This window comes from Hyperoodon ampullatus, assembly GCF_949752795.1.
Source record: "Hyperoodon ampullatus genome assembly, chromosome: 18".
NCBI lineage: Eukaryota > Metazoa > Chordata > Mammalia > Artiodactyla > Ziphiidae > Hyperoodon > Hyperoodon ampullatus.
In genome coordinates this window covers 53,936,468-53,990,884 of record NC_136931.1, presented here as the reverse complement: position 1 = coordinate 53,990,884, position 54,417 = coordinate 53,936,468, and the positions used below count along the sequence as shown (strand labels likewise).

General features: G+C 54.4%; 4 protein-coding genes across 5 annotated transcripts; 3 read left to right on the top strand and 1 right to left on the bottom strand.

Moving 5' to 3' along the window:
* Positions 1-5,554: 5,554 nt before the first annotated feature.
* On the top strand, positions 5,555-14,139 carry DACT3 (dishevelled binding antagonist of beta catenin 3; the record flags this gene model as incomplete). The annotated part of the gene is made up of 4 exons (XM_079722936.1): positions 5,555-5,972; positions 11,356-11,452; positions 11,620-11,772; positions 12,752-14,139. Exons 1-4 carry the CDS (start codon positions 5,724-5,726, stop codon positions 14,137-14,139), a joined length of 1,887 nt encoding a protein of 628 aa, XP_079579062.1. The 5' UTR covers positions 5,555-5,723.
* Positions 14,140-23,914: 9,775 nt separating this feature from the next.
* Positions 23,915-25,776, top strand: GNG8 (G protein subunit gamma 8). 2 transcript variants are annotated; one of them, XM_079724235.1, is made up of 3 exons: positions 23,915-23,976; positions 25,230-25,315; positions 25,630-25,776. In XM_079724235.1, exons 2-3 carry the CDS (start codon positions 25,232-25,234, stop codon positions 25,756-25,758), a joined length of 213 nt encoding a protein of 70 aa, XP_079580361.1. In that variant the 5' UTR covers positions 23,915-23,976; positions 25,230-25,231; the 3' UTR covers positions 25,759-25,776. The 2 variants fall into 2 exon arrangements, with proteins under 2 accessions (XP_079580361.1, XP_079580362.1); XM_079724236.1 differs by lacking the exon at positions 23,915-23,976 and having other exon boundaries at positions 25,198-25,315.
* A 6,936-nt stretch (positions 25,777-32,712) lies between these two features.
* Positions 32,713-34,910, top strand: PTGIR (prostaglandin I2 receptor; the record flags this gene model as incomplete). The annotated part of the gene is made up of 2 exons (XM_079724002.1): positions 32,713-33,480; positions 34,524-34,910. 2 exons carry the CDS (start codon positions 32,713-32,715, stop codon positions 34,908-34,910), a joined length of 1,155 nt encoding a protein of 384 aa, XP_079580128.1.
* Positions 34,911-43,352: 8,442 nt separating this feature from the next.
* Positions 43,353-51,331, bottom strand: CALM3 (calmodulin 3). Its single transcript, XM_079723454.1, has 6 exons — positions 51,050-51,331; positions 46,698-46,728; positions 44,338-44,481; positions 44,066-44,172; positions 43,672-43,807; positions 43,353-43,524 (listed from the first exon to the last, which is right to left on the bottom strand). Exons 1-6 carry the CDS (start codon positions 51,050-51,052, stop codon positions 43,496-43,498), a joined length of 450 nt encoding a protein of 149 aa, XP_079579580.1. The 5' UTR covers positions 51,053-51,331; the 3' UTR covers positions 43,353-43,495.
* Between the last annotated feature and the right edge of the window lie 3,086 nt (positions 51,332-54,417).

The window sequence follows — 54,417 nt, the reverse complement described above, 5'->3', positions numbered from 1 at the left end:
CACACAGCAACAAAGACCCAGCGCAGGCAAAAATAAGGATTTATAGGAAAGCAAGTAATCTCATGGCTTAACGGTTTAATTTTTTATTTGGTGTTATTGCTACTACTCACAACTATTAATAACAATGCAGTTAACACAAGTCTGGTCCATGGTAGAAAGCTGATACACAATAGTTGGTATTTTCTTTTAAATTGATGCGATGACTTGTCTACACACTGAATGTGCTCATTCGTTGGTTCATCCATTTTTCACACTGTGCTGGATGATGCTGGGGACACGGTGGTGACTGAGACAGCCCAGGTCCTGCCTTCAGGGGGGTTCACCATCCAGTGGGGGAGACAGACCTCTTCCCTGTGAGTGATGACCCAGAGTGGGGAGGGCTGGAATGGGAGAGCCCAAGAGGGTGGGGCCGCCTAGAGGGAGCCTGGGGGTCTGTGGGGCGGCACTTCTGAGCTTTCTTTTTTTTAAATATTTATTTATTTATTTTGGCTGCACCAGGTGTTAGTTGCGTTATGCGCGATCTTCATTGAGGCATGCGGGATCTAGTTCCCTGACCAAGGATCGAACCTGTGCCCCCTGCATTGGGAGCGTGGAGTCTTAACCACTGGACCACCAGCGAAGTCCCTGAGCTGACTGACTTCTTAAGGTTCACCTCGGCCCTGAGGTTGTAGACAGAGGGAACCTCTCTCCTCCTTTCACCCCTGCCCTTCAGCTCCCTAGCTCCCCACCGTTCACTCAGAGTTTTGGCCCTACAGCTGAAGGCAAGCAATCAGAGGATGCACTTAGACAAGTTCTCTTTACACCTTGGTCACGCTTGGAGTTACACGCCATAGTTAGAGATTTTCCTGAGCCCCATAAAAACAGGGTGGTATTTAGCAGCCAATTCAGGCTAGTACCCAGAGCTTACGCTCCAAGTCTTTCCAATTTATATCAATTAGTCCATCTGCTGGTCGGTTCCGGAGTTGCACCTCTTTAGTTTGAAAAAGCTAAATGAACTTCAGTCAATGAGGATCTCCAAATGAGCCAGAACACCTCTGAGGCATAATCCAAGCCAATACTATGGGGGAATAAATGTCTCTTAGACTCCATCCTGAATGCTTCTCCTAAAACTGACTGGTCTAAAATCCAGGAGTGTAGACAACAGAGGCCCAAATCCATCTGCAATGATAGAGCCAGTCCAGGAAATGTATGGAAAGGCCTGGTCCTTGACAGTCACACTGCTTCTATCGTGGCCACGAGTTCTGTCAACATTCTGAGACCAAAAATTAGAGACATGATGAAAAACACCATGTTAGAGAAATGCCTTGGAGAAAAGCCCCCTGCCCAGCAATGATTGCCATGAGATGCCACAATTTGCCACACCGTTGTCTAAGCCACTCTCCGTCCGTCTCGTTAGGCCCCTTACTACCCAGCACAGTTTCTTACTCAGATTATTCCAGTAAGTCTTTCAGGAAGGGATATTTTATTTTTTCAGTTGGGAACATTAACATTTCATGTTCACAAGAGAGCCTGTTTTTCCCAGTCCCTGACTGCCACTGTCCATCTTAGATCACTAATCTCCCTCACCCCCCAGAAAAAAACCCATCAACCTCTCCCTGAGGCCCACAGAGTCAAGATATGCTGACCCCAACCCGTGATTCTCTTTGGGCCTCCAACTCAGCAAACATAGGGTGCATCTCAGAGGCTGAGCCTCTTAAAGTGGAAATAGATGTTTTTCATGTCCCTCCTGAAACCACCTTCACACGCTCTGACACACTCAACCCATCATTCAAGGCCTCCTCATACCCACCTCCAGTCCCTGTAACACTCCCATCTTGACTGTCAAGAACCCCAATGTTGGAAATTCCCTCGCGGCCCAGTGGTTAGGACTCTGCGCTTTTACTGCCGAGGGCCTGGGTTCAATCCCTGGTCAGGGAACCAAGAAGAACCCCAATGTTTCCATGGGGATACTGGCTAGTCTGAGACCTCTAGGCCATAAATAAAATAGTCAAACCTTGGTTCCCGAGAGCTCCCGATCCATACACCTTCCTGGCCAGCCTCTATTCCTTCCAACACCCCCCAATTCACAGTCTCTCTTTGTTTTCACCTGGGAACGTCAACAATATACACACACAGGTATGTCTCAAGGACTCACTGAAGTTCCTGCTTACTTTTCTCAGACGCTGAGTGTAAATTTGAAGGATTTGGTTTTCCCTTGCAGTTCCTCTCTAATCCAAAACGTGGATCATCTTCTCGTCTGTTCTGTTCATGTCAACAGCTCACTCACTGCCACCCAATATCTACCCTGTGCCCTTGCCCATAGGGACGCAAGATATCTGGGGACAAATTACAAATATGTAAGCCACAAGTATACTATTTAGTACATGACCTTGCACCTGAAGGTAAAACCTTATCCACAGAATGCATTTATCCCATCATTAATTTCATCTTCATTCAAGACTGAAATGCAACTCCAGTGGTTTCTGGGTCTGTTACGGGTTGAATTGTGTCCCCCAAAATATATGTGAAAGTCTTATCCCCCAGTATCTGAGAATGTAACCTGATTTGGAAAATAGGATCGTTGCAGATGGATTGAGCATTTTCCCACATACTCCCTTCCAAGACCCCTCCCAACTCAGGGCTCGATTGTTACAGGAATTTCTCCCTGCCCCCACCGTCTATGAATCAGGATTCATGTGCTCCTTTTATTCAATACAACTTCCCTAATGGACCCTTCATGGGACTCAGTTTCTGTAATCACTGAACTTTAAATTATGCCATAACAACCATAATGGCAGGAACCACCTCCTCATTGAACTCACCTGGGTTTTCCAGCTATCACAATATTACTAATCCCGAGTCAACTGATGTCACTGACAATGTCTCTTGGTGCCAGTGGCATCGCGCCTCTTGTGACTCATCTCACGGCCCCAGTCCTGTCCCTGCATCTTCTCCTTGGTTTTCCACCTTTAATCAACATTTGTTTTCTGACCACTCAAATAAATAAGGCAATTATTTCCACGAGTCTTGGATTGCTCCCCAATGATTCGTAATTTACACGTGGTGACTTCACAGCCCTTATCAGCGTTTCAATTTCCCTTCATTCTATCAATACCTCAGAATTCACTCTTTCTCCTGTCAAACCCCCAACTCCTCACAAACGTGAGAGATCCGCCAAATCCTGTGGAGGCTGACAATCATGCAGATCCAGGATGTCTGTAATCTCCTTTTTCATCAGGACCCAAAGAAACCTTGGGATAAGAAATGAAATGCTTGGGAGTAAACTCCAAGGATTTCATGACCATGTTTGGACAACTCTTCAGGGGTTTCCAGGGAAGGGACTTGTGTGCTGCAGTTGGAAGTAACCCCAGGAACTTCCTGGAACCAGGAAGTTCCAGGTTCATCCCCAGGAACTCTGTAGACATCATCATCATCAACATCAAAAGACCAACAAGGAAATCCACAAAATTGCTGCCACTGTTCTGACTCCACCAACCAAGGATCTCTCTTCACCTCCTTCTTGGAACCCTCTCAAATGGCTGCCCTCTGGTCTCAAATCTTGGTTTTACTTCCTTATTCAACCATGAATAATTCTCTTTTTATTTGTCTTCCTAGGAATACCCATCTTCAAATGGCCAGAACCCTAAGTCAGCTCCAGATCCAACATTTTACACAGCAAATGGTTCAACTGGTCTTGCACAAACAGCAGAGATGAAGACCAATCCTGACATCACCCCAGATACTTACTACTAAGAAAATCTTGTTTGAGAGAGAGTTTTCCATATCCCCTTTCATCAGCCTGATCATCTCCCCATTGTTGGTAAATTAAGGTAATGTAAGGACAGTCTACATCTGTCTTAAACAAGAGGCAGGGGGGACTTCCCTGGTGGTCCAGTGGGTAAGACTCCATGCTCCCAATGCAGGGGGCCCGGGTTCGATCCCTGGTCAGGGAACTAGATCCCGCATGCATGCCACGACTAAGATCCCGCGTGTGGCAACTAAGACCTGGCGCAGCCAAAATAAGTAAGTAAATAATAATAATTAATAAGAATAAGAATAAAACAAGAGGGGATTAAGTAAAGTTTATCTCTACTAAAACCCAGACTCATTTTTTCTCCTTGGGACTCACTAGATTATTTTTAACTTATTTATCAGACCCTTCTGTGGCTCTTTATACATGGAAGGTGCTACTCCAAGCACTTGACAAACATCTCCCTTAATCCTCATAACAACTCTATGAGGTAGACAGTATTACAACTCCGATTATACAGCTAAGGAAATTGAGGCACAGAGAGGTTAAGCATGTTTCCCAAGGTCACACAGCTAGAAAGTGGCAGAGCTAGGGCTCACCCCAGGCAGTCTGGTCCTGGAGTCTTTGCTCTCAGTCACCAACATTGTCTCTCCAGTTCAGGACCAGAAGGTAACCTGGGATCATAAAAGAGGGAGTGTTTTACATGATCTTCTGGGCTCTGGCTTTTAGGGAGTCAAGGTCTGTCTGAGAAATGGGTATGAATTTTGAAGCTAAATCTTGAAGGTTGTAGGGACGCACACTCGGCGTAGTGACACTGGCTGGCCGCCTGAGGGGGCGCCAGCCCCACTCGCGGAGCCAGGGGAGGGAGGAGGGAACCTTGGAAACGAACATCAGGCTCAGACTTGTGAACCACAGAACGTTGAGAACAGAGCATCTTAGAAGGCTGAGAACAAAGCCTCTTAGAACGTAGAACAAAGGCCCCTGGAATCGTAGAATGGTGAGCGCAAAGCCTCACAGCATCTGGGAGACAAAAGATGCTCAGATTCTGTTCGGGTGGAATCATAGAATCTTACAGCCAGGGTCTTCTAATTCCAGAATTTGGGACAAGACCGATCTTAAACTCTTAGACGTAAGACTGGCTACCGAATTTGAAAGGCCCAGTGCAAAATGAAAATGCGAGGCCCCTTTTCAAAAAAACAAGAATTTCAAGACAGTAACAGCAGAATATTAAACCAAGCTCGGGGCCCTTCTAAGCCGGTCGTATGCCCGTGAAGCCGGCCTCGCTTAGAAGCACAATTTTATGGGAGGATTACCAATTTTTAGTGGTCTGGCCCTCTAGTTTTACAGCTGAATGTCTGGGAAGGCTTCCTGGAAGAGCAGGCAAAATCAGCACTCGACTCTCAAACCCTTTCCGACCCCCCGCTCAGCCTCAGAAGCTGAAGGTTACGAGGGGTGGGGGGAGAGGAGCAGCTGCCAAAATGTCACGGGGACAGATTCTCTATTTATAGATCACCCCTTCCCCTCTCGCGGGACAGCCCAATGGTAGCCAGACCTCTCCTGCAAGGGGGCGGAACCAGCTGCAGGGCAGACAAGGACCAATGACATCGGGGCAAGGGCAGACTTATTTCATGGTGACGCGTGGGGGCATGGCCACAGCCCAAAGGGAGGTGAGAAGGGGGGCGTGGCGAAGAGGCCAGTAAGCAGAGCGAGTAGGCAGCTGCGAGCATGCGTCGCGTTGGGGGGCGCGGGTGCACAGCAGAGCATCTTCGTAAGGAAGGGTACCAGCCAATAAGCGATGGTTGCTCCGTCGCCGGGGGCGCGGCCATGCAGATAAGGCGCGGGTGGGCGGCCCAATGGGCGGGCGCCTATGCAGATGAGACGGTGACAGCCGGGCCAGCGGGCGGGCGGGCAGGCGGGCTCTTGGGGCGGGGAGGTGGGACCGGGAGAGGGGTGGCCGCGGGGCCCGGCCGGGCTGGGGCGGGGGGCCGCAGCCATGATCCGGGCCTTCTCCTTCCCGGTGAGCCCCGAGAGGGGTCGGCTGCGGGGCTGGCTGGAGGGCAGCCTGGCCGGGCTCTGCGAGTTACACTGGCTCCGGGAGAGGCAGGAGTACCGCGTGCAGCAGGCGCTGCGGCTGGCCCAGCCCGGAATGGGGGGCGCCGAGGCCGAGGACGAGGAGGACGCCGACGAGGACGAAGATGCGGCGGCGGCGCGCCGGGCCGCAGCGGCCCTGGAAGAGCAGCTGGTGAGGGGCCGCCTGTCCGTCCGTCCCTCTGCCCCCGTCGTTCTGTGTCTGTCTGTCCGCCTGTCTCGGCTGGATGCTCAGACACCCGTCCGGGTGGGGGAGGGAGGAGGGGGAAAGGAGAGGGGGGTGGGGCTGGAGGGTCGGGGCGGCGGGCGGGATCAGGCCTCCCCGCCCCCAAACTGGGGAAGGGGGCTGCATTGCCTCCGCCGGACCCTCAGGCCCATTCCCTACACCCCTTCCCCAAAGAAAATCCATCTGGGCACCAAGTATGTGTCAAGCCCAGGCTGAGTATTTGGCAGGCGTTGTCTTGCAGCTTGGGGGACAGGGGGTGATAGTTCCCACTTCATAGAGAAAAAAACCCTGAGTCTCAGAGAAGGCAAACGACTCACCCAAGGTCACACGGCAGGATCCAAACATGCCTCTCTCCCGGCCTCCATACCGGGGCCAAGACTTCCCTAAGTCCTGGTGTGCTTGGAGATCTCCGGAGGGGGCGGGGAGGGGGGAGGGGATCCTAGGCCTCCTGAGGGAGGGATTGCTGCTGAGAGGAAGTTCACAGTCCCTGAGGATCCCACGGTGATCTTGACCCTCTGTGACACTTTCCCTCCTTTCCTACCTGGCCACAGCCCTGGTTAAGCCCAGAGATGGCAGATTGAGGCAGCATGGGTGTCTGACTTCTAGATTCCCTGGGTGCTCTGATGGTGGAAGATGAGGCAGAGGTCTCCAGAATGACTTAAGGAGCATCACCCCTCTTTCCCTCTCTATGCCATTTCTTAATTCTCCTGATCTCTTCCTGTGTTTCTTGCACTCTTTCCCAACTGCCCCATCTCTGTGACTTTGTGTCTATTTCTCCGTCTTTCTCAATCCTCTGTCTCTCTATCTCTGTCTCCCTGGCCTTCCCTTCTCGCATTTCTGCACCTCTCTCTCTCTTCCTGCCCCACATCCTTGTCCCTCTCTCTCTTCCCCTCCCCCCAGCCCGCCAGGCCCCAGACCCGGGCTTCACTTGCTGATCCCATCCCCAAGCCTGTGGGTGGTCAGAGCTTCCCGTTTGGGGAAACCTGAGCCGAGGTAGTGGGGGAGGGGGCTCTCCCTGCTACTGACCTCGACTGCCCCCTCCCCAGATGGAGAATGGGGAGGAATACTGAAGCCAGACTCTGGGGCTGCAAGCCCAGTCCCTCCCCACCAGCCCCCCCACCCCCGGCGGGGAGAGGGACCCTGCACATTCTTCTCTGGAAACAGAAACAGCTGTGGGAGGCCTCACCCCCTCCCAAAGTTAGAGACGCGTTGTAGGGGCCTTCAGCAGCTCACCCCACCCCGAGCTGGCTGGGCTTGGGAAGGCACCTCCCACCCCTCCAAGGAGAGGGAGAAGGCATGCGGATGGGCCAGCTGTGTCCTGCCTCCCTGTCCCTCATCCTCTGCCTCTCTCTGCCTCAGTCTCCCCCTTCTCTGCCCCTCTGTCTACCCCCCAGCCCTCAGTATCTCCCCCACGAGGTGGTAGTGGAGGGGCCTCTTCCCCCCACAATCTCCAGGCAAAGCTCCGTCCCAGCGTCAGGGAGGAGGCGGTGGCAGGCAACGGGAAGGAGACAGCGCCACTGAGGGAGGAGCAGAGAAGCGCTAAATATAAACTCCTCTGGTGTTGGGGGTTCCTGGGTCCTTCCAAAGAGGGGGTGGGAGCCTCCTCTGATCCCTGAGTCTCTGTTGTGTGATGCTTACCCCTTCCACTCCTCCACCCCCCTCCCAGGAATACACTCCCTTTGAAGCAAGAAAGATGGAAGCCAGAGTTGATTCGTTTCTAATAGGAATGATGGGGATGAAGGGAAAGATTAGAGGTATCTCAGAGAAAAGAGGCAAGAATCCTGAATGGGGGCAGGAGTCCTGTTCTCTCCCACCAAGGAAAATGGTCCCCTTCCAGCAAGAAGGATTAAAGTTAGACTTGCAGAAGGACTTCCTAACAGAGATAAAGGGAATTGGACACAGATTAGGGGCATGTGAGTGGGGGCAGCCAAGGTCTGGGAAAGCTTGGGCAGAGGGGTCTCCGGGGGTCCGAACCACATTCACATTAAACCTGCCTGAGCTAGAGAGCCTCAGGCCCACTTGCTGAAGGGCTTGCAAAAAAAGCATGAGGGGCATTGTGGGTAGGCAGGGAGCCAGATTCAGGCCAAGGACCTTCTGGTCTTTTAAAGATTCATCCCTTTGCAGCTGGAAGGAATGAGGTCAGACTTACAAATGGGGGGGGTGTAGACTAGGGGGGTGCTGGGGGGTCTAGGCACAGGGGAGGAGGAGGCCTCTGCTGTTTATCTTCCAAACTCCTACTCTTCCCTGCAGTGGAAGAACTGAAATTAGACCTGCAGAACTTACCGGAAAAAAAAAATCTTTTTTCTCTTATTCCTAATTACACAAGTAAAACATGATTTTATATTTTCCTTGTTAGAAATTCATAGCTTTCATGTAATAACAAAAGCCAGCATTTATTAAGTGCCTAAAAGGAACTGCTGTTTAAACTCATTTAATCCTCACAACAACCTCATAGGAGAGGGAGTCGAATGATGCCCATGTTACAGATGAGGAAACTAAGGCCCAGAGAGGTGAAGTAACCTGCTTAAGGTCACACAGCTGGGAAGTGGCAGACCTGAATTTGAACCCTGGCAATTTGGCTCCCAGCCATGCCTCCATAAACACTTCATCCTACCATCCAGTCCCCTCATCCCTCCCTTGACCCCCTAAATGCACCCTCTCCCCTGTGATCACCACCATTGTCACCCTGGTGTGAGTTCTGCATCTATGCGCAGAAACAGCTTACATACCAAGAAACGTAGAGTTCGCTTTGCTTTTTTTCAAATTCCAGTTTCTTGGGTGAGGTGTCAGAGACTATGGGCAGTGGTTTTCAAAGTGTGGCCCGCTGGACCACTAGCAGCATCACTGGGGAGCTTGTTAGAAATGCAAATTCTCAGGCTTCTGCCTGGAATCAGAAGCTCTGGAGGTCAGACCCAGTAATTTAGGTTTTAACACGACCCCCAGGTAGTTCTGACTCACCCTTATACTATACATTCTGCATTTTTCTTTTTCCACTCCATGATAGGTCTTGGGGATGGTTCTATATAGAAACTGCCTCATTCCATTTTAACAGTTGTGTAGTATTCTGTGGTATTCATTCATTCCTTCCTCAAATATTTCCTGAGCACCTACTTTGTGCCAGGAGCTGTTCTAGGCACTGGGGCGGGTTCGGGGGTACATATGGAGGTGGGGGAAGGCACAGCAGTATACAAAACAGACAAAAATCTCTGCCCTCCTGGGGCTGGGGCTGACAATATAGTGAGAAAGACAATAAACAAATAGCCTGATATGTCACTTTAAGTCAGGAGGTCATTACTGCTATGTTGGAAAGAAGGCAGGGCAACCCAGGTGCAGAATGATGAGGAGCTATTCTGGAAAGAGTGGTCAGAGAAGGGAGCATGTAACAATCTGAATGAAGCAAGGGAGAGAGCCAGGAAGGTATGCTGGGGAAACACATCCCACCGAGGTAGAAGCATGTGTGATATGTTCAGGGAACAGCAAGGAGGCCAGTGTGGCTCCAGCAGAGTTAGCAAGGGCATGATTAGTGGGGGACAGGTTATGGGGTATAGGGGCGGTCCTTGATGTTTTTTAGCCACCCTGAGGCTGCACAATTCGGCTGCATTCCTGGCTTCTGCTCAAAGATGACACCACCCTGAGCATCTCTGTACACCCAGGACAGGAGCCCAAAGTGAAACGATTTGTTGACTTTCCTCCCATAAACAAGCCCAGATGGGGGCTTCTGTTCCAGGGGGGAGGGGTGGGGACTGGGGCCCAGGAGAGCAGCCAAAGGAGTAGGAAGCTGCGGGGCGGGGGTGGGGGTGTTGTCTGCGGGGGAGCCGGCCAGTCTTTCTGCCCTAAATAGGCAAGGCTGGGCGTCTGCCCTCTCAGCCCCTCCTCCCTCCTTCCCTCCCTCCTGCCGCCTGCCGTCCAGACAAGCCGCTTTTGTCTGAGGGTCAACCGTCTGCCTGAGGCTGCCACCACCTCTGGCCTCACCCAGATCCGCGTGAGACTCTTCCTGGCTCTGGCCCTGTTTTCCAAAATGGGGTTAAGTCCTAGTGTCTTGGAGACCCCATCTGTGTTGCCTCAGCCCCTACCCCCACCGCGTCATAGTCACTCCCCTTTTAAAGGGTTTTCACCTTTTTCACCTTCATTTATCCACATCTGATAGGAAATGGTCTTTTCCTGCAGCAAGGATCCAGGGTAGACTCCATCGAAATTTCCCATGGGGATGCGGAGCTGCAGCAGACAATGGGGGCTTCTGGGTGAGAATGGAGCAAGGGCAGGAGGAGGATGTGGTCCCTGCTGGGGACAAAGGAACCCGCTGGGGTTCACCGCTGTAGTACAATACCACTAAGGCTAGATTCACAGAAGGACTTTCCAGTAGGCATGGGGGGGATTCTTTCTGAGAGGAGGAGCAAAGATTTATGAGTCATGGTCAGCCTATGTCACCCAAATGAGGGAAAGAGTCAGTCTGCAGCAGGGGAATTCCCTGGTGGTGCAGTGGTTAAGAATCCGCCTGCCAGTGCAGGGGACACGGTGTTCGATCCCTGGTCCAGGAAGATCCCACATGCTGCGGAGCAACTAAGCCCCTGCACCACAACTACTGAGCCTATGCTCTAGAGCTCACGTGCCACAACTGCTGAAGCCCGTGAGCCTAGAGCCCATGCTCTGCAATGAGAAGACCCCACTCGCCGCAACTAGAGAAAAGCCCGCACACAGCAACAAAGACCCAACTCAGCCAAAAATAAATAAATAAATTTATTTTTTTAAAAATCTGCAGCAGGAAGGACTTAAGGAAGACTTGCAGAAGGACCTTCCATTGGTGATAAGGAGCAGTGGGGGAAGATAGGAGCATCTGAGAAAGGAGAGTCAAAGTCTGGGAGAAAGCAGATGAATGGATGGCTAAGAGATCTGCTAGGTCCTCAACACCAACTTTTAGTGGTGAACTGCCCTTACAGCAAGAAGACCTGAAGTTACACCCAAAGAGGGACATTCTAATGAGGGTTAAGGGGCCATGAGCACCAGATAGAGGGAAGAGCTGATAGGGAGGGGACAAGGGTTGGGGACTTCTGAAGGCTTATCTCTCACACTTAAGAGGGAACGAGGTGCCTGCAGCATGAGAGACTAGAGTTAGACAGCCAGAGGACTTTCTAATGGGATGAAGGGACAGAGATCTTGAGGGGGATCCTGGAACTTGGGTACTCTTTTACCTTTTTGAAATCACAGCCTCCCTGTCAAAGTGAAACCCTGCCCATGAGCTCCTAGAATAGGGGACCAGTTGGCAGAGGGCTCGGGGGTACTTCTGACCATCTTCCTTTCCCCACCTCCTCAGGAGGCCTTACCCGGGCTCATCTGGGACCTGGGCCAGCAGCTGGGAGACCTGAGCCTGGAGTCTGGGGGCCTGGAACAGGAGAGTGGGCGCAGCTCGGGTAAGCATGGCTAGAGGTAGTGGGGTCTGCCTGGGACACCCCACCCCACTGTCTCCTGTTTCTCAGGCTCCCCACTCTATGCCTCTTGATCTCCTCCTTCCCTCCCCACCCCTGGTTTCCCCTTTCAGGCCCCCCTGATTGTCTCTCCCCTTCTTTTTGGAATCCAGGTTTCTATGAAGACCCCAGCTCCACAGGAGGTCCGGACTCACCACCCTCGACCTTCTGTGGGGACAGTGGCTTCTCCGGATCTGGCTCCTATGGACGCCTGGGTCCCTCTGAACCCCGGGGCATCTATGCCAGCGAGAGGCCCAAGTCCCTAGGTAAGGTGGGTGGGGTTGGGCCCCCGAGAGCCAGGGAATGGACAATAAGAGGATGCTTTTAAACACAAGCGTCTGAGTCAGACCAACCTGGATTCGAATTCTGGCTGTAACAGTCCCTTTTTGTGTGATTTTGAGCATGTTGCTTCTTTCTGGCCCTCTGTTTCTCCATCTGTTAAAATGGGATTAACGACAGCACCTACTTCATAGGGAAGTTTTGACTATTCAGTGAGCCTCTGCCCTAAGACATTGAACTTGGCACGTGGTAGCCATTAGGTAAACAAAAATTGCTGTTCATTTATTCAAGTAAGTTTCTGAGTCCCTACTATGTGCATTCCTAGCACATATCCTAGGGGTGAGGGATACAGCAGTAAAATCACTGTCTTCATGAAGCTGACATTCTAGAGGGAGAAATAGATAATATACAAATAAATAAGTAAAATATCTGGGATATTAGATATTGACATGTACCATGAAAAGAAAATTAGGGAAGGGGACGACAGCGTGTCCCTTGGAGTTGGGGAGGGAACTCCAATTTTAGAAAATATGGCCGGAGAGGACGTCACCGAGACTGTGACATTTGAGTGGCGCCCTAAAGTAAGTGAGGGAGTGGGCCAAGCAGATACCCTGAGGGAGGAGTAGTTCAGGCAGCAGGAACAGCAAGTACAAAGGCCCTGAGGCTGGAGCGTGACTGGCCCGTTCATCCAGGCCAGTGTAGCTGAAAACCTATAAATGTAGAGGAGTTGGAGGTCAGAGACACAGATGCAGAACAGACCATTCAAGGTCTTATAGGACACTGTGAAGATTTTTCGCAACCTAGTGTGCGAGAAGGGGTGAGAGCAGGTTGTGTGTGTGTGTGTGTGTGTGTTTTGTTTTTAATGGGAGTGGGAGAGTAGGAGAGGCGGTGGGCAATTTGCCCCTCCTAGGCTCATTGGGAAAGGGCTTTGAGAGCCTCTCTTCCTTTTTTGCCTCCCTCCCCTAGGAGACGCCAGTCCCAGTGCACGCGAGGCGGTGGGCGCTCGGGCAGCCGTGCCCCGGTCCTTCTCGGCGCCCTACCCGACGGCTGCGGTCCCGGAGGCCTGCTCCTCCGCGGAGCGACGAACCCGCGCGGGGCCCTTCCTGACGCCCAGCCCCCTGCACGCCGTGGCGTTGCGCAGCCCGCGGCCGTGCAGCCGTCCTCCCCCGGACTCGCCAGACGCCGCGGGCTCCGGGCGGCCCCTGGACGGCTACATCTCGGCGCTCTTGCGCAGGCGCCGCCGCCGGGGGGCGGGCCAGCCCCGGACCAGTCCCGGGGGCGCGGACGGGGACCCGCGGCGCCAGAACAGCGTGCGCCAGCGGCCGCCCGACGCGTCCCCGCCCCCCGGAGGCGCGCGGTCCGCGCCGGAGCCCCCGGTGGAGCGCGCGGTGGGCCGTTCCGCCAGCCCGGCCCCCTTGGGCCGCGGCTGGGCTTCGCCATGGGAGTCGGAGGCGGCCCCCGAGCCCGCCGCGCCGCCCGCTGCCCCCTCGCCCCCCGACAGCCCGGCCGAGGGTCGCCTGGTGAAGGCACAGTACATCCCAGGCGCGCAGGCCGCCACCCGCGGCCTCCCCGGCCGCGCGGCGCGCCGCAAAGCGCCCCCACTGACCCGCGGCCGCAGCGTGGAGCAGTCCCCACCCCGGGAGCGTCCCCGGGCCGCAGGCCGCCGCGGACGCATGACCGAGGCTTCGGGCCGCCGGGGCTCGCCCAGGGCTCGCAAGGCCGCTCGCTCCCAGTCCGAGACCAGCCTTTTGGGCCGCGCCGCCGCGGTTCCTCCGGGTCCCCCCAAGTACCCTACAGCCGAAAGAGAAGAGCCTCGGCCGCCACGGCCCCGCCGTGGTCCAGCGCCCACTCTCGCGGCTCAGGCCGCGGGGTCCTGCCGCCGCTGGCGCTCCACGGCCGAGATCGACGCTGCCGATGGGCGCCGAGGTCGGCCCCGCGGTCCCGCCGCCCGAGGCCCGGGTCCTGGCCCATCCCCGTCAGCTCCTCAGCGCCGTTTGCTCTATGGCTGCGCGGGCAGCGACTCGGAGTGCTCGGCCGGGCGCCTGGGGCCCCTCGGACGCCGGGGCCCGACAGGCGGCGTCGGCGTCGGCTACGGGGAGAGTGAATCTAGCGCCAGCGAGGGGGAGTCGCCTGCCTTCAGCTCCGCGTCCAGCGACTCCGATGGCAGCGGTGGCCTCGTGTGGCCGCAGCAGTTGGTGGCAGCCACCGCGGCCTCCGGGCCAGGGGCTGGTGCAGGTGGAGGGGCGCCCGCGGGCCCCGCCAAAGTCTTTGTGAAGATCAAGGCTTCCCACGCGCTCAAGAAGAAGATATTGCGTTTCCGTTCGGGTTCTCTCAAGGTCATGACTACAGTGTGAGTTTAGAGGTTTGCTTGGGCTCCCCCTTCATGGCCTCTGCACCATCACACCCCCAATCACTGACCCTTCTACACCTCCCTTCCAAAGACCACCATTTTCTCGGCTTCCAAAGACCCTTCCTCACTGACCCATCCTCTGCAGTCTTGGTTGAAAAGGCTCCCCCTCCACCACAGGGAGGAATGGGGGAGGAGCCCTGTTTGACCCAGTTCAGCTGCTGGCTCTGCAGCCCTTGGGCAAGAAAGCTCCCTTTCTGTGGGCCTCACTTTCTTCATCTGTACTATGGGTGTACTATGGTATGCAGCAGGGGTAATTCAGTTTGAATTTCCCCATTTTAATTTAGACACTTAGTCCGTTTGTTCCCCTTCATTTCTCTCACTGAGCCTTCTTATTCCTCCTTTCCATGCCCAGATATGGCCCCCCCTCATTCACAAAGTGCCCCCCTCCATGTCCCTGGACCCTTAGGATACCCCCTTAGCACCCTGGTCAGAGACTCTGTGTCTGACCCAGACGGTGCCTGCAGAGTGCCCTGGGAAGGGAAGGAGCACTGACTTTGGGGTTTTGAGGGTCAAGTAGGAGTTGGTAACACCTGGAAAGAAAGACTCTTTCACCTCCCTCCCTGGACAGATATGGAGGATTGGGGGGTAGAAGAGGGGAAGGAAAATGGCTTCTATCTCCTGGCACCCTCTGTGAGAGGGAGTGGGGGGAGACCAGGATGACCCTCAGTTGTTCCGATCCAGTATTTTTTTTCTTTTTTTAAACTTACTGTATTTATTATGACGATGGTGACTCCCCAGTGCACAGGGGGGCCAGAATCTGTGTGTTTCTCTAACCTCTTTGTAAATAAATGCACAGTGTTACATACGTGGTGGTGGACTCTCCTTCTGTGGCTAAATGGGCTTTTCCTTTGGACTAATATTTATTGAGAAACTACTGTTTGCTTTGGGTATGGTAGTGTCCAGAACCAGACGGCAGATCCCAGGGTAGGTCTCAATAGCATTTTCTTACCATTGAATATTTTACTTCAATGACTCTGACCTTTGGTTGGGTTTTGTTTGGTCATAAATATGGTTTCATAAAAATGGAAATAATAAAGAAATAAAAAACAAAAAAATTTTAAATGGAAATAATATAGGTAAAGGGACAGCCCCAAACGCCTTCTCTCAGAAGTCATCATAATCAGTTTGATGTGCATCCTTGTATGTTTTCCTATATGTGTTTGCATACATATATGAATCTTGTAGCTATATAAATATATGTAACTATATATATGCGTATACATATAGTTATACTCTATATAGGTAAAACTATATATTTACATAAATTGAGCCATATGTATGCATTGTTTATCAATTTTTTTGTTATCTGTGCCTGGAGATTTCTATATGGGAAGGATTTTAATTAATTGAATCTCTGAGGGTTTAGTACTATTTAGCTTTTCTATTTTTTTATTTTATTTGTTTATGCTTTTCTATTTCTTCTTATGTCAGTTTTACTAAGTTGTATTCTAGGGATTTGTTCATTTCATCTAAATTTGCATGATGTATTTTCCTATCTCTGTAGTAGCTACATACGATTCCATGGGGTCGGGGGTACCCATAATCTAACCCTGTTGTCAGCCTCTCAGTTCCTTTGCTATTTTGGACCTTACTGCAGTTATGTCCTTGTACATGCCTCTTTTTTACATATATGTATTTCTGTAGGATCCACTCCTAGAAATAGACTTGCTTGGTCATTACAGTACCATCATTTAAAATTTTTTAATTGACATGGTCACACTTCCTTCCACTGAGACTGCCCTCATTTGAAATTTCCAACAGCAATTTCTGAGATGCCCATTTTTCCACTCCTTCACCAAACAAGAGATGCTATTAATCATTTTCATTTTGCCAATGGGGGGGGCGGAATGGTGTTCTGTTTTAATTAGCATGTCTCCCTACTTTCTTTTTTTAAAAATATTTATTTATTTATTTATTTGGGCTGTGCTGTGTCTCAGTTGTAGCACGCGGGCTTCTTAGTTGAGGCATGCAGGCTTCTTAGCTGCGACATGGGGGCTTCTTAGTTGCAGCATACGGCCTCTTAGTCGCGGCTTGCAGGATCTTAGTTCCCTGACCGGGGATTGAACCGGGGCCACCGCAGTGAAAGTGCTGTGTCCTAACCACTGGACTGCCAAGGAACTCCCAAAGTTATTTTTTAAAGTTTGCGGGAAAAGTCATTGCTTCTCAAGCCCTTGGGAGTATTTGCCCCATCTCTGTTTCATAAAAGGGGCAACTAAAGCCAAAAGGGGAAGGGACTTGTCTAAGGATACACAGGCCGCACAGTGGTCAACATGGTTGAAGTACAGATGGCTGACCTTTCTTCCTTTTTAAGATTTTAGTGCTTAATCATAAAAAGTAACAGCTGACACTCAATGAGCACTTATTTTATATGCCAGACTCTATTCTCAGTGACTCATTTAATCCTCACAATTTCATGGAGGTAGATATGATTATTATGCCCGTTTTACAGATGGAGAAACCGAGGCACAGATCTCTTGAGTAACTTACCTGAAACCAATAAGTAGCAAAGCCAGAATTTAAGTTCAGACTGCCTAAGAGTCCATGCTGTTAGCCATTGCCCTATAAGCCTATTTCTATATGGATCATCTCTAGACGGATACACAAGGAACTGCTCACAGGGATAGGGGCTGAGGGGGGCAGGAGGGGATGTTGACATAATATATATATTTTTTAATTCTATAATTTTTAAAGGTGGTAAGGACTGTGAGGGGAAACTGAGCAGAGATATGACGGAATTGGGGGGGATGGGGGAGGAGAGGAGTTTGTAATTTTAAGTCGAGTGATCAGAGGTGTCTAACTGAGAGGGTGGTATTTGAACACAGACCTGAGGAGGTGGGGGAGTTAGGCTTGTGGATCTCTTGGGGAAGAACCTCCCAGGCAGAGGGGTCAGCCACTGCTGAAGCCAAAACAGTGCCTAGTATGTTGGCAAAATAGCCAGGAATCCAGCATGTCCGGAGCAGTGAGTGAGGGGGAGAAGAGGGGGAGGCGGGGGCAAAGAATGATTGGGACCACCGCGTCCCGTGGGGCCTCGTGGGCCATGGTGAGGAATTTGGGTTTTACTCCTCTGGAGGTGGGAGCCATGGGAGAACTCAGAGCAGAAGAGGGACTTAGGTGTTTTGAGGGGAAGAGGGGGTTAACAGTTCTATGGAAACATAATTCACTACCGTAAAATTCACCCATATAAAATATAGAGCTCAGTGGCTTTTGTTTCTTTATTTTCCTTTCCTTGTGATGAGAGCCTTTAAGATTGACTCTTAGCAACTTTCAGATGTTCAATACAGGATAATCAACTATAGTCACCGTGTTGTACATTCCATCCCATGACACTTATTTTATAACGAAATTTGCTTTTGATCCCCTTCACCCATTTTGCCCATCCCCCCCACCCCTCTGACAACTATCAGTCTGTTCTCTGTACCTGTGAACTTGGTTTTGGTTTTGTTTTTATTTATTTATTTATTTTGCTGAAGGACTGTATTTTAATTATTTTTAATTTTAGTTTTTGTTGAAGTATAGTTGATTTACAGTGTTGTGCCTGTTTTTGTTTTTAGATTCCACGTATGAGACCCTGTGATATTTGTCTTTCTCTGTCTGACTTATGTCACTTGTTGTCCATCCATGTTGTCGCAAATGGCATGATTTCCTTCTTTTTTATGCCTGAATAATATTGCATTACATTCAAATTTTCTTTATTCAGGCACCCATCGATGAACGCTTAGGTCGCTTCTATAAGCTTGGCTATTGTAAGAAATGCTGCAATGAACACAGGGGTGCATATATCCTTTCAAATTAGTGTTTTCATTTTCTTCAGATAAATACTCAGAAGTGGAGTTGCTGGATCATACGGTAGTTCTATTTTTAATTTTTTGAGGAAACTCCATACTGATTTCCATAGTGGCTGCCCCAACTTACATTCCTAACAATAGTGCACAAGGGTTCCTTTTTCTCCGCATCCTCGAAAACATTTGTTATGGCTTGTCTTTTTGATGATGGCCATTCTGATAGGGGTGAGGTGATATCTCATTGTGGCTTTGATTTGCATTTTCCTGGTGATTAGTGATGTTGAGCACCTTTTCATGTACCTGTTGACCATCTGTATGTCTTCTTTGGAAAAATGTCTATTCAGATCCTCTGCCCATTTTTAAATGAGACTTTTTTTTTTGCTATTGAGTTGTATGAGTTCTTTATATATTTTGGATATTAATCCCTTATCCTGTGCATGGTTTGCAAGTATTTTCTCCCTTTCTGTAGGTTGCCCTTTCATTTTGTTGATGACTTCCTTTGCTGTGCAGAAGCTTTTAATTTGATGTAGTCCCACTTGTTTATTTTTGCTTTTGTTGCCTTTGCTTTTAGTGTCAAATCCAAAAAAGCATCTCCAAGACTGATGTCAAGGAGCTTACCGCCTATGTTTTCTTCTAGGACTTTTGTGGTTTCGGGTCTTAGTTTCAAGTATTTAATCCATTTGAATTACTTTTTGTGTATTCTTCTACATGTAGCTGTTCAGTTTTCAGAACACAATTTATTGAAGAGAGCTATCTTTTCTCTATTGTATATTCTTGGCTCCTTTGTTGTAAATTAATTGCCCATGTATGCATGGGTTTATTTCTGGGCTCTCTGTTCTGGTCTATTGATCTATGTGTCTGTTTTTGTACCGGTACCATATTGTTTGTTTGTTTTTTTAATTTTTATTGGCATATAGTTACTTTACAATGTTGTGTTAGTTTCTACTGTACAGCAAAGTGAATCAGCTACACATATACATATATCCCCTCTTTTTTGGATTTCCTTCCCATTTACGTCACCACAGAGCATCGAGTAGAGTTCCCTGTGCTATACAGTAGGTTCTCATTAATTACCTATTTTATACATGGTATCAATAGTGTATATATGTCAATCCCAATCTCCCACTTCATCCCTTCCCCCCTTTTCCCCCTTGGTATCCATACATTTGTTCTCTACGTCTGTGTCTCTGTTTCTGTTTGTAAATAAGATCGTCTATACCAATTTTTTTTCAGATTCCACATATATGCGGTAATATACAGTATTTGTTTTTCTCTTTCTGACTTACTTCACTCTGTATGACAGTCTCTAGGTCCATCCATGTCTCTACAAATGACCTAATTTCGTTCCTTTTTATGGCTGAGTAACATTCCATTGTATATATGTACCACGTCTTCTTTATCCATGCCTCTGTTGATGAACATTTAGGTTGTTTCCGTGTCCTGGCTATTGTAAATAGTGCTGCAATGAACATTGAGGCACATGAGTCTTTTTGAATTATGGTTTTCTCTGGGTATATGCCCAGTAGTGGGATTGCTGGGTCCATATTGTTTTAATTACTATACCTTTGTAATATAGTTTGAAACTAGGGTACATGATGCCTCCAGCTTTGTATTTCTTTCTCAAGATTGCTTTGGCTATTCAGGGTCTTTTGTGATTTCACACACATTTTAGAATTGTTTGTTCTATTTCTGTGAAAAATGCCATTGGAAATTTGATAGAGATTGCGTTGAATCTGTAGATTGCTTTGGGTAGTATGGACATTTTAACAATATTAATTCTTCCAGTCCATGAACACGGGATGTCTTTCCATTTATTTATGTCTTCTTCAATGTCTTTTATCAATGTCTTATCAATGGCTTTTATTCTAGTCACAGAGTTGTGCTGTGACTATACTATCACCACAGTAAATTTCAGAAAATTTCCATCATCCCAAGTAGAAGCTCTGCACCCCTTACTTGTCATCCTCCAGTCTCCCCAGCCCCTGGCAACCACTAATCTACTTTTGTCTCTGTAGAGTTGCCTGTTCTGGACATATAAATGGAATCCTGCAATATGTGGTCTTTTGTAACTGCGTCTTTCACTTAGCATAATGTTTTCAAAGTTCATGCATGTTGTAGCATGTGTCAGTACTTCATTTCTTTTTATTGTCAAATGATAGTCCACTGTTTGGATGTACCACATTTAGTTTATCCATTCATCAGTTGATGGATATTTGGGTTGTTTCCACTTTGGGGCTATTGTGAATAATGCTGCTATGAACATTCATGTACAAGTTTGTGTGTGAACATATGCTTTCATTTCTCTTAGGTAGATACCTAAGAATGGAATTGCTGGGTCATCTGGTAACTCTGTAATCTTTTGAGGAACTGCCAGACTGTTTTCTAAAATGGCAGCATCATTTTATATTCCCACAGCAATGTATGAGGGTTCCAGTTTCGCCATTCTCACTAACCCTTGCTATTATTATCTGGGGACTTTGTTAGAGTCCCTCTGGCTGCTCTGTGAGGAACAGGCTGAGGGAGACAGAGTTAGAAGCTGGAAATCCAGTAAGCAGAGACTATAATAGTCCAAGCTGGAGAGCATGGTGCCTGGACCAGAGTGGGGGCAGCAGAGGAGGTGAAAAGTGACTGGATTGTGGACAGACTTTGAAGATGGAGTTAATTGGATCTGTTGCTAGATCAGTTGTGGGGTGTGAGAAGAGGAGGGGAGTCAAGATTGACCCCAGAGATTTACTATCAACTGAGATGGGTAAGACTGTGGTAGGAGTTTGGCGGGTGGAATTAGGAGCTCAGTTTTGGACCACTGAATTTGAGATACTCTAGACATCCGGGTGGCAGTGTTCAGTAGGGATTGGGTATTCGATACTAGAATTAGTGTTGGCGTTCACTGCACGTTTCTTTCTTTTCTTTTCTTTCTTTCTTAAATATTTTTTTGGCAGTGCCAGGCAGCGTGCGGGATTCTAGTTCCCCGACCAGGGATCGAACCCGTGCCCCTTGCGTTGGAAACGCTGGGTCTTAACCACTGGACGGCCAGGGAAGTCCCACTGCATGTTTCTTGAATAATTAAAGTCAGAACTGAATCCGAATCCAGGGTCTCAGTTTCTCCCTCCAGAAAATGGGGCTAGTAATACCACTGTCATGAGGCTGGGAAATTCCTGTGTAACACAGGGCAGGATTGCACATCTGGAAACTAAGGTTATGCGTAGGGTGGAAAGGTCCGCAACTGGGAAGAGAAATAGAGGTTACCCTCCGTTCAGTGTCCCCCTGTCCGTCTCCCCCGCCCCCAGCCTCTGGCTGCCGTCGGAGAGAGGGAGGGGAGACTGGGTTGTCACCCTGTCTTTCCCTGCTCTAAGCTGCGTTTCCTCCTCGGGGGCTGCCCGGGCCAAAACTGCTGATGGAAACCAGCTGCGGAAGGCGCCGAAGTTCGGCGTACGCCCAGGCCCCTCCCCGGCGCCGGCCGACCCCGCTAAGGGAGGGGGACGGGGGCGCCCTAACTCCCCTCCGCTCTTCCGCAGCCGGGCCCGGGGCCCTGGCACGTCCGGCGCGCCTGATGCTTTCCAGATGTGAGCCTGGTTCCCCTCCCCCACCTGGCCCCGTTGCTCCCGCGGGGTAGGAGGGAGGGGAGCTAGAGTCCGATACCCCCCTATCAAATCGCTACCAGGGACCCCGGCCCGTATCCCCTCCCGGCAGGTCTCGTTTCCCTGTTCAAGCGGTAAAAACCGAATTGGGATGGGCTGGGTGCAGTAGAGACGAGGCTCTCCCCCACCTCCACCTCTTCCCCGGGCTCTGCCTCAGCCCCTCCCGCAGCCCACTCGGGCGACACGCCGCAGCCAGGCCGCGCCCCTACCGACCCGCCCCCCGAACACTCCCCTTATAAACCCCGCCCCGAACCACCACGCCCCTTTGGCTGCCCGGAGGTCAGGCCCCGAGGTCAGGTCCCTCGGACGCGCCTCCGCCTTCAGGTCCCCTGCGGAGGGCGCGGTCTGAGTTGTCTGTCTCTCTACCCCGCTCTGTTTTGTGTCTCTGGGTGTCTGTGTTTCTCGGTCACTATTTCTGTCTCTGTACTTTTCTGTGTGTCTCTCCTGTACCCTGTACGTCTCTATGTCTGTCTCTCTCTGCAACCCTCTGCCTGTCTCTGTCACTCTTTGTCCCTACTTCTCTATCTCTCCAAATTCCCGTCTCTGAGTCCCTATCTCTCTCTGCCTCTGTCTCTCCCTGCGTCTCTCTCTCCCTCTCTGAATTTCTGTGTCCCAGTCCATCTTCAATGATCTCCCTCTAGCTGCCTCCACCTTTCTGTGTCTCTTTCCCGCGTCTGCATGCCTAGCCGGACAGCGGGGGCGCCTTGCCCTCAGGGTTTCCACGGCCTCCTACGGCTTTGGCGCCGGCAGGGTGGACAGCTCGGCGGGCCGCGGGCGCCCCCGTGTGGCCCGCAGGGGGCTGTAAGGAGAGGACCGCAGGCTGAGGGCGCGCGCCCGCACGGGTGTGCCTGGAGCAGAACACTGTGGCCGCCCGTGGGTGACACCGGGAGGTAGTGTGTGACGCCAAGAGACTCACTGTGTGAGTGTGTGCTGCTTGAGATCGCGCGTGACGCCAGAGGTTGTGTGTGGCTGTGTGACCTTCTGAGATTTTCTGTGACAACCAGAAACAGGGTGTGACTGTGTGAAATCGTGTTTTACACCGAGACGTTGTGTGTGACAGTGTATGTGAGGTGACCGAGATGACCTATAGGTGACTGTGTGTGACACCGTGAGGCTGGGTGTCCCTGAGACACTATTTGGGGGATGTTTGTGACATCGAGAAGCCATACGTGAGCAAGAGATCGTGTGTGACAGTGTGCCTGCCACATGGTAAGGACAGGAGAGTTGTGTGTGTGAGAGAGGGCGAGAGTGAGTGAGTGTGATCCGCCAAGTAATGATGTGAGAAGCAGTGTGAGAGGCCCCGGGGGCCGGGGAGCTGGGTGTGAGAGAGTGACCATGTGAGTGTGAGAGAGGATGTGTCAGCCACACTGATGACGTATGAGAAGCTGGGTGGGACTGTGTGTAACACAGATCGTGTGGGACACTGAGACTGGCCCAGTGTCATGACGGTGCATTCGAGAGTGTTCAAGCATCCTGGGCACTCAGATGGGTGTACGAGAGAAACCTCGTGTGTGTAAGTGTACGTGTGTGACACCAGGAGATTGCGGTGTGAGGGCGACAGCTGTGTGTGACACATTGCGTAAGGCTCGGCATGACACCTTGACAGATTGTGTGCGATCCTGTGCGGAGCTGTGTGTGTATACTTGACACTCTTGAGTTGTGTAAGATGTCACCAGTGAGGATGGGCCAGACTCGGAGAGACTGTGAGGGACCGTGTGACGTTTTGAGAGGCTGTGTGACTGTGGCGCTCTGGGAGGTTGTGTGTTGAGCACAGCTGGTTCAGGAGACCGTGTGCAGCGCTGTGTGACACAGCGCGATATTGTGCATCTCTCTGCCAGGGACAGTGAGTGTGAGTCCGCTTGCTGAGAGGGGTCGTCTGGGATGGGGTGACACTGAGGTGGGGATATGACAGGGTGGCAGGGCATATGTAATGGAGTGAGAGGCTGGGACCCACGGGAGAGATTTGTGTGACTGTGGAATAAATGCAGCAGAGCATGGGGCACATCTTGAGAGACTGTCTTTACCTGTGAGTGTGTGTATGTGTGTGTGTGTGTGTGTGCGAGAGAGAGAGAAAGAGAGAGAGAGAGATTGAGAGGGGAGACTGCGAGAGAGATAGAGGGAGAGAGAGAGGCACGGAAACACAAAGACAAAGAGGGGGACGGACAGACATAACAAGAGGACCCAGAGAGACAGAGGCGAGGCAGCGAGGGCGAAGGGGATGGTGGTGGCAGTGGCAGGAGGAGGCGGGTCCTCAGGGACTGTGCCCCAGGAGAGGGGGCGGGGCAGGGCTGAGGGGGGGACCCAGACGCTGCTTCCCAGCCTCTGCCACCCGCGCGCCATCCCAGCCCTGAGCAGCAACAGGTAGGAGGCTCCGGTCTCGGCCCCGCCAGCTAGTTCCTCTGCCTGGGAATGAATGGATGCGTGAGTGAATGAATGACTTTACACTTCTGCATCTCCATCAGCCCGTCTGTCCCTCTGTCCCTCCATGTGCCCATCTCAGTCCCCCTTCGTCTCTCCATCTCTCCTCCTGCCCTTCCACTTCCTTCTCTCTGTCCCTCTGCCCCTCCTCTCCTCTGTCCCTTTATCTCCTCTGTGCCTCTCTCCCCCCCTCCTCGCTGTCCCTCCCTCTCCCGCTCCATTTGCCCCTCGCTCTCCTCTCCCACTCCATCACTCCATCCCGCCCCAACCCTTCCATCTCCCCTTCTCTACCCTCCCTCGGTCCCTGCGTCCCCTCTGTGCTTCCCTCCCCCGATCACTCTGGCCCTTTCTTTACCCCTCTATCGGTCTCCCTCTCTCTCTGCTCCCTCCATCACTCCGTCCCTCCCATCTCTCCATCTTTCTATCCTTCCTCAGTCTCTTTATTCCCCCTGTGCCTCAGTCTCTGCCTCTGTCGTTTTGTCTCTTCCTCTGCCCCTCTCCCACTCACGGCTGGGTTGCCCCCCTCTCCAGCCCTCTCTCCGGCTGCTAATGAGCAAGAGAAGCCTTTGAGGTGGCCAGAGCTGGGGTGGGGGGGTCCCCGAGGGGGGCGGAGGGGGCAGCTGCTGCGAAGGCCCTAATGAGGCCCCCTCTGGGCCCCTCCCGCCGTGATCTTAATTCCTCCTTCTCCCTGGAGAACCGCTAATTGGCCTGGGGAGGGACCCCTCCTGGCTCATGCTCTATCCCTGGGAGGTGAAGACACCTGGATCCCTGGATCTTGATCCAACACCTGTGGCCCTGACCTTCTGTCCCTCCCTCCACCTGCCTCTCAGCCTCCCATCTGTGCTTCCCTCCCGGCTTCCCTCTCCTCTCTGTGTTCCTCCCTCCACCTGACTCTAGGTACCCCATCCGTGCACCCCTCCATCCCTCCACTTGCCCCTCTCCTCTCTGTTCATCTGTCCCTCTTTCGGCCGGCTTCTTGGTCCCCCATCTGCGCAGATCTTCATCTCTCCCCTTTTCTTCTGTTGTCCAGTCCCTTCCTCCACCTTCCTCTGGGCACCCCTTTCGTGCGCCCTTCCACGCACGCCCCTGTTACTGGGTCCCATCACCACCGCCATCCCTATCTGGGGACCCAGCTTTGCCCTAGCCTGCCCCTCCGCCCCGACTCCCGCCGGCTTTTAACCCTGTCCCCGCCGCAGCCATGTCCAACAACATGGCCAAGATAGCGGAGGCCCGTAAGACGGTGGAACAGCTGAAGCTGGAGGTGAACATCGACCGTATGAAGGTGCTGGGTCGGGGTGGGGAGGAAGGCGGGGGCTCCGGGGCTGGGGTTTGGACCGCTCAGTGTTGGGAGTGGGGCCGGGAGCCGTGGAGAGATCCCCTTCGGAACCGGACAGAACCCGGGGAGGGGGCCTAGGCAAGGGGGCGGAGCCCAATAAGGGACGTGGCCAGAGCTAAGGCGGGGCCCAAGGGCGGGCCCGGGTAATGGGAGCGGTCCGGACAAGGGGGCGGGGTCTGATAAGGGGCGGGCCTGACCCGAGGAGGGGCCCAGGCAAAGGGCGGGGCGGGGCGCGAACATCTCCACCCGGGTGCCCGCAGGTGTCACAGGCGGCGGCCGAGCTCCTGGCCTTCTGCGAGACTCACGCCAAAGACGACCCGTTGGTGACGCCGGTACCCGCCGCAGAGAACCCCTTCCGCGACAAGCGCCTCTTTTGCGTCCTGCTCTGAGCCCTCCCGACCGCTTACCCTCCCCTGTCAAAGTATGAATCCAATAAACGTGGTGACAGTGGTGGTGCCTGTGCTTTCGGGGAAACTGAGGCACGCGCAGAGCTTGGGGCCACCGTAGGGGAGCCGGTGTCCCGTCTCACCCCTTCTGAGTGTGTGTGGAGCGTCTGGCGGGGCGTGAGGTTATGCGGGGTTTGTGGATGCGGAGGCGGTAGGGGAGGAAATGAGCGCTCCTGGCTCTGGCCTCCACAGAGTGTTCCGCGATCCTGAATTTATTTAATCGACCCAGCAGCCTCAGAAAGCAGCTGGCTACTTGTATGACACCCATTTTACAGATGAGGAAACTGAGCCAAAGTTGGCTAGGAGATAATGGGGTGAAGACTGGACTCCAGCGCTACCTGAACCTCTCAGCTGGCCTCTCTTCTCTCCTCCCTCCTGAGTTGGAGGTTCTTAGAATCCCCAGTGTCCACCTTTCTCATCCCCTGAATGACTCCACCCCCTTTTTCCACATCTGCTTAGTCCCTGACACAGGCCCCCATCTCCTTAAGCACTGAACTTTTCTCTGTTCATTTATTCATTCTTCCAAACACTGCTGGCCCTGTGCTGGTTGAAACTGGGGACACGGCCGTGACTGAGACAGTCCTGGCCCTGGGCTTCTGGGGCTCAGAATTCAGTGGGAGAGACAGACCTGTCCCCAGATAGTGATGATTCAGAGTGGGCAAGGCTGGGATGGGGGAATTCAGAGGGAATGCCTGACTCAGCTTGAAGGTCAGGGAGGGCTTCCTGGAGGAGGGAACATCTGAGCTGGGACATGGTGATAATAAAACTTGGGGACCCAGGGAACTTCCCTGGCAGTCCTGTGGTTAGGACTCTGTGCTTCCACTGCAGGGGTCACGGGTTCAATCCCTCGTCGGGGGAACTAAGATCCCGCATGCCGCGGGGATCCAGAGAAGAGAGATGTGTGGCTATGGGAGAGAAATTAGTGTATGCATTCCTCCTGATTTCCTTTGTTCTGGGGACACAGGTGACTGTGACAGCCCTGGTTCCTGTCCTGTGTTTCCCACTTCACACATTGGTGGTCTGCAGGACCTATATAGCCTGCAGTTATATAAGAGTATTTCACATAAAAGTCCATATTTCTCGCTTCTTCCATTTGGAAGGGCTGGTGACCTCAGACCTGCCCAACCCTGCAGAGTGACCAGAGGCTATGAGATGGGCCCTGGGCCTTCTAGTTTGCCAAAGTCCCCACCATACCTTATTGTCTCCCAGTTAAGGAGGCTGAGAGTCAGTTACTATTTATCACAGAGCCTGTGCTGAAGGCTTCTTACAGAGGAATGAAGAGAAAGGTAAAATATCTTGAACCCATGTCTCTGTTGAAAATAAAGAAATGCAGACTGGACTTCCCTGGTGGCACAGTGGGTAAGAATCCGCCTGCCAATGCAGGGGACATGCGTTCCAGCCCTGGTCCAGGAAGATCCCACGTGCCGCGAAGCAGCAACTAAGCCCATGTGCCACAACTACTGAACCTGCGCTCTAGAGCCCGCGAGACACAACTACTGAGCCCACGTGCCACAACTACTGAAGCCTGTGAGCCTAGAGCCTGTGCTCCACAACAAGAGGAGCCACTGCAATGAGAAGCCCGCGCACTGCAGCGAAGAGTAGCCCCCACTCGCCACAACTAGAGAAAGCCCAAGCGCAGCAGCGAAGACCCAATGCAGCCAACAATAAATAAATTAATTTTAAAAAAGAAAAAGAAATGCAGACTGGGTGACCTGTGGGCTTGGTTAATTATTTTACCTGGTTGGTCCAAGGGCCACTGAGTTTGCAACCTCTCCCCTCTCCTCACTCTCTCTTGTCTTGAGACTGCATCCTGGATCTGGATGAAGATGGCTCACCAGGCCTCCCCTCCCCAGAGAGGGACTGTGCCTGCGTCTGGCAAGTGCTCCATTATTTACATTGGATTAGGGTCCCCTGGGTCCCAACTCTGAGCTTCCTGTTGAATTGAGGCAAGAGAAGCTGTAATTATATCTCCCTCCTGTCTCCTACCTCTCAGCCGGCTCCGGTCTGGTTGCATCATGTCTGTGGGAGCCCCGGGGGAGATGGGGGACAGAAAGGGCCAAGGATGAGCTCAGGGCGGAGAGTGGAGGGAGGAGGGATGCTGGGAGGGAAGTTGCCAGAAGGATTCTGGAATTTCACAGACCCAGCATCCTTGCATCTTAGAACCTGAAATGCAAAGGAATCTAGAATCCCAGGAACTTGGAGGGCTGGACTTCTGGAGTCTTTGACCAGTGCCGGGCCAGGATGCTGGGGTCCAGCCCCCTTGTCGGGCTAGGATTCCAGAGCTCGGCACTTCAGGAGTGTAAGGATTTCTTGAGCCTGGACTGTTGGGATTTAGATCCTTTGAGCCCTGGGATCTTGGAGCTGGTCTCGGGGAATGGAAGCTGGGGAGAAGCAAGTGGGGCTGGCTGACCTGGTGGGGGGCAGGGAGTGGGAGGAAATGTCTGCCTGGAGAAGGAGGGGGGCTGGGTGAGCCTGCACCCAGACTGAGGCTGGGAGGGAGGAGAAGCCAGAAGGGAGAAGCCAGAGCAGGTCCTGGGTGACCACCCTGCAAACCAGATAACCTCATTAGCGGGTACGACTCCGTAGCACCCGCTTCTGGTTACCCGCTGCTCTTTCCTGCCACCCCCACCTCTGAAGTCAGCTCCGGGGTCAGGCCCAGGCTAGAGTCAGAGCCAGGCCAAGAGGCAGAGAAGCGAATGCCTGGGGTAGTGCTTGCGCCCAGCAGTTCTCTCCCACTTCACCCCAAACCCCAGGGCTGGGGGCTGCGCCACCCAGCTGTCCTCCTTCCACACCCCACCCCTGTGCTTGGCACTGAGGGAACGGGGGTAAGGGGTGGGACAGCCCAGAGCCAGAAGGAGCCAGAATCATGGGCATCAATTATTGGGAGTCTGGTTTCACAAGCCCCATCTCCCTTAGTTCTCACGGTAGCCCCCAAAAGACTCTGTTTACCCCCATTTTACAGACATGGAAGAGCGGCATGGAGAAGTGATGTCACCTGGTCAGTTGGGGCTTGAGGATGGAGTGGGAGAAGTCGATGGATGACTCCAGGAGGGACTGGAGGGGTTCAGAGGGGGCTTTGAAGGACAGAAATGAGGGGACCTCAGGTGAGGTGCACGGCCCAGGCAAAGGTGGGAAAGGAGCAACAGAGCAGGGACACCAGGAGCCGGAGAGGGAAACAGCGGCCAGTAGGTAGGCAAGGGCCCATTGGTGGTGGAGAAAAGGGCGGTGGGCAGAGAAAATTGGCCTCTAGCTGGAGCGGCTGGGACCTGCTAAGGAAGGATGGGTCAGGATGGACACACAGCGGCTTCTCACAGCAGTGAGTGGGCACAGGTGACAGGCGGGCCTGGCAGGCATGAGCAGCTGGTGGCGTGTGTGTGGGGTACGTGGTGAGGCCAGCTTCCTCCCAGGGCAGGGCCAGAAGGACAGAAAACCAGGAAGCCAGGAGAGGGTCGGGCGCAGGGCCGGCTGGCATCTTAGGTCAGGCAGGCCTGGGCAGGCAGCAGGAGGTGCTGGCCGGCAGGTGTGGAAGAGCCCATCCCGGTCCCATTTCCTGGCCTGGTTGGTGCTTGCCCTCTTGAGGACACCCGCCCAGATGGAATGACTCAGCTGAGGGCCTGTCCAGGCTCCAGCTATGACCTTCCTCTCCCATCACTTGTCGCACGCCACTTGGGACCGCGCCCCCATCGGATGGTGCCCCCTGAGCCCCTCTGCGCCCCCAGCCCTTGGCACACGGTGAGAGGGTTAGGGTTCGCTGAATGAATAACAACACCAACGGTAGCTGTTTGAGGACTTCCTAGAGGCAGGCAGGGTGAACTCCGTCTCTAACCTTCCAGCAACATCCCAAGGGCATGGCAGCCATTTGATGAAGAACATCGAGGCTTAGAGACCCACGTGGGCCAACACAGCCATAAAGAAGCAGGTGGGCCCCAATAAACAGACACGCATGGACGCACTGGTAGACACAGATGCACAAAGAGACCTTAGAGGAAAGAATGCCCTCCACTGACACACACACACACACACACACACACACACACACACACATCACACTCACTATGCTGATACGATGCTCGCTTAGGTCACACAAGTCCACACATGAAGTTCACACATCCACAGTCCCTAGCACACCCCCTCTCAGGTACCCGCTCTTCCCCCGCTCCCAGTGCTGTGTGTCCATTTCCAGTTGTCTCTGGGCTGTCCTCTCTCTTCTGTGGCACTGCCCCCGGGTCCCTCTGGGGAGGCCTGACTCGTGGCAGGGGGAGGGCGCTGACTCACCCATCCAGAGCAGTTCCTTCCCACAGCTCTTCCCGCCCCCAGAAGTCACGCCACCCCCAGCCCAGCCCAGCTGGGGTGACCTCTCACCCCAGGGCACCCGGGTGGAAGGGGAACGCTTTGTGCCCTTGTCGTGGGGTGAGCGTGTCCAACACAAGCATGGACCCCAGGGACCCTTAGTCCTCTCCTTAGGAATGAGTTACAGTTGCCACCTCTCCTGCCTGCTCTGGAGCACAGAACTGATGCCAGGGTCGCCAGGGCTCCCAGCCCCCAGCGGCAAAGGTGGGGAAACTGAGGCCTGGGGGTGCGCCTGTGTGAGGCCCCGCTGAGCATGGGAGCAGCGTGGACTTCCTGGACGCTCAGCAGTGCCTGTTGGGGGCAGGAAGCCAGTGGAGGGAAGTTCCAGGAACCAGAGCTCCACCCCCACCTCCCCCAGCACTCCTGCAACATCCCTGATGCAGAGAGAGGACGCAAGTCTGCCAGGCATCATCCTTCATTAATATGATAGAACTTCCTGAGTTCCGTCTGCTCTGCCAGGGATCGCAGAGAGTGAGGGCGGTACCACGTGGCCAGGAGGCCGGAGACACACACACACAGGCACCCTCAGAGTGGGGCTGAGTGGTCATTCTCGGAGCCCCTGGCGTGGCTGGAGCTGGGGCATCCATCCTGGAGGAAGCTGGGGGTGCCAGCTGGGCATGGGTGATAGGGAGATAGAGGAGGGGGAGGGGGGAGGGGATTGTGGTCACGGAGGCGGGGGTGGCATGGCGACGGAGAGGGGAAGTCTGTAGCTGCCCAACGTCCAGTCCTTGGGGTCAGGAGCATCCTTCCTGGCCTTGGATGGGATACAGTATGTACACAGGCTCTCTCCTTGTTACAAAGAAGGGTCTGGGATGGGCCACTGGCCATGATCGGCCACCAGGCCCATGAAGCCCATTGTACAGATTAGGAAACTGAGGTCCACTGGCTTCCCATCCTGGCCTGGGACTATCCCATAGCAAGGAGGTGGTCGAATTGGGACAGAAACTCCAGTCAAATGGAGTGAGATCTTGAATTTGTCATCTCTGCACTTAAACTGACTCCCTGAAAGCTAAGAGGTGTCTGAGAAGGTCTCTGAGGTCCCATCTGGCCCTTATGGGTTGGGAGGCTGCATGGGAAGCCATGGGCTCAGTGGCAACAGGGACTGGTGACCGCTGTGCTGGCATCTGGGACACACAGGCTGCTCACACTGGCTGGAGGGTGGCGGCTCTGCGGCTGGTGATTTGTTTGTGAGGAGTGGGAGGAATTAAGGAACGGCAGTGTTGGAGCCCTGGACGGCTGTCTGTGGCTAAAATATTATTCCTTGAAGTCAAGGTCACCAGAGCTTGGCCTGAGGCCTGGGAGTGCTAGGGTGAGAGGCAAGAGGGCGGGAGGGTGCTCCCTTTGATACTGAGCAGTGGAAATCCTGGCGGGGGGGGGGGCGGTCCCATACCAGCAGATGCCAAGTCTCTCCTCGCCCCACACCCCCTCCCCAGGGCTCATGGAAGGAGTGAACTGTGTCCAGGGAAAAGAAACCTCAGTTGTGCCTGGAAAACACTGCATCAGGCAGGAATTTCCTGGTCATTTCTCAATCCTTGGGCAATGTTCTAACCCCAGGGGGCCTGAGCCCAGAATAGATGCCAGAAGCCACCCCAGACAGCCTTGCAGACTGGTCGGCTGTGCCCCTCAGGTCCCACCCGGGTCCTTGCTGGCAAGCTCCCAACTCCAGGGTGATGATGACTCAGGTGATCCCCACCTGGGCCGACGCTGGGAAGGGAAGAAAGCTGGCAGAGTCCTGAGTGTGCGAGGTGGCAGGTGGCTCGGTGATGGGGACCGTGAGAGGACACAGGGAGGGGGAGGGGGAGGTGGGAGGCGGGAGATGGATGTCTTGGGGAGAGGGCACGGAGGGAGCGTGCCAGGGAAGGCGGGACGGAGGCCAGGGCCCTCTGGAGAAAGCAGAGGGCGGGGAACGTGGGGCAGAGAGAGGAAATGAAAAAGCCGGGGTGAGCAGGCAAGATGAGTAGGAAGGGAGGGAGGAGGGAGGGAAGTAGGGAGAAGCTGACACTCGGAGAAGGACCCAGCGAGCACGACCCCGAGAAGGAGCGGGGGGTGGGGGGGGACAGAGGAGGAGCTGAGAGAGACCGCAGAGGTGCAGTGAGGAGGGGCTCGGAAAGCAGAAACGCAGAGCAGGGAATAGACGGCTGTCGGGAGAGAGGGAGGGAGGGAGGGAGGGAGGCAGAGGGTGGACCAGGGAGGGGACAGAGACACAGCAAGAGACAGAGACAGAGAAGGAAAGAACCAGGGGCTTGAAGAGGAAAAGACTAGACGGAGAGACAGATGTAGGGAAGGAGAGAAATAGGGGAAAGAGAGAGAGAGAGTCCGGGAGTCTGGGGAAGACAGAGGGGAGAGAAATAGAAATAGCCAGCCAGTCGCACAACAAGAATTGCGGTGGGTTGACTGGGACCCTCCCTTCCCCCGACCTCCAACTGCAGCGAGGACCCAGGGGAGGGAGCGCGGTGGTGGGCGTCGCAGGGCCGGATCCGGCTCCCCTCCGTCGCCACCTCCCACCCCGGGGACCCCTCCGGCCCGGGCGGCCGCCGGAGGCCGGGGATGGCGGATTCGTGCCGGAACCTCACGTACGTGCGGGACTCGGTGGGCCCGGCCACCAGCGCCCTGATGTTCGTGGCGGGCGTGGTGGGCAACGGGCTGGCGCTGGGCATCTTGGGGGCGCGGCGACGGTCACGCCCCTCGGCCTTCGCGGTGCTGGTCACCGGGCTGGCGGTCACCGACCTGCTGGGCACGTGCTTCCTGAGTCCAGCGGTGTTCGCGGCCTACGCCCGCAACAGCTCGCTGCTGGGCCTGGCCCGGGGCCGCCCGGCGCTGTGCGATGCCTTCGCCTTCGCCATGACCTTCTTCGGCCTGGCCTCCACGCTCATCCTCTTCGCCATGGCCGTGGAGCGCTGCCTGGCGCTCAGCCACCCCTACCGCTACGCCCAGCTGGACGGGCCGCGCCGCGCCCGCCTGGCGCTGCCCGCCATCTACGCCTTCTGCACCGTCTTCTGCTCGCTGCCCCTGCTGGGCCTGGGCCAACACCAGCAGTACTGCCCGGGCAGCTGGTGCTTCATCCGTATGCGCTCGGCCGAGCTGGGCGGCTGCGCATTCTCGCTGGCCTACGCCAGCCTCGTGGCCCTGCTGGTGGCCGCCATCATCCTCTGCAACGGCTCGGTCACCCTCAGCCTCTGCCGCATGTACCGCCAACAGAGGCGCCACCATGGCTCGCTGGTCCCCAGCCCCCGGGCGGGCGAAGACGAGGTTGACCACCTGATTCTGCTGGCCCTCATGACGGGCATCATGGCCGTGTGCTCCCTGCCTCTCACGGTGAGTCCCCTCGGCAGATCGGGGTGGGCGGTGGGGAGGAAGGCAGAGCCCAGCGCCATCCTCCATCGTTTGTACCCATTTCACAGATGGGGAAACTGAGACCCGAAGAGATGAGAGGCTTTGTCCAGGGTCAAACAACTCCCAACTTGCTGGAGAAGTCTCCCCATTTGCTTCTGTCCCATTTGACCCCTTCTGACCCTTGTCTCCCGCTTCCACATCTCTAGCCCCCCAACCCTACCAATTCCACCCCCCACCAACCTTCTCCTACCCCTACAATGATAATAAGATCCGCCATTCATTGCTCTCTGTCCACCCTGTGCTCAGTGGTTTAGAAATCCTTTCTCCGATAATCTCCAAAATGATCTTATGCATCTATTCCACAAGCATTTAGCAAGAAATGTGACGAAGTCTCTGCCCTGTCACCATTTTTACAGAGGAGGGGTGATGATGTCTTTTGCCCATGATCACACAGAGGCAGGTCTGCACCCTGGGCTCCTCTGATGCCAGAGTCCGATCTCCCCGCCACCATGCTCCCCACTTCCCCAGCCCCACCCATGGGTCTGCCCTTGGCATCTCCTGGCCTGGCCCCTTTCCTGCAGGAACTCCTGCCCTGCCCCTCCCAAATTGCAGCAGGGCCAACCCTGGTCCTGTGGCACCCAGTCATCCTGTCTATGCTCTGGGCCTCGGTTTCTCCTTCTGTAAAACGCAAGGGCTGGGCTAGATCTGAGGGTCGTCAAACCTTTGGGGGGTTACAGAGGACTGAGAAGCTGGACACACACAGACACAGCCCCGGGACCCAGCCCTACTGCCCCATCTCTCCCCCTCTAGGGCTTTGCTGGCTGTCTCCTGGGGCTTTCTCTCCCTCTGCTCCCCGGAGGCACTTGTTTGTTAGTTTTCATCTTATCTTATTTCCTTTCCCTTCCAACAGGCCACCCCTCCCTCATTTCTGCCAGTGAGCAAGTGGGGGGAGGGGACCGAGGGTGGGGTGGGGGTGGGGGCAGAGAACTCGTGGGTGCTGCTTGACACCCTCACTCTGCCCTCAGATCCACGGCTTCACCCAGGCCATCGCCCCGGACAGCAGTGAGATGGGGGACCTCCTCGCTTTCCGTTTCAATGCCTTCAACCCCATCCTGGATCCCTGGGTCTTCATCCTTTTCCGCAAGGCTGTCTTCCAGCGGCTCAAGCTCTGGTTCTGTGGCTTGTGCCCGAGACCTGGCCAGGACGACTTGCAGACGTCCCTCTCCCAGCCGGCCTCGGGGAGGAAGGGCTCAAGGGCCCCCACTGCTCTCGGGGGGAAGGATGGGAGCTGGGTGCATATGTCAGCCCGGGGCGAGGGTCAGGGAGCACCCTTGCCTGTCCTACAGCCATCCAGCAGCTCCGTGGGAACACCGTCCAAAGTGGGGTCCGAGACAGCCTGCTCCCTCTGCTGATCTCTGCCCCGTTATCTCCTGCCCTGTCTTCCGGGAGCAGCAGCCAGAAATTCAGGGACATGACCAGTGGCTGCGGATGGACAAGCCCAGAGATGGATCCTGGAGCCCAGCCGGCCAGAATGTTGACCCCCTGGATTCAGGGGGTGGTCAGCTGCTATTTCTCCTCCTTCAGGGTGGCCACGATGGGCTGTGGGAGGAGGGAGAGAGGGAGAGGAAACAATTATCCTGGAGCATAAAAAGAACAGTTCTCTCAAAATATCCGGTGGCCTGGGTGGCCTGGTCTGGCCCTCGCTTTGGCCCTCACTTTGCCCATCCATCTCACTGTCTAAATATTTAGAAGGCAGAAAAGTTCCCAGCAGCTTCTGTGCACTCAGATCTGCTCTGGTTAGGGTTCTGGCTCTGATCCTCATTCATTCAGGGTGCCCTGGATGCCCACCCCAAACCCCCAGCGGACAGCCCTGCCCTCTCCCAGTCCACTCCAAGAGCCACCCTCTGTTTGCCTCATGGGAGCCCAGGATTCTCCGACAAGCTCCCTGCTTCCCTTTACTTCTGATTCCCCATCAGACTTGGGAGGCCAGGTCCCCGCAGGGGAGGTGAAGAAGGGGAGACTGTTGCATTGTGGGCGACATCACTGGACAGGTGCCCGGAAACTGCATGGCTTGGTGAGTTGCAAGATGTGGATGGTGGGGCCCTGGGCTGGGGGAGAAGCTAGAGAATAAAGCGGTGGGAGGTACGGAACCCAGGGACGGCCCAAGAACTCAGACCTAAGTCCTGTGCCTGTCCCTATGCCCCCTCGCAGAGCCTCACTTCACCGCCTGTGTCCTGGGAACTGCCACCAAAATGTCATTCATTCATTCATTCATTCATTCAACAAATAGTGGGCGCTGACTCTACCAGGTGCTGGGGCCACAGAGCAGTCTCGGCCCCACCCTGGACTCCTCTGGGGTGATTTCCAGCCTTCAGTTCCCCTTCTGATTGCTGGGGGGGATGTCCAGCCATCCACCCCTCCCCCCTTCTCGTTGCCATCCCCTGCTCTCAGGTACAGAATTCAAGGGTTTTCCAGGAGTGAACATGAAAGGAAGTGGTGCTTCTGCTGGTGGGAGGAGGTGAATGGGAAAGCCCCCAGACTCACCCCCAGCCCTGGGTTCCCCTTTCTCACTTGGCTTCAGGGTTAAAACAATACATCTGCCCCTGGGGAGGGCTGGAGGAGGAGAGGAGGCATGAGCTTCCTATAAAGACAACAGCGGCGGCTCAAGTGAGTCCTCCTCCTCGTGAATTGCACCCTCCCGCTCCAGGCTGCTATTATTAGAGCCCTTCTACACAGGCTGGAATCAAGGTCCGGAGAGGGCCATCACCAGCCCCAGGAGAAAGCTCAGCCTGCAGGTGGAGCTGGGTTTGTGAGGGTTCCAAGGTTTTTTTTTTTTGGCTATGCCTCGCTGCTTGCGGGATCTTAGTTCCCTGACCAGCCATGGAACCCGTGCCCCCTGCAGTGGAAGCCCAGAGTCCTAACCACTGGACCACCAGGGAAGTCCCTGGTCTATCTTTTTATCTTCTTAGCTCAGATCACTGTTGGGCTGATGAGTTTGCTTTGGTTTCCTTTTGCGTGGAATGGTGATCATAATCTAATACTTAACTTACAAGGCTGTGCTGAGGATTAAATGATTTCCCCGAAAAGCAATTTAGCACAGGGCCTGGAGTAAAGCCCACAATACGTGTTACTGTTACTGCCGTTGTTATTGTAGCTATTGTAGTGGTCTTTGGCATCTGGGCAAATGCGGTTTGAAAACAACACTTTTCTCCATTGTTTTGACTTCTTCCCACCAGACATTATGTTTCATTTGAAGGGGTGTCTGTGAGAGTTAAAAATAGGTCAAACGACTGCTTAATGGGTATGGGGTTTCCTTTTGGGGTGATGAAAATGTCCTGGAACTAGATAGCGGCGGTGGTTGTACAACATCGTGAATGTACTAAATGTCACTGAATTGTACTTTTTAAGATGGTTAAAATGGTACATTTTGTGTTATGGGTACTTTACCACAATAAAAAAAAACATAATACTGAAAAAAAAATTGAGGAAGTTTAGAAACTTTTATAGCAGTCTTGCCAGAGAAATATTGTATCGCTTGAATTTATTTTTCATTTATTTTTAGAATATTTTATTTTATTTTATTTTATTTATTTTTGGCTGCGTTGGGTCTTCGTTGCTGCACTTGGGCTTTCTCTAGTTGTGGCGAGCGGGGGCTATTCTCCGTTGCGGTGTGCGGGCTTCTCATTGCGGTGGCTTCTCTTGTTGCGGAGCACAGGCTCTAGGCACGCGGGCTTCAGTAGTTGTGGCTCACGGGTTTAGTTGCTCTGCAGCATGTGGGATCTTCCCAGACTAGGGATTGAACCAGTGTCCCCCGCATTGGCAGGCGGATTCTTAACCACTGCGCCACCAGGGAAGTCCTATTGCTTGAATTTAATAGTAAAAATTTGACTTGTACCAAAACAAACCAAAAAACAGTTCAAGAAACATCAGGTGGGGTCTGGCCTTTGTTACCGATCCTGGCCCGGCCTCAGTGGGAAGCAGCCCAAAGGTGCCCCTGGAGGACCGTGCAGAAGGCATGGGATGGAGGGGCTGTGTTTCAGGCAGGAGTCGAGGTGGGGCAAGGCTGCCTGTCCAGGCAAGACCCCGGGGGTGGGGGGCACGCTTCCCTCCTCTCTCTGTGCCGCCCCTGGAAGGTGGGTCAGTTCTGGCCTCAGCATTCGCTGAATGGCAGCGCAGGGCTGGGCTTTAGAACCCACAGCGTCCTCACCCAAGGTGGGTGCCATTATCAGTCCTATTTTTCGGATGTGGATTAAGGCGAGGAGAGGATTAAGTGTAGAAGCTGGTTTTCTGCTGGCTTTTACCCACCAGGCCTAACGTCTCAGGAATCTGCCCCCTCCTCTGCATCCCACTGTTTATCTGAGACCCCCCACTAGCTCTGGCCTGGAGGTCTACACTGTCTGCCAGGGCGTGGGTTTTCAAACAGCTCCCTCGGCCCCTCCAGGATGATTTGGAAGCTCCTCTCTTGCCTGGTTCCTGACCCCTGACTGCCCGGGGAGCCTCTCCGCTGGCTGCCATGGTCCTGTCTGGAGGTCCTGTCTGAATGGTTCCTCCCCTGCCTGCAGAGCTCCAAGGGCTCCCACTGCCCAGAGGCCAACTCCCACACTCTCTGCTTGGCCACAGCAGACAACCGAGGTTTCCCCAAAGAGCCCATGACCTTTGGGGCCTCCACCTCTTAGCTCACTGAGCTCACCCTTCCCATGAGACGTGTTTCCCCTTCTCTATCCGTCAAAAGCTCCCTTGCCCTTCAAGTTCCTGCTTAGGCTATTCCTCCTCCTTGAAGACGTAATCACTCCTCTCAGGTGCTTTCAGTGCATCTGAGGCTCCACAGTGGTCCTCACTGCCACCTGTTGTAGCACAGACGTTTGTTCATTCATTCAGCAGGCTCTGATTGAGGGCTTACTGTATGTCAGGTTTTGTCCCTAAGACGCTGGGGACATGGCAGGGACAGACAGCCTTGGCCCTGCACTCCTGGAGCTCACAGTTCAGAGTGGGCAGGGCTGGACGTTGGGAAGGGTGGAGTCTTGGGGGACATCAGGGAGGGTTTCTTGGAGGAGGAGATGGCTGAGCAAGGACCTGAGGATTGGAAGAAAGTGAACCAGGTAAAGAAGAGTGTTTCTGTTGTGCTCACAGTTCTGGCTCTGGCCTCTGATGCCTCCTTTCCTTCGTCTCATTCATTCCTTCAACACACATTCCCTTGAGCCTGCTCTGGACCCACGGCTGCTCTGTGCCTGCTGGGGAAATAGCAGTGACTGACACCGCCTTGGCCCTACCTCGCTCACAATTCAGTGGTGGTGAGAATTTAATAATCACAGGAATATGTATTACAATAAGCCACAAAAATACAAATTTACAAGCTGTGGAATGTACCGAGAACACAGTGAAAGGGAGGCGCCCGCTCTGGTCTGGCGTTGGGGTCAAGACGTGACACGGTGGGAACAGGTCTGTCTCCCTCAAGGAGACTTTATGCACTTGTAACTTCATTTCTTGATTCATTTCTGACTTTCGAGCACAGATGGAACTTAAGCATGCACACACATATACACCCTGGCCAGTCCCCAGGAGTTGCTGCTCTTGGGCCTTCTGTGGTCACTGCCCCACCTGCTGGCCACACTGGGAATGACACTTAGAAGTGGTTCCAGAGCCACTGCATTGGCGCTCCCCTCTGGGAGGTGAGGGGAACCTGGATTTCCTTCCTGTGGGCCCCAGTTGGGCACCTCCTGATGTGTCCCCCTGTGTAGTCACTTTATCAGGACAGGTTTTGAGCTGGCCCAGAGGATCTGTGAGCCTGAGTTGGAAATGACTTCCACAGCAAGCATCAACGGTTGCTTGCCCCTCCCTGCCTGCCCATGTCATTAGCAGCGCAGAGTGCCATCTCTGTGTCTGTGATTAATAAAGAATGGGAAAGGGAAGTCATGACTTTTTAATAATGCAGGCCATATGGGAGTAAAAGTCAAAACACAGGGCCCAAGGGGGAAAGTAAATGACGGGGCAGTAGAGAAGTGCAGGCAAAGCAATGCGGTGGTTAAAATCGTGGGCATTTGGGAAGCGAATAATCTGGGGTTCAAGTCCCAGCTCACCCACTTCCAAGAAGTGTGGTGCTAGAGGTTTTAGCTGCCCCCCCGACCCCCGCCTCCATTCCTTTCAGCTTTTTTTTTTTTTGGTCACACTTCACAGCGCAGAACTTCCCAACCAGGGATTGAACCCACGCCCCTGCAGTGGAGGTGCAGAGTCTTAACCACTGGACCACCAGGGAAGCCCCCTCCTGTCAGCTCTTGATGATAACTTATCTTGTGCTCATACGCCCACTGGGGAGGATGCATGTCATAAATGCATACTAAATTTTATTAGGACTCAACCTGGCCTGGGTGAGAAGTAAATGAGACGATGTCTAAAAAGCAGCACAATATATTCTGATCCTCCTTTGAGAGACAATTACTATTCTCCATTTTGCAGACTGGTAAACTGAGGCTCAGAGAAGTGAAGTCGCTGCTCCAAGGTTATCAGGTAGGAAGTGACAGAGGTGGGGCCTGAGGCTTAGTGAGTATACAGACACTGCAATGGTCACGCTGGGTTGGAGCCCAATTCTGTGAGTCACCAAAACCTATCTTCTTCACAGCTATAAGACCAGAATTTTCCACAGGTATCCTGGCTGCTAAGAAGGCAGCTCCCATCTCAGACTCCACCGTTGTGACCCCAGCCTCAGCCTAGCCTTCCCACTGGCTGTCTCTGGCCTACCTGAAATCATCTTAAAAAAAAAAAAAAAGACCATTTACTCTAAAGCCAGGCAGCTGAGAGCATGGACTGCTCAGGTCACATCTGGTTCAGATTCCAGCTCTGTCACTTTCTGCTTAATCACCCTGGACTTGTTCCTTCACTTCTCTGGGCCTCAGTTTCCTGGTCTGCAAAATGGGGACTAACAGCACCCAGCCCAAATGGTTGCTTGAAGGATTCAATAAGATCACGGAGGCAGAGCTTAGAAGATGGCCCGTGGAGTAGGAAGCACCCATGGAGAGCAGCTCATGCCCCCTGGACGCTCACTGTACCCCAGGCCTGGCTCCTGCAGGCTCACCAATCCTCGGCTGGACCCGGTCAGTGGTTTTTTTTGGCCACATCACGTGGTATGCGGGATTTAGTTCCCTGACCAGCGATCGAACCCATGCCCCCTGCAGTGGAAGTGCGGAGTGCTAACCACTGGACCACCAGGGAAGTCCCGAGGTCAGTGTTATCACAGCCCACTTTCCAGACAGGGGCAGAGAGCCGTCTACCCAAGGCCATGCACACAGTTAAGTGCCCCGGACCCCGAGCTCTTCCCCACAACACTCTACCGTCTTTCCTGCACCAATTTCAAGCCACAACCAGGTGGCAGAAAAGGGGGGCAGAGAAACTGGGGCTTTGGAAAAATGTGTCTCCTTTCCGCCACAGGAAGGGCCCTGAGTTTGAACCCTGCCAGGCTTCTCCGTCCTCCCAAGGCCAGGTAACGGTGAGCAGACGTCTTTTTACTCCACTGAGCTGTCTCTGCTCGCCTCCTGCCCAGCCCCTGGTTGAGCGAGAGCAGCTCAGATGTTAGATGACGTCTATCGACCAGCGTTTGGTAGTTGGGGGGCAGGGCCTCCCCTCCTTTCTTTTTCATATCCCCACTTACCTCAGGGAAGCTGAGGAGCTTTCTATGGTTTGCAGTTGTTTTGGGCTTTTTCTTTCAAATCTTAGTCGTATGCCCTCTCCAGGAGCTGACTGAAGCTGTGAGCTCAGGACCACGCCTCTTTTCTCCCCACTGCGCCTTAGAACTTGGCATTTAGGGGGCCCGCTTGACACTGGTCACCTCTTGGCCAGAGCATCCTGTCGAGACTCCCCCGCCCCCGGCCTAGGCCCCCAGGGCCTGACCCTGCCTTCTTGTTCTCTGGGATGATGTCCTTCCTTCCCCCCGCCGCACAGCCAGGTGACCACTCACCTTTCAGCTTGATGCTGCCCACCGCCCTCAACCCCCAAACTGGGATGTTCTTGTGACGCAATGGACCTGCCTCAGGCCTTCTCAGGCCTCATCTTGCAGTCACTCGTGTGACTGATACAGGCCCCCACTAAGGCGGGCTCAGTCTCTCTCGCACACGCGTGCAGGTCCCAAGATGTCCAATGGCGGGCACTCAGAGCTGACGGGCTGCGCTGCCAGGATAGAATCCTGCCCTCAACCCCCGGGCAGTCTGGTCGGGATCTGAACTCTGGCTGCGCAGTGCTGAGGCCAAGTCTTCTGAGCGAGCACGGAGGACAGGCTCTTCCCGGGAAGGGCTTCAGGCCCGTGCAGGCAGCAGGCCCAGAAACCAAGACAAGAGAAGAAGAGCGGAGTCAGGTAGTCACTGTATTTTATTGGAAAACATTGATATATATTTTTCTTCACAGCTTGAACTGAACACAATATTGCCCGGTTTAAAAAAAAACAAACCAAAACACTCCGAAAACATCCACAGCCTCACGCTTACCTGCCCTTACCCTCAGCTCTCGGCTGGGTCTCCCACTATGCCCCATCCCTCCCCTTCCCTCCCCCGGAGGTTGGGTGCCCGAGGGTGAGGATGAGAAGAGATTCTCAAAGCTGGGCAGGTCCCAGGAAAAGCCATTTGGTCAACCTGGGGCTGGAGAGGGGGAGTGGAGGGCAGATGAAATGAACAGGGAAAAAAAAAAAATCCGGATGACCAAACTGCCCACATTGACTGAACTGTCCCAGAGGCGAAAATCAGAAGCAAGGTCACGGATCATGCTCTCGGCTGGGGAGTGTGAGGGCAGGCAGGTGGGCGAGGAGAAAGGCGGGCACAGAGACAGCACAAAGGTCGGGGAGCCAGCCAAGTCACCACAGGGGAGCGGGAGGGCCGCGGAGCAGGAAGCAGAGCTGCCCGTGGCCGCTGGTCCTCCAGGGCAGCTGGCCGACGGGACTGTTTTATTGCAGGCATGTTCTCTTCAGTGTGGTGGGGCACATCTTCCCTCTCTCCACCCCTCAGCTAGCCCAGCATGGCGTTGGACAAAATTAAAGCTTTAAGGGGCATGAAGAAAAAGAAAGGATAACCAGCGTATTACAAAGCGGCCATCCCCACGTCCATTCCGACGAGGGGACCTCGATGCGGGTGGGCAGGGGCGTCACAAGGGAGCGGCACGGGATGTTAGCACCAGGTATTTACAGGGCAGCTTGAGATCGCGTCAGGAGCATGGGCTGGACAACGTGCAGGGGGGTCCGGGGAGCAGCCCCACTCAGCCCCACCGCAGGAAGCCAATCGGATGGTTTCAGAAGAGCAGCCAATGGGATCTGAGCCTTGTCCACTCTCTCCGGCCCCTTCTATGAGCCGGCCTCCTCCAGTGGTAAAAGAATGCGGGCTTCCAAGCCTCACTTGCCCCTTGACCCCGTCCTGGGCCACATCCAGTCAACACCACAACTCTGGAACGCCCCCCCCCACCACCGCCACCCTCAGTCCTTCTGGAATGCCTCTCTCGGCACCCCTGCCCCAACAGGCTGCTGGGATGGGCACAGGGAATCACAGGGCTGGTCGCATGCAACAGCGAAAGGCGTGCTCTCCTGCCCGGCCCTCCGGAGGGCCTCGGCCCCTCCCCAGCAGGTCCCGGGACAGGGCTGGCAGCCACCCGGCACCCAAAATATAAGAGGACGTATGAATAGAAACAAACCAAGACGGACGAGAGCCACCCGGGCTGGAGAAGGAGGGCAGGGCCCCCCCCTCTAAGGGGACTGGGGGGCTCATCTTATGAATGCATCAGGCCTTGGAAGATGTGAATGGAAGGGGGAAGGGCAAAAGGAAGAGATGGCAGGGGCATGGAAGGAGACTTGGGAGGAAGAGAAAGAGCAATCATGCAGCTTGGGACAAATCTTTTGTTGCTTTATCAGATTCTCAGTCAATCAATTGGTGTTTGCTAGAACCGGGATACGCAGGGGAGTGTTGAAGAGAGTGCGCGCGCGGGAAGAGAGAGATCAAGAGAATGGGCATCACCAGCTGCCCGGGAGCCTTCACTTTGCAGTCATCATCTGTACAAACTCTGTGGAGGGAAACAGACAGGGAGGAGGTCAGCCAGCAAGCGGGGCTCAGCCCCCAGCCGCACCCCCCACCCCCCACCCCCCCCCCAACCTGGGGGCTTGTTCCAGAAGCTCCTGCTGGCCCAGAGACAGGGGCCGGGTCGGCTCACCTTCGTAGTTGACCTGGCCGTCTCCGTCGATGTCAGCCTCTCTGATCATCTCATCCACTTCCTCATCAGTCAGCTTCTCACCCAGGTTCGTCATGACGTGGCGCAGCTCTGCGGCGCTGATGTAGCCATTGCCATCCTGGGTGTCGGGGGATAGACAAAAGCTTTGAGCTCGAGGCATTCGCCCGGCTCTTCCGTGGGGGCAGCGGGACAGAGGCCACAGTGCAGGAACTGTCAAGTCACCCACACTCAGCAGGGGCAGGGGGGCTTCCTGAGGTGGCAGAGCAAGTTGGCAGCGGGGGTGGCACTGGGACCCGGGCCTCCTGGAAGGGCTGACTCCACTTACACAGGGCATCCTGGGACGCCACCTGTTCCCCTCTGGGAAAGGCCTGCTCACCTTGTCAAAGACACGGAAGGCCTCTCGGATCTCCTCCTCGCTGTCTGTATCCTTCATCTTTCTGGCCATCATGGTCAGGAACTCCGGGAAGTCAATGGTCCCGTTCCCTGCAAGGTGGGGAAGGGAGCAGGGATGCTCTGGGCCTGGGCCCTGGGAGACGAGCCCGGAGCCCTGGCAGAGGAGACACCGGCTCATCCATCACCGGAGGAAGGCTCCCCGTGGTCGTGAGGGTGACCGGGAGTGGGGCTGCCCACCCGCTCCACGGGGCTCACCATCCGCGTCCACCTCATTGATCATGTCCTGCAGCTCGGCTTCAGTGGGGTTCTGTCCCAGGGATCTCATCACTGTCCCCAGCTCCTTGGTGGTGATGGTGCCATCTCCATCCTTGTCAAAGAGGGAGAAGGCCTCCTTGAATTCTGGGAGAAGAAAGACAATGAGTCAGAGGCCGAGGACACAGGGAAGTCCTGTCCTTGGGAGACAGGCCGAAAGAGTCAGGCCCACCTAAAGAAACCAGAACAAGACTTCAATTCCAGCCCAAGCCTCTCGCCTCTGTACTCAGGGCCGGACCCTTCCTTCTTTCAGTCAACACTTACTGAGCACCTGGCCTGTGCCAGGTAAAGCTGCCTGTTCTGTCAACCTAGCTCAGTGGGGACAGAGGGGAAAATGGGTGACAGTGGCCTTAGACCTTTCTACATTTCTTCTTGGTCCCTGGCTTCAGCCTCTCCCTCAAATGATGACACAGACCAATGTCATGGAGGGTATGAGAGCCGAGGGAAGTCTCTATCTGAAGTATGCCAGCCAAGGTCAACTGGCTGGGAAAGGAAGGGAAGGAGAGGTGCAGGACGCCTCTGGGCGGCACGGCATCCCTCCTGACTGGTACCGCCAGCCCAGTTCCCTGGTTTCCAGAGGAGCCAAGCGCTGTGTATGGTGGAGTCTGGGGGTGGCCGGCAGCAGAGCACGGCTGACGGACGATGCGTGGGGTAGGTGGGGGGACGGAAGGAGAGGGGATGGCTGCCAAGCCAGGAGGATGAGGCGCTAGTGGCACTGAGTGGGAAGGCCACAGCTGGGGACGCATCAGGAGCGGGGAGAGAAGCACGTGGCTCCTGCCCTCCCACTGGGCCCATTTCGGCACCTGGTGCTCCCTACCCCCAAACCCTCAGAGAACAGATGCCTGGCAGCCTATTCCCACAGGGCGTGGGCTGGGGCGAGGTGGTGGACAGTTTGCTAATGGGGACGGGGGGGGACGTGGAGCGTGTGTTTGTGTTACCCGAGGGCAGAGCGGGGGTTGAGTGTGGCAGGAGCCACACGTACAGCCGAGAAGCTCTGCCCCCGAGCCCCTGGGCCCTGGAGAAGCACAAGAGCCTCCCCGGGGATGCTGGCAGCGCCCTGTGCTGAGGCCTTGCTGCTGTTTGGGGGAGGGGGTCACGTGGGCGCCCTGCGCTCCTGATCACTAAACAACAAGGGGGTCCTTTGGCTTTCCTCGGTGGGTCTCCATAGCCAGCGGGGGCCAAAGTTTAGAGGCAGAAAGTGTGGGGGGAGGAGGAGGGGTGCTGGGAGGGGAGGAAAGGAGAGAAGGCAAGTCCATCCCTGTCTCCTCCCACTTCAGAAGCTGGGCCTTCAGCACTAGTTACATGGAGCGTGTTGAACGTGACAGCAAAGCTGGGGTTGGGTAGCTGCTGGGCCCATGGCTGTGGAGCTTAACTGAGAGCCGGCCCCTGTCCTCAGGCGGTGCACCGTCTTGGGGTGTGTGTGGGGGGCAGGGAAACCTGCTCAACACACAGTACTTCCTGCAGCTGTGACTTCCTGGGCTTTGGGGGACAGTGGGGCTACAAAAATGGATTAGATAGGATTCAAGGATTTCTTTTAGCTTACTGGGAGATGTGTGATCATTCCTTTGTTCATTCATTTTAGTTATTTGGCCAAGAAAAGTTTACAGAGCACCTAGTATGATTCAGGCACCAAAGACACAGCAGGGACTGATACAAAGTCCCCAAATAAGGAACTCATCTAGTGACAGGAGATACAGCAGGTAAAGACATCATAAAATAATTTCAGATAAAGAGAAAGGCTGTGAAGGAAATAGAGTGACCTGATGGAGAGTAAAGGAAAGCTCTCTATTTGAGAGGGGAGTCAGGGAAGTCCTTTCCAAGGTGACATTGGAGCCGAGACCCGAAGGATGAGAAGGAGCTGCCCGTCAGTGCAAGCAGCCGGGGGAAGGCACTTCTGGCCCAGGAGAAAGCAAGTGCGAGCACGTGCAAAGGCGAGTGCGGAGGCGGGAGTGCCGAGCCATCTCCTGGGCGGCTCCTCAAGTGGGCCAGGAGCTCTGCAGCCCCACAGTGAGGCAGGGAGCTCACCTTCTGAGCCTAACCGGCAGGGGTCGGGCTCACCCTGCAGCCACTGATTAAAAGACCCCGATGAGCCATGGCCAGGAGAGGAACCAGCCCTGCCGTCTGGGGAGGGTCGGGCTCAGGACTGCGAGGTCTGGTGTTACTGGGGCAGTGCTGTGCTCTTATACACAGCAAGTTTATCTGGCACGCGCTCCTCCCGGCCTCTCGGGGCCGGAGTAAGATTTGGCTGGGCATGCAGAGGACTTCCCGCAGCAGGGGGAGGGCAGGGAGGGAGGCAAGCTCACCTGCGATCTGCTCCTCAGTCAGCTGGTCAGCCTGGAAAAGCAGGAAGGAGAAAGTTAGCCGCAGGCTGGCACATCTTCCTTGTTCAGCCCGGCCCCCTCTGGTGAGGCTGGTTCCACAGGGCATCCACGTACCTGGGCAAGGGAGGTCAGGCCAGAGCCAGGGCCTGGGATAAAGTCTGGGGGTTCGGGAAGCTGGGGACTAAGGTGGGCTGGTGGCCTGACGCAGGGCCTGATTACACCGCCCAGACTCCAGGGTCTCCAATCCAACCCAGTGCTCTGGAGCCACGGTGGGCGGGAAGAAGTGCTGCCCCAGACCCAACCCAGCTGCACCAGCACAGCACGGGAGCCCAGGAGGCTGAGTGAAGGGAGCAGTTACCCTAGAGGCCTAATCAAGCAGCTCTAGAAGGCTCCAAACCAAAACAGGCCAGTCCTTGGGTAGGGCAGAGGGAAGATGTCTGCGGGCTCTTCGCTAGTTTCTATGTCACCGATTTGGAGGCACTAGGTCCGAGCACAGTGGACCCAACTGGCGACAAGTCTCCTAACTGGTGGCTCTGAGGCGCTCCGAGTGCCCAACAGAATCCTGCTCAGGCGGGGGGCAGCCCCCCACTCTCTGGTGCACGGGGCACCATTCCGCTGTTTCTTTGGGCAGGAAGGGTGTCAGGGAGGGGACTGCAGCAGGCAGTGGTGGCAGAGGCTAGAGGACTAAAGTCAGCTTCTCCCGCTGCGCTGCAGTTTTTAACCCTCTCCGGCCCTGGCCAAGGGCCACTCCGTTTGTTCGTTAGGTCGGTGGCAGGCAGCCCTTACTGCATGCGGGGCTTGGGGGCGGGGCAGAGGAGAAGCAAAGGCTAGCCTGTCCCGCACTGGTGTGCTGGGAACTAGCCAGGCATAGGGATCCTCTGGGGGAGCAGCCAAGAGGGGAAAAAAATCCCAACATTTAGCATCAAAAAAGGAGTTTTCCTTGGTTTTTGTGAATGCTGCCAAAAAGGCACCGCTCTCCGCTCTCCCCAGACCACCGTCCCCTTCATTTCCTTTCACAATTAGGGGAAAGGGGCTCCACGTCTACAGCGGGCTTCTAGCGTTGACTCTGAGAGCCCCCCAGACTGACGCATGCCATTGTGTGTATTTGCATTATTCTCCATAAAGTTTCCAGAGCTAGCAACAACCCCCCAACCCTGTCCCAAATATGAAGACCGATCACATTAGAACAGGTCTCAAATGGCCTTTTTCTTTTTTTCTTTCTTTCTTTTTTTTTAATCTAAGGGAAGAGAAACTTAGGCCAAGCCCCAAATAGAACGGGAGGGGAAATCAAAGTGATGATGACAGAGGGGAGATGGCTAAGGGAGGGGGAAGCAGGAAGGTAGAGAAGGAAAAACACCACACGTGCAGATTCTGGAAAAGTCCAAAGTCTAAAGGGAAGGTTAGGAGGCCAAATGGAGCTACTTCTGCATCGCTTTCAAAAAAGACCCAGGGCTGCCGGGCTCCTGAGCGCCAGCCGGGCAGCCCCAGGCCCACAGGCCCCTTTGCTCCTCCACTTCCCCCAGCTTCTACAGGTAAAGGAGCCCGAGCCGATCCCCTAGGTCCTGACACCCGAGGAAGCTGCTGGGGGAAAGTGAGAACAGAGGCTGGGCTTCTGGTTACCAAGGCCAGGTGATGCCAGGGGAGGGGAGGAGGCGGAGGGGAGAGCCCAGGCTGGGGAGCAGGGCCGCCGTCCCCTCTGCTTTCAGTCTCTTCCCCCGGCCTGGATGGAAAAACCTAGTCCAGTCGGGGACCTCCGTGTCCCGACCACACCACCTTCGGGCAGCACGGGCAGGGGCTGGGGGCAAGGCGGTTGGCACAGGCTGCAGAATGGCCCAGAGTGGCTCTGAAGGCCGGTGTCTGCCGCTCCCCACCGCCAAGCTGCAAGGCGCAGAGAGAGAGGCACGGCCACACTCTTACAGGGTCGCTGCAAATAGGCGTGGCTCTGACTGTAGGGCCCATCGCACACTCTCTCCCTCCCTGTTAGGAGACCCTCTCCCCTGCTTGGGGAAGGAAAGGTCCCAGCTCCGAGCTAGAGATCTCAAAGCATGGCTGCTGCCCAGGAAACTGATCACCGCTGGGGAGCCCTTCTCAGGGCCCTTTCCAGAGCTGAAGATTTTCAGCTTTCACCAACAACTGTCTCCAAAATAACCCAGTTGGTCTCCTGCTTCCATGTCCCTCATCTTAGGCTCCAGCAAGGAGCTGGACAAGGAAAAAAAAAAAATAATCCTGGGGTGGGGGAGGGAAGAGGGTATTATTTCTCTGCCTTGCCCCAGCCCCCAGCCAGTGCCAGAGAGCAGTGTTAGATGAGATCAGAAACCAAGGCCAGGGCCCCTCACCCGGGCCAAGGAGGAGCCACAGAGCTCAGGCCAAAGTCCAAGGCCAGTTAGCAGTGACTTGTCCCACCCATCCATACCTTGCCGATTACAAATGGAAAGAGAAACTAGTAGGGCCAAAGCTCGGGACCTATTTGGGAGGCGGGGAGGCCTCCTGGCACCTGCCAGTGATTCGGCGCCCGTTTAGCAAGGTTCTGCCGGGAGAAAATGGGGTAGAGGCGAGAGGAGCCATGAGGCCTGTGTCAGCAAGTATGAGATCTGATACACAGCAGCGGCGGCCTGTTCTCCCCAGCCTTGCCAGGGAGGATGGCTGCGCACGGTCCCGAGGCTGAACCTGGGGGGCTAGGGGTGTTGTGGGTAGCAGGGACCGGGAGAGAACTAGTCTGCTGGTTTTCTCTCAAAGCCCCAGCTGTGTGAATTAACAGAAGCACTCAGTGAGGGCCCCGAACAGAACAAGCGGCCCTCGGGCTGATGAAGGGGTCCTTCTGGAGGTCTCCTCTAGTCAAGCTCTGCAGTCCCCACCCCGAGGCCACAGGAACAGGCGTCCGATTGTCACCGACGCCACACTGCACTGCACTGTCATTTGGCACAAGTGAGGAGATGCAGAGCGGTGCGTGGAGCTGGAGACCATGAGAAAACCAGCATTCCTGCTCGGAAAGAACAGCTCTCTCGGTCTGAAAGGGACAGTGAGCGGGTGAGCTTCAAGGCTGAAAAAGCTGGCTCATTTGATGCAGCCCAAACTTTCAGCTCCCACCCCCATTTCCTACGGCGTCAGTGCGCCATAGGGGCCCGAACAGCTCCGCCCACCTGCTCCCACTGCCCGTGCCTTCTGCCCAGCTTCATTCTTTCTGGGGAGGGGACCCGAGAGCCACTCCCTCCGGCCTCTGCAGCCCCCTCCCCATCCAGACTGAACAGTCTTTGTCCCAGCTTTGCCCTGGAAACTTCCAGGGAGCTACCCACATCCACCTCCAACCCGAGGCCCACCTCAGCCGCCATTCATTTTCTCCAACATGTCCCCAGATCTCCTTCCACCCCACCTCCCACCACCCAAGCCGAAGTCCTCTCCCACCCCTCACCTCGGAAAGCCACCTCCTCATGGAGCCAAACGCAACACTCCGCACTTCCAAACCCAACCTCCCTTCCCAGTTCAATAGCCTTAACCCACCAGTAACCGCAGAACCTTCTCTGGCTGCCCCCCCCCCCACATCAACCACGAGGCCCCCTGTCCCCCCAGCACTGGCAATCTCGCCATCCCCTTTTAACCACTTCCCCGACCCCAATCCTCTTCAGTCCCTGCAGGTTTCCAGAGCATCTCCTAACCTCGGCTGCCACCCACCCCAGGCTCTTCTTCCCCAAGCTTGCACCTCACCCTCCTCCTCCTTCCTCTGCACTGTCGGTCTTTGGAGAACCCCCTTCTCTCCCCTCAAGGGTCTGATCTGTAGAAGGGACCCCCCGCCCCCCCCCGGAGCACTCCCCCCGTCCAGGCCCAGCTACCCACGGCCCCATCTCGGGGAGCTCCCCAGCTGCCCGGCTTCCCTCCGATCCCCCTTGCCTGCATCCTCTCAGGACCCAAAGCCTTTATCAGGGCACAAATCACCCCCTTCCCTAGCCAATGTTTCTTACCTCGCCCCCCTGGAATCCAAACACCTCACCTTAGCGACCAAACGCCCCATCCGGGGTCCAAGAGCCCTTCCCCTCTGAAGGTCCAGATGCTCCATCCTGGGTTCAAATACCCCCTTGGAGGGCTCAGGTGCCCGTTCTGGGGGCTAGAGAACCCATCTGGTGCTAAAAGTCGCTTTTGGAAACCCCCAACCCCCTTTTCGGATCCAAACGTCCCGCTCTGGGTTCGAATGCCCTCGATAGGGGGGCAGAGAGGGGTCCAGAGGCGCTCTCCGGGGCCCAAACGCCCCCCACTCTGGGTCCACTCGCGCTCTCGGGGGTCCTGCCCCGCCGCGCCCGCCTCAGAGCCCCCAGCCTCGGCGGCCCTTCAGCCTCACTCACCATGGCGAGGCCCGGGGTGTCCGGAGCGCGGGGATCAAGGTTTCTCCGGCGGCGGCAGCAGCTGCAGCAGCTTGAGCTCCGCCGCGCGTCCGCGCCTCCACACTCACTGCCCGCAGCGCGCGCCGCCGCCGCCGCCGCCCGCCCCAACGGTCCCTCAACGGCCGCCGCGCGCGCCGCGCCCCGCCCCGCCCGGTCCGCGCGCCGCCGCACTGCGGCTCCCACGGATCCCTCCGCGCCTCTCTCCGCACTGCCGGGCCCGCGGATCTCTCGCTCCCACCCCGCTCGGGGCTGGGTTTGTGGACGGCCGCGCGCGCGCGCGCACCCGCCGCGGGACTACTTTCCGTCGCCGCGCGCCCCGCCCCCTGTGCCCACTCTACTTTTCTCCTCGGCGGAGGGGCACTGCTCGGCGGCGCGTGACGCGTTCCTGTGTGAGCCGCGCCGCTATTGGGCCCGGGCGACGACGGAAATGAGAGCGCGGTGCCGATTGGTCCGGCCTTCCCTGCAATGCGTCAAACTGGGGCGAGCCACTGCGTGGTGGTGATGGGCAGCCTGAAATGTGTGGCTGCGTGTAGCTGTGAGGCGTAAAGAGGCGAAGGCGAAAATTGTGTGACTGTTAGAGAAGCAAATACATCATCTTCGTGGTCAGGGAGTGGTAAAAGGGTGGCGGAAGATGCAGAAGCACTTTCTCGGCTCTCCCCTCTAACAGATGGAAGGTGGTGCAATCCAAAATGCTGTCCTGGAAGCCCCGCCCCCAGCTGGGCCCTACGATGTGGCGGGGTCTTCAAGGTTCCTCTCTTCCCCTAAAGGTACTGTCCGTTGGGACAGGTGTGTGCACGCTGAGACACCCTCCACAGGTATCCGGAACCCCTATCCCCGTTTCACTCCTGATTGGCTCAGGGTCTGTGAAAGTGGGGCCGTCGCAGGACAGCCTCTGGGAACAGGGCGTTAATTCAGTCATTCATTAAAAAAAGACTGAATTGGGTGCCTGGTGTAATGTAGGGACCCGTGATTGGCTGGGCTGGGGAGACCAAACTTCCCAACCATTGTCCTGTTGTCTTGTAGACCACTTGACTCTTGCACTCCTTGTTCTAAGGTTCCAGCCATAGGAGGAAAAAGAGTGCCAAGGTTAGCTGAGACTGTTTACTGGAGCTCAGAAACGCTCCCCTTCTCTTGTTTAGAATGGGAGCTGCCATTCGATTACATGTCCCGTACCCCTCTCGGTGATTGGCTGAGGAATGGCTCACTCGCCAATCATTATGTCCCACCTGGAACAGGATGTAGGCTAATGAGAGTCCTTCCCTAGGTTTTTGGATCTAGAGTTTGGGGACAGGAAGCCTTTTCCTTTTGCATGGTGAGGCTGTGAAGAAATAGGTCTGGCACTGTCTGGCCATTTTCCCACCCTGAAGGGGAGAATAAAAGTGATACCAGGGAGAAGCAAAGAAGAGATGGAGTGAGAGAGTGCTGTTGCCATTCCCTTCCCTGGTTCCAGTACTCTTGAGGCCAGTTGCACAACCATCATGCCAGGATTTTGCTTATATGAGCTATTAAAATTTCCCATTTATCCCAAATTGGTTTGAGTTGAATTTCTGTCACTTGCACCCAGAGATTTTCTGATGGATGTGAGCTGGGCTAACCTCTGTCTTGGTCATCAGCATTGGCCCTGAAACAGAGAAGGCCAAGGACCCAGTCAACATTTGCTGAACAAATAAGCAAAATGAACTCAGGCTCATGCTCTCTCCCCCTTTCTCTCTCCTCCCTGTCACTGAGTCTTTATTTCTGCCAGGCAGACCTTAACGTCTGAATTACTTAGGCCTATGAAAATAATACATATACTACTATTAACATGTTTGAGCACTTACTCTGTTCCATGCACCGTTCCACTCGCTTTGCATCCATTAGTTTATTTAGTTCTTACAATATCCCTATGGGTTTGTTACTTCCATTTTCCACCTGATGAAACTGCTTTATTGCCACTGGAGTTAGATGAGACCAGAGAGGTATGAAAGCTTGACCAAAAACAGAGAAGTGAAGTGGCTTGCCCATGGTCACACAGTAGGAGGTAGAGTCAGGATTTGATCCCCAGCAGTTTGCCTGAAAACCCCACACTCTTAAACACCATTACACTACCAGTGGGAGAGATCATATTTGTCTTCTATTATCCATTTTCCCTGTCTTCCAGCATAATAGAAGTTTAGCTGGGCACATTGCCATCCTGAATAAAAACGACATTTCCCAACCTTCCTTGCAGTTATGAGTGGTCATTTGATTGAATTCTGGCCAGAAAGGATAGTGATATATGAAACTTCTGGGTATACCATTAAAGGGGAAGACATGCCCTCCTTCTTCTCCTCTTGCCTGCTAGTAGAGCAGCCCTTGTAGGCATTAGATGAGAGACCAATGGTGACCATACTCACCTGGCACCTTGATGATTGCCTGGGGCAGAGCCTTCCATCCCCATGCCAAACTTTTATTCGAGAGAGAAATAAATTTCTCTATTGCTTAAGCCACTGTTATTTTGGATCACTTTGTTATAACAGCCAAACATATACATGTTCCCTTTTTGGTTACTGCCCTTGCTTTGGTGGAAGCTCTTATGCCTACATTAGTGAGGGGTCACGTGGTTCAGGCGTAAACCAATCAGCATGTCCTGCTTCCATACCTCTGAGTGGTTCAGAGACAATTGTATGACTCTTATTTTTTTCCAGGCGTGGCATAATTTACATTCAATAAAATGCCACAGATCTTAAAGTGTTCAGTTCAATGAGTTTTGCTAATTGTGTACGCCATGTAACCACCACCCAAGACAAGCTGTAGAGCATTTCCATCATCCCAGCAGTGAGCTCCCTTGTGGCTCTTTCCAGTCAGTTCCTGTCTCCCTCAAACAACCATTGTTCTGGCTTCTGTCATTAGAGATTTGTTTTGCCTGTTCTAGAGTTTTGTAGAAATGGAATCATATGGCTTGCATTTTTCTAGTCTTGGCTTCCTTTGCTCAACGTAATATTTTTGAGCAAAAGTTGCATGGAGCATACTGATACTAAAATATATTTTTTGTTGTTGATCTGGAATTTCAAGTTCAGCTGGAGTCCTGTATTCCTAATTGCTAACTCTGATGATCCTAATCTCAAAGCACCTTCTTTCCATGGTTGAGAAATGATCTTAGTGACCTTACAGGGGACCACCTGAACTTCCAGGACTCAGGTTGTCCTATGCTACAGCCAGGCAAGAATCTTGATAGTGGCTTCCAATCATCTGAGCTTTAGGAATGATCAATAAACTAAGGCTCAACCCCATTATCATCAACATCCCAGTTCACATCCATCAGCTGGACAAACACCAAGTCCAATAATACTATCTGTTGCTGGATCCAC

Bases quoted from the DNA above. Each gene is read 5' to 3' on its own strand.
- GNG8 (XM_079724235.1), top strand. From the start codon at position 25,232: ATGTCCAACAACATGGCCAAGATAGCGGAGGCCCGTAAGACGGTGGAA. The intron at 25,316-25,629 runs GTGCTGGGTCGG...GGGTGCCCGCAG, and splicing joins TGAACATCGACCGTATGAAG to GTGTCACAGGCGGCGGCCGA.
- CALM3 (XM_079723454.1), bottom strand. The intron at 44,482-46,697 runs GTGAGCTTGCCT...TTCTTCTCCCAG, and splicing joins GACTGAGGAGCAGATCGCAG to AATTCAAGGAGGCCTTCTCC. The intron at 43,808-44,065 runs GTGAGCAGGCCT...CCCGACACCCAG, and splicing joins CCTTCCGTGTCTTTGACAAG to GATGGCAATGGCTACATCAG.